Source organism: Jatropha curcas, chromosome 11 (assembly GCF_041381405.1).
Source record: "Jatropha curcas cultivar XTBG-Jc1 chromosome 11, XTBG_Jcur_1.0, whole genome shotgun sequence".
Lineage (NCBI taxonomy): Eukaryota > Viridiplantae > Streptophyta > Magnoliopsida > Malpighiales > Euphorbiaceae > Jatropha > Jatropha curcas.
Window position 1 is genome coordinate 17681007 of NC_143161.1, and position 72089 is coordinate 17753095.

The window sequence follows — 72089 nt, forward strand, 5'->3', positions numbered from 1 at the left end:
AATTTTTAGTCTTTTATTAAGAAGAAATTCTATTTCAGCTAAAAAGGGCATCAATTCTCTCAAGCAGGAGGCAAAATCCTCCAAGTAGGATTCAGGGGCAAGTGTTATAAAAAAAAAAACATACACAACCCAGGGTGAAACCCAACCATCGTCAATCTCTTCTACATAAAACCTAGGGTGGAACCCTAACCAATAGCCAACCATTTTTCATCCAAAACTAAGCCATTTGATCATTTCGACTTTAGGTGGACCCTTGGTTCTCAAAGAAAAAACAAAAATCAAACAAAACATCATTTCAAGTCCTCTAAGAGGCAAAATCTCATTTCAAGCCCTCAGTAAGAGGCAAAACATCAAAATCTCATTTCAAGCCCTCATTAAGAGGCAAAACATCTTTTCAAGTCCTCTAAGAGGCAAAATCTCTTTTCAAGCCCTCATGGAGAGGCAAAACACCCTTTCAAGTCCTCTAAGAGGCAAAATCTTCTTTTCAAGTCCTCTAAGAGGCAAAACATCTTTTCAAGCCCTCATAAGAGGCAAAACATCTTTTCAAGCCCTCATTAAGAGGCAAAATCTCTTTTCAAGTCCTCTAAGAGGCAAGACATCTTTTCGAGCCCTCATTAAGAGGCAAAATCTCTTTTCGAGCCCTCATTAAGAGGCAAAATCTCTTTTCAAGCCCTCTAAGAGGCAAAATCTCTTTTCAAGCCCTCATTAAGAGGCAAAACATCTTTCCCAGTCCTCTAAGAGGAAAAATCTCTTTTCAAGCCCTCATTAAGAGGTAAAATATCTTTTAAAGTCCTCTAAGAGGCAAAACTTCTTTTTAAGTCCTCAAAGAGGCAAAAACATCTTTAAGTAACAAACATAAATCCATGCATTTGATCATTTCATTTCATAGAAAAAAAACAACGGCAGGGTTTCCTCCTCTGCCCATCCTCAAAATTTGCTCCTTCAGACAGCCACTGGCTCTCATAAATCATTTTTATGATAGCCAGTGGGGGGCAACTGTGAATACTCAAATTTTGAGGCTCAAAAAAGCCTGTTGGTTGACTTTGCTACAGTAAATTTGACTGTGCTACAATGAATTTGCTACAGCAAATTTAATTGTGCTACAGTGCATTTGCTACAGTAAATTTGACTTTTCTACAGTAACTTTGACTCACAAGGCTCAAAGAGCCAATTTTCCCGGACTGCAAACAGTCCGGCCGGACCGGAGGCCATTTCGGAAGTTCACCAGAAATATGTCAATATGGTACTTGAAACGTCCGGAATTTTACGAGGATCGCGGAACAGGTCCCGGAATATTTTTCGGAAGTCTGAAACTCCCAAAAAGGCTCCCGAAGCGAGGCACGGTGGCCACACCGGCCACGGCGGCGCCAGCCCACGCCAAGCGCGGGCGGGGCCTGGCGCCCAGCGCGGGCGAGGCCTCTCGCCCCGCGCGGGCGAGGCCTGTCGCCCCACCGACAGGGCGGTAGGTACCGCCTGGCCTGGCGGCAGCTACCGCCCAGATTTTTGAGCGGTGGCTACCGCCATGCCAGGCGGCAGCTACCGCCCGGGACCCGAAAATGGCCTATAAATAGGCCATTTCAGGCTGTTTTTGGCACCTCTTGTCTGTATTGACGGACGAAACCTTCTCCCTCTCACGCTCCTTGCGTCTTCTTTACCGCTTTTTGCATTTAATTTAATTTTATTGCATTTATATTGTGTTATTTGACCACTAAAATAAAATAAAATTAAAAATTAATTAATATACCTAAACGAGGAGCTAAATCTGGAGTTAAGAAGTGGCCGACGATTAAATCAGGTACGTAATTAAAATTCTGCCTATTTAATTTTAGCACTTCATGCATGCTTCTTTTCTACTCTTAATCATTCTATAACTGCATAAAAATGCATACACGTCAACTAAAGTCTTGCTTAATCAAAAATCAAACCTTTTACGGCCAAAAGTCGTAAAATCGAACCATTTTGGCGAAACGCCTTAAAATCAACACTTTCGACTAAAAGTCATAAAATCAAACCATTTTGGCGAAAAGCCTTAAGACCAACACATTTCGGCCGAAGGCCTCAAAATCAACCATTTTGGCGACAATCGCCTAAATTACACATTTTAGCAAATGAATTGCCTTAAAATCAACAATTTTGGCTTAAAGTCTTAAAATCGACATTTTTGGCAAAATGCCTCAAAATCAATCATTTTCGGTTTAAAACCGTAAAATCAACCATTTTAGCGACAAATCGCTTAAAATCGACATTTTTGGCAAAATGCCTCAAAATCAATCATTTTCGGTTTAAAACTGTAAAATCAACCATTTTAGCGACAAATCGCTTAAAATCGACATTTTTGGCAAAATGTCTCAAAATCAATCATTTTCGGTTTAAAACCGTAAAATCAACCATTTTAGCGACAAATCGCTTAAAATCGACATTTTTGGCAAAATGCCTCAAAATCAATCATTTTCGGTTTAAAACCGTAAAATCAACCATTTTAGCGACAAATCGCTTAAAATCGACATTTTTGGCAAAATGCCTTAAAATCAATCTTTTAAGCGACAAATCGTTTAAATGAACCATTTTGGCACAAATGCCTAAATCAATCAATTTTTGGCAAAATGCCTAAACAAAATGCACAAAGCATACACACACTCATGCACAAAGCATACACACTCATGCACAAAGCATACACACTCATGCACAAAGCATACACACTCATGCATTAAGCATACCCATTCAAAGCCCTTCAAAGAAGGCCTATCGAACTACGTTGACTTTGATCTTCCATTCAAACGGAAGTACGTAGGCACGTTCGGGATTTCACCCCGGGTGGCAAGTCGAAATCATCAAAATCACTCAAACATTTCATTAATCCATCATTCACCTTGCAAAGCATTCATCCATCGGTTAGTTCATCAGCATGACATAGTCTCGGGATCCACCTCGGGTTCGTAGATTGTGCCTTAAACATTGGGATAATTAATCTAGTAACTGGGTTAATTAAAAATGGAGTCATTCAGGGTTTTTTCCTAGTTTACCCTAAAATAATTAAACAAGGTGGCGACTCACACACTCACGTGCATTTTCTTTCTTTTGTCATATGCATCACATGCCTATGTGCTTTTGGGAAAGGGGTTCACACCTCCCTGTTACCGCAAACCATCCCTAATACTTTTGGGGGTGGCCCATGAGTATGCGTACTGTTGGACCCACGCGAAACTCTTTGTTTCACATGTGGTTAGTTATATCCTTACTCAAGGTTCAAGGGTCCCTTAATAAGCCAATTCTCTATTTGTGTCATAGCCTATAGAACCTATCCTTTAGGGCTGTATGCACCCAATGATGTGAATCATATCATTAAGACGGATTATGACGTGTTGTTATGCGCATTCACGACATATCATAAACATTGAATAAACATTAAAAAGAACACAAAGTATTCTTTTTAGTCATGCACAATTGGACAAAAGAGTCGGTCTACTTCAGCCACCCTGATACACAATACTACCCACTATACCCTAATCCAATTACCCTTATACTTACAGGTACCCACTGTTCGAGTGCCTATCCAAGTTCCAGTCACACCTACAGTGCTATCACGAACCTCACCAGCTTCACCAACCTCACCAGTTTCACCAACCTCACCAACTTCACCAACGTCACCAACTTCAACTGCACCAATGGCATCACTTGCTGACATCCAAAATCTCGTGGAACAATTCGAAGCCAGAATGGAGGCTAGAATGAATGAGGCATTAGCTGCCCAGAGAACTGCCCTAATAGCTGAACTAGGTATTGGTAATGGAAATGGGGCTTCCGCTGGGGGAAGTGGACCTGCTACCTCCAATGAGGGACCTGCTGCTGAACCGACAAACCCTGCCCTTAACCTGGATGAAATGCCCTCCAGAACTGCTTCTGAGCTGGAAGCTCAGAAAATGAGAGAAAAATTGGAACTCTTGGAAAGGTCAATCACTGCCCTTAAGACACACAAGGAAGTGGTGGACATGGACTCCTTGTCCTTGTTCCCCGAAGCAAGACTGCCAACAAAGTTCAAAATGCCCAACATGGACAAGTTTGACAGAACCACTTGTCCCAAAACGCACCTGAAAATGTATGTGGGTTCCCTAAACCCATTCGGACTGAACAGCGAGCTCCTTGCTCAGTTGTTTCAACAATCACTCACCGGTGCTGCTTTGAGGTGGTTTGTCAGCCTGGATCGGTCTAAAATGAAGACTTGGGAAGACATCTGCAATGCGTTTAATACGCAATATCATTATAACATAGAGGTGGACGTTACTCGGAGGGAGTTGGAGACCACCAAACAGAAAAGCAATGAACCCTTTTCCTCATTCCTTATGAGGTGGAGGGCCAAGGTCGCCCAAATGATCAACCAGCCTTCTGAGCAAGAACAGGTGGACATAATTATAAAGAACCTGCTGCCTGTCTACCAGCAACAATTGCAAACTCAGTACCTACCAACGTTCCAGTCGCTCATTGCCACTACTACGAAGGTAGAGGATTTAATTCAAATGGGGTAACTGAAAGAAGACTCGGGAACCTCAAAATACAAGAAGCCTAGCCAAGCTAGCAAAGTCCACGAAGTGGCAAGCATCACCCCCACGAATCCTTTACGTGTGGGAAATATGAGAAATGGCAGTCAGTCGAGAAGGACATATACTGATCTCGGGATGCCAATCCTTTTGGTATTCCAAGAGGCTATCAAGGCAAACTACATCAAGCCTTTGGAAGCAAGGCCGCCACCCAACCCATTACCAAGGAACTACAGAGCCGACGAATACTGTGAGTACCATCAGGGTAACGGGCACAAGACTAAAGCGTGCTGGACGCTTAAGAACCGCATTCAAGACTTGGTGGACAATGGTTCAATTATTCCAAGGAATAAGCCAAACATTAGCACTAATCCCTTACCAAATCACGGGATAAATGCTATTGTTTCTGACCAGGAATTGATCGATCCTTTCGAGCTATTCCTAGAAATGAATGAAATCTATGTCCTGGATCTGAATGACCTAACTGAAGAGATCGATGCAACAACTAGGAGCGGGAGATAGTATGAACCATTAGTCCTAGACAAAGTCCAAAATAACCCTTACCAGAGGGCAGCTGAGCCGAAGGAAGACCCGGTACTCTCGCAACTAAAAAAGACACAAGCTAGGGTATCAATCTGGGAACTTCTAGCATCATCCTTTCCTCATCGCCAAGCTCTTTACAAGGCTTTGAGTCAACTTCAAACATCGGTGGAGGTTGGCCCTGAAGTGCTGGTATCCACCCTCACCCAATCATCAAAGATGCAAAGCATCGAGTTTTCTGATGATGACTTGCCCAAGGAGGGAGGCAGTCACAATGATGCCTTTACGTCACTGTTCAGACTAGAGATAAAACTGTGCCCATGGTTCTCATTGATAATGGGTCAGCACTGAACGTCTGCCCACTAAGGGTAGCCAGCTGTCTGGGGTTGGAGGAAACAGATTTCATTCCGTCGGACCAGATAGTGAAAGCATATGACAGCACCCGAAGGGAAGTATTGGGGGTTGCTACACTAAAATTGGCAATTGGGCCAGCCATAATGGAGGTACCATTCCAAGTAATTGACGTGCCCACCAGTTTCAACCTGCTTCTGGGACGGCCATGGATACACCATACCAAGGCAGTACCTTCCTCTTTGCACCAAAAGGTCAAATTCCCCTACGAGGGTAAAATTATAACGGTTCAAGGGGATGATTACAGCCAGCTCAAGAAGCTAAAGGGCCAGCCTCTCTTTGAGGTCAACCCTGAAAATGCCAATTTGCCCCTCTCAGGATTTTAGTATGACACTGTATAGTTCATAGAAGGGAAGACTGCAAACTCCCGAATTCCCTTTGATTTCAGGACGGTACAAATAAACTGCCTAGTTCCTTTAATGCTAAAGATGTCCTATCTGCCGGGAATGATTATGGCAAGGTCTGGAAAGACATATCCCACACTGTAAGCTTGGGAGTGTCCGGTGAATGAAGGGACCTTTGGACTAGGTTATGAGCCCACTGATGAAGACCGTGCTGAGAGGACCAGGAGAGGAAAGAAGGAGAGCATACAGATGCGGCCTTACCTTTTGACCTTGAATGGTCATTTCTGCAAACCGGGAGAAATAGTTCCTTACTGTGGCTTCCAGGAACCATTCTATTTCCCGACAGCTAAGAAAATGCTGCCCGGGCTAGAAATATTTGCTGATACCTGGGACAACAAGCCAGAAGCAATAACTGAACTAGAAGTGGAAGACTTCATGCAGCCCAGTCTCTTTGACGAGGTTGTGGTCATCACAGGAAATGATGGGAACGAAGACCTGCTGAGCCTGATCAAGCCGTACAAAGGGCCTCTCACCAACTGGTACGCTGAGGAGGAGCGCGCTGCTGATAAACCCCCTCCCGAGTCAAACCTAGAGTCAAAGTCTGTAATCAAGTCCTGTACTGAGTCTGAGTCTGACCCCGAGTCTGAAACCGAGTCAGAGTCCAGTTCCAGTTCTGAGTCGTCTGCATCGGATTTAGAAAATCCAGACTTCAAATTTGATGTAATTTTTGAGGACGATTCTGTCCTAATCAATAAGAGCTTGCAAATTATTGGCTACCCCGCGTGTCTATCTTTCCAAGCATTTCCAAGCAAAAATAATGAAAATCAAATAAATGAAATAAAAAATGAAAAAGAAAAAATAATAATTGGCAAAGAAGAAAATGAACATACATACATTGCATCTGACTGTGTGAACAGGGAACAAGTCATTGAATGCTTGAAAAAGTTTGCCGATTGCTTCATGTGGAAGGCAAATGACATCACGGGAATTGATCCAGCAATAGCAGTGCACAAGATTCCTGTATACCCTGAGGCTAAGCCGGTAAAACAGAAGCTACGAAGGCTAAAAACAGAATGGTCCTTGAAAATCAAGGAAGAAGTAGCCAAGCAACTGGAGAATAAGTTCATAGAACCCATTGCCTACCCGACGTGGTTAGCAAATATTGTGCCGGTGCTGAAGAAGGATGGCAAAGTCAGAATGTGTGTGGATTACCGGGATTTGAATAAAGCATGTCCGAAGGACGACTTCCCCCTACCGCATATTGACTTGTTGGTGGACCGAATGGCTGGACACGAGATGGTCTCCTTGACCGATCTTGCTCTCGGATACAATCAAATAATGATGCATTTGCCAGACAAAGAGAAAACGGCATTCATCACAGAGTGGGGAACCTACTGCTATAGGGTTATGCCTTTTGGGCTCAAAAATGCCGGGGCAACCTATCAAAGAATGGCAACGACCATCTTCCATGACATGATTCACAAAGAAGTAGAAGTGTATGTGGATGATATGGTTGTTAAATCAAAAATAGCTGAAGAACATACAACAGCACTTGAGAAGTTCTTCCTTAGACTTCGAAAGTACAATTTAAAGCTCAACCCGACGAAATGTCTGTTTGGAGCTACATCCGGAGTATTTCTGGGGCATATGGTCAGTCGGAAGGGCATAGAGATTGACCCTTCAAAAGCCAAAGCCATTTTGGAAATGCCAGCACCGAAGACGGAAAAGGAAGTTCGGGGTTTCCTGGGAAGGCTACAGTACATCAGCCGGTTCATTAATCAATTGGCCGATACTTGCGGTCCGATCTTCAAATTACTCAGGAAAGGAGTGATAGGTGTTAATTTTATAGTGTTTTTAATGTAGTTTTTATTAGGATTTTAGTAAGTTTTATTTCTTTTTAATTCAATTCTAGTATAATTTTGTTTAAAGCTTCCTTGATTCTTATCCCACTTGATCTAAGAGAAAATTGTAGGAATTTGGCACAGAAAAGAACTTTACAAGGCAAAACACTCAGCCTCTAGCACACTCAGGCCATGCGAGAAGGCACAACCGTGCTAGGAGCTAAGGAAATCAAGGGAGAGACAGAAGAGAGCACGGCCAAGGTGGTGCCAAAAGGCACGGCCATGCCAAAATAAGATTAGGGCGTGTCAAGCCTGGCACACCCATGACAATTCCAGGCGGGAGTGGTAGAGGCAAGCACGCCCTAACCGTGCTAGGTGGCACGCCCGTGCCTCAAGGAATTCATCAGGGTGTGCTTGCCAAGCACACCCCGTGCTGCACCGGCCAGACTTCCAGACTTAAGCACACCCAGCCCGTGCATAATGGCACGCCCGTGCTGCGCAGACAAAACTAGCATGAACTAGATACGTAAATCAATCTCTTTCTCATATGGGCCGACCTCAGGGAGTTTCCTAAACACACTAAACAAGACCTAGACCTATTTTGGGAGAAAAAGGAGTCCTAATCAAGAGGAAATCAAAAGCCTAAACAGTCATGATCTCCTATAGAAGATTTTGCACTAAATAAGGATTCTATTTCCTAAAAGGATTCAGACTTACCTTCAGGAGCTCTATATAAAGAGGGAAACTTCTCATTGCTGGGGATCTCGTTTTTATGCTACTCTCTACATAATTTACTCTCTCTCAAGACTTCAAGCATCCAAGAATTGTGCCAAGAATCAAGGAAGCCATCCATATAGTTGTGATACAGTTTTTATTCTAAACTCTTCATCTTGTTTCTTTCTTTTCATTATTGTCTTTAAATATGATGAATGATTCAAGTATGACTAAGTTTTATTTAATTACTATGTCCAGCTAAACTTTTATACTAGGGATTTGATGTAACTTAATTCGATTCCAGTTTATAATATTAGATTTATTTTTCATTGTTCTTGTTATAACTTATTATTGTGCTTAAGGCTTCCAGGCAGAAGATTTCCCCTGGATTGAGTTATTTCAATAATCACTATCGGGAGAAGGGTTATTGACATGAAAAAGATAATAAGTTACTTGAGAATAATAACTTGACGCGGAAGCTATATGGTTTGACTCAAGGGGGGTTTTCATAAGTTATTGATTATTAAGTTATGAACTCACAAAACAACCATAAAACCTAAGGATCTGATTTATGTTTGATTTCATTATTAAAAGATAGGGAATTAACTGGATTAGAATAGCTAACAATACATCAGGAGAGCTTGTTAGTAACTCTAGGGTTGTTTCTCCTACTTGAACAATTAAAGTTGATTAATGAACTAATAGAATAAGCTGGATAGAATTAAGTGAAATCAAATTCCCTAGTAGTTTAATTCTCTGATTTCTTTTCACCTGAATTTTGTGCTTGATCTCTTCTGTTTTTACTTTAAATTTTATTTTCCTTATAGCGATTCTCTCTTATCATCATCTAAATAATAATAGGTTAACATAATTTTGGTAATTGATATACAATCCCTGTGGATACGATACTCTCTTACTCTATATTACTTGTTGCGATTTCGTACACTTGCGAAAAACGCTGTCAAGTTTTTTTGGCGCCGTTGCCGAGGGTTAGCATATCAATATCAATACGAATTACCCTATTGTTAATTTAGACGCTCTTTTATTTTTATTTAATTTTCTTTTAAGAAGTTTTCTAGGTGTTTTATGCAAAGAAGATCAAGGAAGACTGAACCTCTAATCTTTGATCCAGAAATTGAAAGAACCTTTCGTAGGCACAACGCTGCAAGAAAAGCACGAGAAATAAAACTCGAACAACAAGCAGACATGGCCAACGAAAATGAAAACAAGAACGAGAACATAGTCGGACCACCACTTCAACATCCGGTCCGTACCTTAAGGGATTATACAACACCTAATCTGAATGGGACAACCTCAAGTATTACAAGACCTAGGGTAGAAGCTAATAACTTTGAGATTAAACCCGCAATCATTCAAATGCTCTCTACCTCGATCCAATATGGGGGTTTGCCTAGTGAAGATCCTAATGCTCACATCACCAACTTTCTGGAAATTTGTGATACTTTCAAACAGAATGGTGTTTCCGAAGATGCAATTAAGCTGAGACTTTTCCCTTTTACTCTTAGGGATAAGGCGAGGTCCTGGTTACAATCGTGTCCCGCTGGGAGTTTCACCACATGGGATGAGTTAGCTCAAAAGTTTCTAGCTAAATTCTTCCCATCCTCAAAAACCACCAAGTTGCGCAATGAGATAATGACATTTGCTCATCATGATCAAGAGAGCCTGTATGAAGCTTGGGAAAGATTCAAGGACTTGTTAAGAAAGTGCCCTCATCACAGTTTGCCCAAGTGGCTACAGGTACAAACTTTCTATAATACATTATCTCCTAACATCAAAATTACTTTAGATGCAGCTGCAGGTGGATCCTTTGAAAAGAAAGGGATTGATGAGGCATATGAGTTGATAGAAGAAATGGCACGCAACAGCCATTACCAAAACAATTCCGAAAGAAGAAGAACCGCAGGAGTCTATGAAATAGACCCCATTACAGCACTTAATGCCAAGGTAGATAACATGGTAAGAAAGTTGGACATGTTAACTACTAATCCTGTGAATTCGGTCATGCAAGTTTGTGATAGGTGCAATGGACAACATGGAATTGGGGAATGCATCATGGACTCTTTAAATCCGCAAACTTTGGAGCAAGTAAACTATGTGATGAATCAAGGAAGAAAAAATTACCCTTATTCCAATTCATATGATAACAGGTTAAGGAATCATCCTAATCTATCCTATGGTAATCCTAACAATGCCTTGAATGCACCACCAGGGTTCCACCCTCCAGAAAAGAAATCTCATGATGACCTCCTCACTGCTCTTTCTAAATCACACATGGAGTTCATGAATGAAACCAGAGAGAACCATAAAATCCAGCAAGCTGCAATAAGAAATTTGGAGATTCAGCTAGGGCAATTTGCAAACATGATGGCATCTCGACCTCAAGGTACGTTACCCAGCAATACTGAAAAGAATCCAAAAGAACAAGTGCAGGCTATCACCTTGAGAAGTGGCAAACAATTAGATGAACCACCAAGGAAAGAGAACGAAGAAAAAGAACAACCAAAGGTGCCCATCATTGACTTAGAAGAACAGGAAAAGGTAAAACCCTATGTTCCCCCTGTTCCCTTTCCACAAAGATTAAAGAAAGCACAAGATGACAAGAGCTTCCTCAAATTTCTGGATGTGTTTAAGAAGCTCCAAATCAATATTCCTTTTGCTGAAGCTCTTGCTCAAATGCCTAGCTATGCTAAATTCCTAAAAGATATCCTGAGCAAGAAACGAAAAATTGATGATTAAGGAACGGTAATGTTAACTGAGGAGTGCAGTGCAATTATCCAAAACAAATTACCTCCAAAGTTAAAAGATCCAGGAAGTTTTTCTATCCCTTGTAACATTGGTAATCTTGACTTTGAAAAGGCTTTGGCAGATTTAGGTGCTAGCATTAATCTTATGTCCTATGAAGTATTTAAGATGCTAGGTATGGGAGAGCTTAAACCAACAAGGATGTCTTTGCAATTAGCAGATCGTTCAATTAAATATCCTAGAGGGATTGTAGAAGACGTGCTTGTAAAGGTAGGTACATTTATCTTTCCTGTTGATTTTGTTATTCTTGACATTGATGAAGACAGAGAAGGATCCCTAATCCTTGGAAGACCTTTTCTTGCAACTGTAAGAGCATTGATTGATGTCTATGAGGGTAAGTTGACTTTAAGAGTTGGACAGGAAGAGATTGTCTTTGATGTACTTAAATCTTATAAACTTCCTATGGACTATGGAGACTGTTTTCTAATTGATATTGTTGATGAATGTGTGGAAAACACTTTGCATGTCGAAAATAACATTAATGAATCAAGCATCTTGAATGAAAAAGAAAAGGAACCACCTAAGCTAGAACTGAAACAACTTCCACCTCACTTAAAACATGCATTCTTAGGTGAGGACCATTCTTTTCCTGTTATTATTTCTTCTCACTTAACACTTGATCAAGAGGAAAGGTTGTTGCAGGTTCTACGAAGGCATAAGAAGGCATTAGGGTGGTCCATCTCAGATCTACAAGGAATAAGCCCAAGTGTGTGCATGCATAAAATCTTGATGGAAGAAGACTAGAAACCTTCAATCGAGCACCAAAGGCGATTGAATCCAAACATGAAGGAGGTAGTCAAGGCTGAAATCATCAAACTCCTGGATGCCGGTATCATTTATCCAATTTCAGACAGTAATTGGGTAAGTCCTGTCCAAGTTGTTCCAAAGAAGGGAGGTATGACTGTTATCTCTAATGAAAACAATGAACTAATCCCCACAAGAACAGTCACAGGTTGGCGTGTGTGCATAGATTACAGAAAACTAAATAAAGCAACATGCAAGGACCATTTTCCCCTACCCTTTATTGATCAAATGCTTGAAAGACTTACAGGTTATCCTTTTTATTGTTTCTTAGATGGCTATTCAGGGTACTTTCAAATACCTATAGCTCCTGAAGACCAAGAGAAAACTACTTTCACATGTCCTTATGGCACTTTTGCCTATAGGAGAATGCCTTTTGGGCTATGTAATGCCCCTGCAACCTTCCAAAGGTGCATGATGTCCATCTTTTCTGATATGGTGGAAAAATTTATTGAAATATTTATGGATGACTTTTCTGTGTTTGGTTCTTCTTTCGATGCATGCCTTCATAATTTATCTTTAGTAATGCAATGATGTGAAGATACTAACCTTGTTTTAAATTGGGAAAAATGTCACTTCATGGTTAGTGAAGGTATTGTCTTAGGGCATAAAATCTCTCAAAAAGGGATTGAAGTCGATAAAGCAAAAATTGAGGTAATTGAAAAATTACCTCCTCCTAACACAGTGAAAGGAATAAGAAGTTTTCTTGGGCATGCAGGTTTTTACAGGAGATTCATAAAAGACTTCTCAAAAAATCACTAAACCTCTTTGCAATTTATTAGTTAAAGATGTTCCTTTTAATTTTGACAATGAGTGTTTAGATGCTTTCAACAGGTTGAAGAAGGAGTTAATCTCAGCTCCTATCATCACTACACCAGATTGGACTTTACCCTTTGAGCTCATGTGTGATGCTAGTGATCATGCTGTAGGAGCTGTTCTTGGACAAAGAAAGGACAAAAAGTTGCATGTTATTTATTATGCTAGTCGCACATTAAATGATGCGCAACTAAATTATGCAACTACGGAAAAAGAATTGCTAGCTATTGTTTTTGCTTTTGACAAATTCAGGGCATATCTAATTGGAGCTAGAACAATAGTCTACACAGATCACTCCGCCATCAAATACTTGCTGGAAAAGAAAGATGCAAAACCGAGACTCATTCGTTGGGTACTTCTATTGTAAGAATTTGACCTAGAAATTCGCGACAAAAAGGGGACCGAGAACCTCGTAGCTGACCATCTCTCCAGACTTGAATTGGGGGAAGAAGATACAAGCAAGCTACAAATCAATGAAAGCTTTCCCCATGAGCAACTTCTTCTAGTGGCAAATGCTCAAACCCCCTGGTACGCTGACATAGTTAATTATCTTGTTTACAAAATTCCTCCTCCCAATTTTTCTTACCAACAGAGGAAAAAGTTTTTTCATGATATCAAATTTTACTATTGGGAGGAGCCATTTTTGTTCAAGTATTACAGTGATCAGCTATTCAGGAGATGTATACCGGAAACTGAAATGGAAAGTGTCCTTAAATTCTGCCATTCAATGGAATGTGGAGGTCACTTTGGAGCAAACAAGACAGCTGCGCGTATACTAGAAAGTGGTTTGTATTGGCCTAATCTTTTTAAAGATGCTTATAACTATGTTCGTCTTTGTGATCGTTGTCAAAGGTTAGGTAACATTTCGAAGAGACATGAGATGCCCCTAAACAGCATCCTTGAAGTCGAAATCTTTGATGTATGGGGTCTGGACTTCATGGGACCTTTTCCACCATCATATTCAAATCAATACATTCTAGTAGCAGTGGATTATGTGTCAAAATGGGAAGAGGCTGTTGCTCTTCCAAATAATGATGCCAAAAGTGTGATGCACTTCATCAAGAAAAATATTTTTACAAGACATGGCACTCCCAGGGCGATAATCACGGACGGAGGTAAGCACTTTTGCAATAGATATTTAGACTCCCTTCTTGCAAAATATGGTGTCACTCATCGTGTAGGTACTCCATATCATCCTCAAACAAGTGGACAAGTAGAGGTCACCAACAGAGAAATCAAAAAGATCCTCGAAACGACTGTTGGACAATCAAGGAAGGATTGGTCCAAAAAGCTAGACAATGCTCTATGGGCCTACAGAACTGCGTTCAAGATACCTATAGGTATGTCTCCATATCACATGGTATATGGTAAAGCTTGTCATCTTCCTGTAGAGTTAGAACATAAGGCGTTTTGGGCCATTCAATTTCTTAACTTCAATGCAAAGGAAGTTGGTCAAAAGCGATTGCTACAGCTAAACATGATGGATGAAATGCGCCTCCATGCTTATGAAAGTGCCAAAATTTACAAAGATCGCACTAAACAATGGCACGATAAGCGCATTATCATGAGGGATCTAAAGGTAGGCCAACAGGTGCTGCTCTATAATTCTAGGCTCTGGTTATTCCCTGGTAAATTGCGCTCCAGATGGTCCGGACCATTCACAATCAAGGAAATTTTTCCTCATGGAGCAATTGAAATAGTGGATGGTAAGTCAAATCGAAGCTTTAAGGTAAATGCTCAACGTTTGAGAAATTATCACAGTGACAACTTTGAGCCCATCAAGAGCACAATTGGTCTTGTTTAGCCTAAACTAGGCTAAGTGCGTTAAACTTAACGACGTTAAACAAAAGTGCTTGTGGGAGACAACCCATACAATTTTCTTGTTAAATTTTCGTTCCATTTATTTGATTTATTTTCTGTTTTATTTGCAAAATTCCCAAATTTTCTCCATAATTGTTCTTTTGTTTTAGTTAGAGTTTTTTGTAGAAAAAAAAATGAAAATCCAGAAGCGAGCACGCCCTAGCCGTGCCCCCCAGTACGCCCGTGCCATGGGGTGAGGATCCAGCACAACCAGGCGTGCCTCGCAGCACACTCGTGCGTTTTTCAAGGGTGGTGACACTTGAGCGTCAGAGAAGAGCATGCCCTAGCCGTGCCTCGTAACACGCCCGTGCCATAGAAAAGGGAACAACTCACTTGAAAGGTCAGAGAAGAGCACGCCCAAGCCATGCTCCGTAGCACGCCCGTGCCAGGTACGCTTTTTCTTTTGTTTTACAGGTCAGACGAAAGCACGCCCAGGCCGTGCTTCGCAGCACGGCCGTGCCACGATCAGACCCACGCATTAATTGGCGCCCCTATTTAAAGAGCACGCCTTCAATTGCTTCATTTCCTACCTCGCACGCCCTAGCCGTTACCTCTTCTCTCTCAAATTTTCCCTCTTCTTCTCCCTTTTCTCTCAAATCAAACACTCTCCACCCAAAATTTTCATATAATCAACTCCAACAATGCCTCCTAGATACAAACGCAGTAGACCCGCATCCTCCGTTGCCGCTCGAAAGCGTTCAACTACGCGATCCTCCACGGCTCCCCAACCTCCTTCACCTCCTGCACTTCCATTCGAATTTGCCTCATCCGAGCAACAAGAAAGGTACACAAAACTATCTCTTCGGCCTATTTTACCGAATAGATTTATTGATGAGGCTGCTTTAGCACAAGTGGGTCTTAGAGATATTGTGTTAGAACCACTTAAGCGCATAGGATGGGGGCAATTTCTTGATATGAAGGACTTAGTATATGCACCATTAACTCTAGAATTTCTAAGTTCCTATTCCTCTTTTATCCCGTTGTTGCCTGATTCAACCCCAAGCAGGATTCGCTTTAGGCTTCTTAGTCAAGATTTTGAACTATCTGTGAATGAAATTAGCCATATTTTTGGGTTTCCTACAGACAATAGCCGGATACAAGTATCTAGTGATTTTAGTGCACGCAATACTTGGCAAGATTTTACAGGTGAAGTAAATCATAATCCTAGATATTCGAAGGCATCCAAATTAAAAAAACCTTCCTTGCGATACATTCACAAATTCTTGTCTAATACCATATTTGGAAGGAGTGAGAGCGACGGGGTGTTAAGTTTGAATGAATTATATTTTATGTGGGCTATTGAAAATGGGGTTTTATTGAATGTTGGATATTGGCTCTGCCAAAAATTTGCGAGGGTGGCTAGAGCCGACAAAGGGGCTATAATGGTGGGGTGTTTTGTGACCCGCATTGCTAGATATTTACAGGTTTGGCACCCACCTAGATCAGTACATGAGAGTGTTGGAGGAGGAAAGGGCACCCAACTAGATTTGGATGTTATGATCCACATGAAATTAGTTAAAAAAGTCGGAGATACATATCGAGTAGTAGGTGCTCCAGAGGTCAATTCTGATGATGCAGGAATCGAGGCAGTAGGTGGTGCTAACTGGAGGAGGATAACCCTCCCCCTTTTACCTCTTCTTTTGGTGCAGGTACATCCGGCGCTGGCCCATCGTTCCAAGGCACGTCCAACATGTCAAATGATGAAGTCCTTGCAAGAATGATGTCTCGAATGGACCTTTTTGACACGCGCCTTAATGGGATGGAAACAATGATCGCAGACCGTTTCCAGTCCATCGAGATCATGAACGGCAACCTTGATTCTAGGATGGATACCATGCAAGGCCAGCTCCAGACCATTCTCCAGCTTCTACAGCCACCCCCACCATTGGAGAATTGATGGATTTTTCATTTATCTTTTGTTTTCTTTGTTTAATTTGGTCCTAATACATTGACCTGGTTATTTTCATTTTTCTTTTTTTTAGTTTGTTTGTTTATTTGAATTCTTCTAACTTTTTAGTAGTTTTTCTTCTTAATGTTTAGTTGTTTTAGCTAAGACACATTCTGCACCAGTTCTATTATATTGTTCAATACAATGTTGGTAAGGTTTCTTCTACTCTCTTACTGCTTTCCTTCTAGTAATGCAATAAGTTTGGGGAATTTATACACATTGGGGACAATGTGATTGATTGAATTGGAGGAAGGGAATTTTAGCTAAAAATTTTTTTGTTTTTGCTTAACATGGTTGGAATGATTACAAGCAAGCTTGAAGGTTCTCATGTATAGTAATAAGTGTTAAATATAGTTGATTCTCAATTCTAGTATATTTAAGCTCTGAATTTGAAATTTTGACTTAAATATGTTCATTGATCTAAACTATTTGTTTCTAGACTTTTAAACACTTATTTTTATGAAAGTTATGATGTATAGGTGTGTTTTACTCTAAAGTTATTTAAACCTTGGCATTCCTAGAACAAAAATTAGAACTCCCTTCAAGGCGAAAAATTTAAATGTTTACTTTTTGAAAGAGATGATTTAGGCATTTTTTGTTGAAACCTATATTTAGCCTAGACCACCTAAGTTAAAAATATGACCCTCGAAAACCAACTTTGAAGCCATAAACCGTAAAATTTTCTTCTTTACCCTCAATAAACCGAGCCCTTAAAGCCAAATTCAAATTTCCTACCCTAAGTACAAAGGATTGTATGATTGAAAGATTCGACTTTTAATTAGAATATAGCAACAAAAGAGGGAGAATTTCTCAATTAATACTAGCAAATAAAGAAAAGAAGAAAGAATCAAAAAAGAGGCACAAGAAAAGCAATCAAAAGAATTCAAGAAGAATGGAAAAAGCAAGAAAGAAAAGTTCCAAAATATTATGGAAAGACCTTGCCCAAGATGCCTCTAGCTAGTAGAAAAGTTCGAAACAGACATTGCCTAGAACCAGTAAAATTTTTAATTAAAATAGAATCCTGAATATCATACATTCTTTTGTACTCTTTGTCTATCTTTTATCTCTTTCTTTGATTAAGCAAAAATTTACACCAAGAAAGCCCCATTACAATCCAAAATAAAGACCTTTTGATCTTTTAATCGTATGCATTTAAATCGTGGAGAAAGGATGACTAATTCTGCATATGGGAATGCCATTTTTGCACTATCAATTGTCTTTTTTTTTTAAGGTTGAAAATTCTTTAGATGATTCATGTCCTATTTATCGTAAATTGAATAAGTATTAGTGTTGACAATCTCTTTAAACTTATATTTTATTCAATGAACATGCTTTATTCAAAATTTGAAATCAAGCTTAAGTGTGAGTAGCATGGAGAACAATTGGGTTTATTCACTTGTTTACTAATCATGATATCTTGTAAGTTTATTGAGATCATCTCCAACCATGGTAAGCTAGTTTCGTCAAATTATTTTTCTTTCTTAAAATTTAGTTTTGTTGCTTGAGGACAAGCAATGGTTTAAGTTTGGGGAATTTTGATAGGTGTTAATTTTATAGTGTTTTTAATGTAGTTTTTATTAGGATTTTAGTAAGTTTTATTTCTTTTTAATTCAATTCTAGTATAATTTTGTTTAAAGCTTCCTTGATTCTTATCCCTCTTGATCTAAGAGAAAATTGTAGGAATTTGGCACAGAAAAGAACTTTACAAGGCAAAACACTCAGCCTCTAGCACACCCAGGCCGTGCTAGAAGGCACAACCGTGCTAGGAGCTAAGGAAATCAAGGGAGAGACAGAAGAGAGCACGACCAAGGTGGTGCCAAAAGGCACGGCCGTGCCAAAATAAGATTAGGGCGTGTCAAGCCTGGCACACCCATGACAATTCCAGGCGGGAGTGGCAGAGGCAAGCACGCCCTAACCGTGCTAGGTGGCACGCCCGTGCCTCAAGGAATTCATCAGGGTGTGCTTGCCAAGCACACCCCGTGCTGCACCGGCCAGACTTCTAGACTTAAGCACACCCAGCCCGTGCACAATGGCATGCCCGTGCTGCGCAGACAAAACTAGCATGAACTAGATATGCAAATCAATCTCTTTCTCACATGGGCCGACCTCAGGGAGTTTCCTAAACACACTAAACAAGACCTAGACCTATTTTGGGAGAAAAAGGAGTCCTAATCAAGAGGAAATCAAAAGCCTAAACAGTCACGATCTCCTATAGAAGATTTTGCACTAAATAAGGATTCTATTTCCTAAAAGGATTCAGACTTACCTTCAGGAGCTCTATATAAAGAGGGGAACTTCTCATTGCTGGGGATCTCGTTTTTATGCTACTCTCTACATAATGTACTCTCTCTCAAGACTTCAAGCATCCAAGAATTGTGCCAAGAATCAAGGAAGCCATCCATATAGTTGTGATACAGTTTTTATTCTAAACTCTTCATCTTGTTTCTTTCTTTTCATTATTGTCTTTAAATATGATGAATGATTCAAGTATGACTAAGTTTTATTTAATTACTATGTCCAGCTAAACTTTTATACTAGGGATTTGATGTAACTTAATTCGATTCCAGTTTATAATATTAGATTTATTTTTCATTGTTCTTGTTATAACTTATTATTGTGCTTAAGGCTTCCAGGCAGAAGATTTCCCCTGGATTGAGTTATTTCAATAATCACTATCGGGAGAAGGGTTATTGACATGAAAAAGATAATAAGTTACTTGAGAATAATAACTTGACGCGGAAGCTATATGGTTTGACTCAAGGGGGGTTTTCATAAGTTATTAATTATTTAGTTATGAACTCACAAAACAACCATAAAACCTAAGGATCTGATTTATGTTTGATTTCATTATTAAAAGATGGGGAATTAACTGGATTAGAATAGCTAATAATACATCGGGAGAGCTTGTTAGTAACTCTAGGGTTGTTTCTCCTACTTGAACAATTAAAGTTGATTAATGAACTAATAGAATAAGCTGGATAGAATTAAGTGAAATCAAATTCCCTAGTAGTTTAATTCTCTGATTTCTTTTCACCTGAATTTTGTGCTTGATCTCTTCTGTTTTTACTTTAAATTTTATTTTCCTTATAGCGATTCTCTCTTATCATCATCTAAATAATAATAGGTTAACATAATTTTGGTAATTGATATACAATCCCTGTGGATACGATACTCTCTTACTCTATATTACTTGTTGCGATTTCGTACACTTGCGAAAAACGCTGTCAAGGAGTATCCGTCAAATGGAACGAAGATTGTCAGAAAGCCTTTGACCGAGTCAAGCAATATCTGTTATCCCCGCCAGTTTTACAGCCACCAAGGCTAGGAAAGCCTTTGCTATTGTACCTATCAGTGACAGAAGAAGCGATGGGTGCAATGCTAGCTCAACAAGCAGAAGATACAAGGGTAGAAAATGTTGTGTATTACCTCAGCAAAAGGATGCTAGACTACGAGCTAAAATGCAATAAGATAGAGAAGTTGTGTCTGGCTCTAGTTTGGGCTTATACAAAGCTGCAGCACTACCTCTCGTCCTACACCACATATGTTATTTCTGAATCGAACCTCTTGAAATTCCTTATGGAGAGGCCGGTTCTTGACAGTAAGATGGCTAAGTGGGTGTCGGTGCTCGCAGCCTATGATTTAAAATTTGTACAACGAAAGGCAGTGAAAGGCGAAGCCTTGGCTGATCAATTAGCAGAATTACCAGTCGAAGACCAAATGCCGGAGGTAGAATTTCCTGATGAAGACTTGTTGAGCTTGGAAAGTGAAGTCTAGGAAATGTACTTCGATGGAGCTTCAAACTACCATGGAAATGGGGTTGGAGTCGTATTCAAAACTCCTTGTGGAGAATACGTCCCAATCGCAGTCAAATTAGATTTCGACTGCACCAACAATGAAGCCGAGTACGAAGCTTGCATAAAGGGGTTAGAAGCAGCTCTGGAAAAGGGAATAAAGGTCCTCAAGGTTTTCGGGGATTCCAATTTAATAGTCTCCCAAGCTTTGAGAAAATGGAAAATTAAACAAGAGCGTTTGGTTCCTTACTTACAACGCTTGGACGAATTAGCTCAGCAATTTGAGGAATTATCCTTCCACTACTTGCCGAGAGCCAAAAATCAGTTTGCTGATGCTCTGGCTACTTTGGCCTCCATGGTTAATGTAGGGGGAGACCAAGTCATTCGACCTCTGACAGTTCAGCTACAGAAACAGCTAGCACATATCATGAACTTGATGGATGACAAGCCCTGGTATTGGGATATACAGAATTATCTTCAGAATGAAGCCTACCCGAAGGGATCCACCAAGACTGATCAACAGACATTGAGACAGTTAGCACCCGGATATTTCCTTACTGGGGGAGTTCTGTATAAAAGAAGTTGGAATGGCCTGCACCTAAGGTGCGTTGATGAGGGAGAAGCTCAAACCATCATGGATTCCTTACATAATGGGGAGTCTGGTCCACACATGCACGGGATAGCCTTGGCTCGGAAAATCATGAACCTGGGTTATTACTGGTCAACCATGAATGCAGATTCCGTGAGGCACGCGCAAAAGTTCCATGAGTGTCAAAATTTTGCTAAGCTGTAAAAACAGCCTCCGGTCAGTTTGAATCCCATTGCTTCACCTTAGCCCTTCGCAACTTGGGGGATAGATGTGATCGGAAAGATCCACCCAAAGGCTTCCAATGGTCATCAATTCATCCTGGTTGTTGTGGATTATTTCACTAAGTGGATTGAGGTAGCCTCTTATTCGGTTTTGAATGCCAAGAAGTGGCACAGTTCGTTCGTACTAACATCCTTTGTCGGTACGGAACGCCATTCGAGATCATTACTGATAACGGGTCCCACTTTCAAAGTGAATTTTTTGACCTGCTGAAGCAAAAGAAGATTCAGCATCACAAGTCTTCACCCTATCGGCCACAAACAAATGGGGCTATAAAGGCTGCAAATAAGGCTATAAAAGTCATTTTACAAAAGACAGTTCAAAAGCATAAAGCTTGGCACGAACAATTACCAAATGCCTTATGGGGATACAGGACTTCAATCAGAACGCCTACTGGGGCAACCCCGTATTCCTTAGTGTATGGTATGGAAGCAGTGTTTCCTATTGAGCTAGAAGTTCAGTCGGCGAGGATTATCCGCGAAAGCCAGATCAGCGAAGCAGATTGGGCTAAGAATTATCATTTGCAACTCTTGGGTACGGACGAAAAATGATTGCAAGCGATCCACCAAACTCAAGTTTACCAGAGAAGAATGGCACGACATTTTAATAAGAAGGTCAAAGACCGAAAAATGGAAGAAGGTTGTTTGGTCCTGAAGGAAATTAGACAGCCAATCATAGACCCACGTGGGAAATTTCGTCCTCATTGGGCTAGACCCTATGTGTTGAAGAAAATATTGTCTGGCGGAGCCGTCATTTTGACTGATTTGGATGGTTTGGAATTCACTAATCCATGTAATTTAGATCAGTTAAAAAGATATTTTGTATAATAAGCATTGCATAATGTAAAAAGAGCTACATTAGACCTGATTCTCCTCGAAAAAAAGAAATTGTGTATCAGAGATATGTAGGCAACCCTCTTTGGGCGCGGTCTAAACATTAATGAAAAAAAAGTCATTTCATAATTCATTCTTCTTTGCCAAATAAAAAAAAAAGGGAAAGAAAAGAAAAAAGTGAAAAAAAAGAGAAAAACCCGCTAAGTCGAAAACCCGAAAGGGCGGCTTAGGCAAAAGTCGGGGCCCACTAAGTTGAAAACCCGAAAAGGGCGGCTTAGGCAAAAATGGATAGCTCGCTAAGTTGAAAACTCGAAAGGGCGGCTTAGGCAAAAATTAGAGCTTGAATAAATAAAGTTGGAAAATGCTTGGAAAGCTTAAAAGTCAAATGACATTCCCGATTAAAGCAATAAAGTCAAACAGTCCGAAGTCAAGCAGAAAGCAAAAGAGTCCAAGAAAAATAAATAAATAATGAAGTCTAAGTCCAAGTCCCAAAAAAAAAAAAAAACAAAACATACATCCAAAATCCAAAGTCAAAGTCCCGAATAAAAGTCGAAATAAGGGAAAAACAACAAAAGTCCAAAAGCCTATAAGAGTCTAGGTGTCCCGTCGCCTCCGTGGGGCAACATCCTCCGAGTCATCCCTAGCTGCTGAACTCTCTCCAACCTCGCCTGTCCGAGGAGCCAACACAATCTCCTCATCAGTCCCAATCTCATTATCAATGTCAGCCTGAGCCCAACCTTCAAGTACACTCAGCAGTGCGTTCCTCCTTGGCCTCTCAACCGGCCAGACAACGGCAATGAACTAGGTCCGATACTCATGAGAAGTCCGAACACTGGCAGGATTAGGTAAAGGCCTAACCATGTGATGGTCTCTAACCCAAGCCCTAAGGACAACTCGGGTAACACCCGAAGTGATGGCTGAATCAGCTGAAATGTCAGCCACAATCGGAACAGTCTGGTCTATCCCCATCTGCCTCAAAACGCGCGAAGCGCAGTACCACGTGCAATGTGTAAGGCCTAGCAGGTAAACTTGGGTGTGGCAGAAGCTAACCTGGATGAAGCGGGTGATGCCATACCAGGAAATGTACCACAGAACCTCATTTGGACCCAACTCAATCAGCCAGGAGGTCCATGCATCAGTAGATGGATGAGTGATCAGGATCCTCCGCATATGATACTGAGAGGGGTTGTAAGGCAAGAAAGTGGGAGCAGCAACCACTTGGAGGTGGTCCTTTAACCAAACCTGAGTAATGGATCCTTTCTATTACAAAGGAACGAACCGAAAGAAAGAAGAAAAAAGGAAGAGGAAAAGAGAGAAAAAGAGAAAAACTGGCTGAAAACTGCTTTTTCTGGCACAGATTTCGAGAAAGAATGAAGGAGTCTAAAAAAAAAAAGCAGGGCTTTTATAGAAAAAAACGCACGCGGAGGCGGCTGCCACCGCCGGCAAAAAAAAAATTTCGATAAAAAAAATGAGAAAAAATCAAGGAAAAGTCGGAAATTGAAAATTAAAAAGAGAAATTCTGTTCTTTCTTAATTGAAGTGAATAAACATGCATACATATAAATTTTCAGTACTAACCAAGTGCAGGTACAGTCAAAGTTCAGTACAGAAATACAGGAAAAAAAAACACAGGAAAAATCTAGCAACCATGGCATCAGCGGCGGGGCCTCCTCCTCCTCTGATCATCAAAGGCCCTCAGAGTCCAGGACGAAGAAAGTTCTTGCTGCATCTTGAGCATCAGCTCCATCATCTGATTGACCAAGCCGGTAGGAACCTGGAAATCATACAAAAGACACAAGTCAATATCAAATCTATTATGAATCCTTTTTGTGAGAGATTTGTTAGTCAATACCTCATTAATGTCCTCGGGAGGAAGATCCAAGCGATCCACATTCTCTAGGGAGACCTCTCTAAAAGCTAGAGTGCCGTCAGGAGTATGGTAGGAAATGTTGTATGGAAGACGTAGGTTAGCCAGGCCTAGATGAAGCGACCCGGTAGCCTCTGAGATGGCCCGGGGAGCCCTGGACGGACCTACCGAGCGGTTAGGCCCAGCCCGAGATGGACCCTCAACCAGAGTGGAAGAAGAAGGATCAGTCTGGGGCCTCCTCCTTGGAGTCCTGGTCGAGGGGCCTAAAGCCCGAGAAGAATGTGTGATAGGAGGCTGGGAAGGTGCCTGAAAATCATCATACCGAGATCCGATAGGCTGCATCAGAGACATCTTGCAGAACTCATCATAATCTCCTCCTAGAATGAACTCCACATGGGGGAAGCCCTCAATATGAGCGTCGGTAAGCGTCATCTGCTTTCTCGCTCGCATGTCCTCGGGAGGGGGGTAAGGGACGGAGCGGCAGCCTCTGATCTGAAAGTCTACTCTCTCGCCCAAGTAATATTGTCTCAGGATAGGGTGCGACAGGACCACCCTCCGTCGAGACATGGCATCCGACCGCTGGAAATGGGGGTCAGCCTGAATCCAACTCTGTAAACGGGCAGTCATCGCCCCCACCTCAACCTAATGAAAGAAGCAAATGTGTTAATAAATCCTTTTTATTTTCACTTATCAAAAAAAAAAAAGAAAATTTACAAGACACTTACCTGATCCATGGTGCAAGTATTGAAGAAGGTCCGCAGGTCCCTTAACGACTTTCTGCGTCGAACAGTTTGAAGGTTTGTTCGGTACCACCTCCAAGCCAAAGGTACCAGCCCTAATCCAAGATCAGCATGAATCAGCTCCAGGCGAGTGTAAGGAAAGTACTCAAATGCCCAAGTCTGCAAAACAGAAGCAAGAATCAGTGAGGGAAAATCAGTAAATAAACAGAAAAGCACAGAAAGGGAGAATGTTCTTTACATTACCTCCCAAAAGTAGTAGGTCCCGCTGAGTTTACAATGGCCCCGACTCAGATCACACATGTCGTAATACATGCGGCTCAGAATAGCGCCGGCCCAGTCGTACTCCTCAAGATGAGCCAGATTTTCCAAACTCTTCAAGATGGAAGGATTAAACTTCTCTTTCCTGTTGGACCAGAAGGTCGAAGCGAACAGCAGCAACAAAGTGAATCTGGCCACCTGAGTAGCCATCAGCTCTCCCTGCCTGTATCTAGCATAAATGTCGGGGGCCTGGAGGGATAACCAGCGTCTGGAAACGCTCAAAACGGGAGTAGTAGAGCTTGGCCCAACAATCCGGGGCAGGTCGATCCCTATCAACTCAGCCATCCGATCAGGAGAGACCTCAGTCCTCCAGTCATTGTACAGCTCGATCGGCCGAATGCCAAAAGGAACCCCAGAGATTACCAAAAAATCAATGGGGGTCATTGTCATCTCACCCCAAGGGAAATGGAAAGTATTGGTGGTGTCCCACCATCTCTCGGCCAAAGCACGTAGTAATTCTTTGTGGCTGTTCCGACCCACGTCAAAATGCCTCAGGTAGCCCAAATGGGACGGACTAATAATCGCTCCGATTGGGTTTTATGGTCAAATATCTCGACCGAAATTTCAGCCACAGAGGTCTCACCCACATCCAATTTAATATGGGGGTCCTAAAAGGTAAAGCAATCTAAGAGTTATTCCTCGGTTCCTTACTAAGGATAATATCTTAATTCTACCCTAGCATGCATACTAATAAAACAGTAAAATGCAAAATGATGATAAAAAAAAGAAGAGTAAACTTACCTGGGCGTAGATGCCAGTCACGGAAGCGTGGGTGTCTGCGTCCGCTGTAAGGTCGAGGTCCAGGGAAATTCCCAAAGACTCCAGAAAATCCTCGTCGCTGCTGTGACCCAGAGAAGTCATGATGAGGAAGTTGAGAGAATTTGAGAGAGCTCTTTGATTTGGAGAGTTTAGAATGAAAGAAGAAGAAGAAACTTCAGCTATTTATAGGGAAATAGACAAAATGCGAGTCTTCTGGATGCGTCCGATTTTTCGCCTTCAAAATTTATTTTCAGACAACCACCGACGCCTATAAATCACTTTTATGGTTGCCGGTGGGGGGCAACTGTGAATACTCAAACTTTGATTTGGAGAGTTTAGAATGAAAGAAGAAGAAGAAACTTCAGCTATTTATAGGGAAATAGCCAAAAGGCGAGTCTTCTGGACGCGTCCGATTTTTTGCCTTCAAAATTTATTTTCAGACAACCACCGACGCCCATAAATCACTTTTATGGTTGCCGGTGGGGGGCAACTGTGAATACTCAAATTTTGAGGCTCATAAAGCTTATTTTCCCGGACTACAAACAGTCCGGCCAGACCAGAGGCCATTCAGAAAGTTCACAGAAAGTATGCCAATATGGTACTTGAAACATTCGAAAAATCACGAGGATCGCGGAACTGGTCCCGAAATATTTTTTGGAGGTACGGAACTCTCGAAAAAGCCTTTGGAACGACAGACTAGCAAGACCGCCGGCCACGGCGGTGGCGCCCGCTGGCCATGGCGGCGGCGACCGCCGGCGACGGCAGTGGCGGCCGCCCTCCACAGCAAAGGCCTATCGAACTACGTCGACTTTTATCTTCCATTCAAACGGAAGTACGTAGGCACGTTTGGGATTTAACCCCGAGCGGCAAGTCGAAATTATCAAAACACTTTATTGGTCCAATTACATCATTACCTTGCAAAGCATTCACACTTAGGTTAGTTAATCAGCATGACATAGTCTCGGGATCCACCTCGGGTTCGTAGACTATGCCTTAAACATTGGGAGTCAACTTAGGGTTTTTTCCTAGTTTATCCTAAAATAATTAAACAAGGTGGCGACTCACACATTCACATGCATTTCTGCCCTTTAGTCATATTCATTATATGCCTATCATCGGGGGAGGGGTTCACACCATGTTATTCGTAACTGCAAATTATAACCTCTTCAACATCAGGATAACTTCTCTTTGTCGAGATTCTAGCCAAACGCCTACTCCAGCTCCCTTGCTATGAGGTGAACCATCAAAGTAGAGCTTCCCTCCTTTCTTTTCTATCAAGTTCAAATGTTCATCGGGAAAATCAATCTCCCACTGCTCATTGTCTTCCACTGGATGTGCTGCTAAGAAGTCTGCAACTACTTGTCCTTTGACCATTTTTTTTGTGGCATATTCAATATCAAATTCTGATAGGAGGATTAGCCATCATGCTAGTTTCCCCACTAGTGCTGGTGTCCCATATATTTGAACAGATCCATTCTTAATACCGCTATCACCTTATAAGACTGAAAGTAGTGTTGAAGTTTTCTGGTTGCCCATACCATTTCTAAGCAAGTTCTTTCAATCAAGTTATATTTTTGCTCATTTGGAAGAAGCTTTTTGCTTAAGTAATACACTGCCTTCTCAACACTGGCTTTATCAGCTTGTGCTAGTATGGCTCCAATTCCTGCATCTTCCACTATCAAGTATAGAATTAAGGGTTTCCTTGGGTTTGGTGGCTAGAAAACCGAGGGACTTGACAGATATTCCTTGATTTTATCGAAAGCTATTTGGCAGTAATCGTTTCACTTTACTGGCTGATCTTTCCTTAAAAGCTTGAATATTAGATCACATACTATAGACAACTTCGATATGAACCTGCTGATATACTTAATCTTTCTGAGAAAGCTTCTCACTTATTTTTCTGTCTTGGGTAGCTCCATCTCTTGGATAGCCTTAATCTTGTCTAGATCGATCTCTATTTCTTTAGATCCCATTATGAATCCTAGCACTTTCCCAAAAATCACCTCGAGCACACATTTTTTCGGGTTTAGCCACAACTTATATTTAATCACTATGTCCACGAACTTCTTTAGGGTTGCTGGATGCTCTTTTGGTGTCTTCGTCATGACAATCATATCATCAATATACACCTCTAACTCCTTGTGGATCATGTCATGAAATAATGTAGTTGCCATCCTTTAATAAGTAGCCTTGGTGTTCTTTAAGTTGAACCACATCACCCGGTATCACAAAGTACGAAACTCTATCACAAATGATGTCTTGACCTTGTCCAATAATGCCATAAGAATCTGGTTATACCCTGCCAACCCATCCATATTGGAGTAACATCCCATCATTACCGCACTGTCAACTAGAATATTAATATGAGGGAGAGGAAAATCATCCTTCGATGATGCTTTTTTCAAATCCCTGTAGTCCACACACATTTTGACCCTTCCATCTTTCTTAGGAAATGGACTATATTTGCTAGCCATTTTGGATAGTGAACCACTTCAAGCCGGTCCATCCTGGTCTCAACCTCCTTTTCTTCTGTTTCATTAACTTGGCTCCAGGATACAGCAAAATTGTGTGCTCAGCTATAGATCTGTCTATTCCTATCATGTCCTCGCAACTCCATGCTAAGTCTTCCTTTTTGTCCATGAGTAGACTTTGAAATTTTTGTTTAACTCTAGCATTAGGTTTGGCCCGATTAATAAAATTCGTGGATTATCTTTTGTGCCAATATTAAATTCAAGAATGCATGACGAGTTAATGTCAAATATGCGCATGTGCTTATCTGCTCAATGAATGGAACCACTAGGAAAGACATAAAAAAAGTAAGTAAAATTAAAGTTCATTTCATTAAATAGCATAGACAGTTCATTACAATCAGATTCCTCTCTAACAAAAATAATCACATTGTAGAGGCTTCAGCTTCCTCAAAGCTTTCCTTGAATAGGCCCTTATTGATTTCTGAACTTGCTCGGTAAGGTCCTCTTCTTCTTTGCTGGTGCTTGTTTTCTCTTTATTGTCTTCTTCCTTTTCCTTCTCTTAGGCAACTTGTCCCTCTTCTTGTTCTTCTTTCTTTTCCTCTTCCTCCTCGGCCACTTGCGACCCTTCAACCCCCTCTTGCTCGGGTTCTATCTCTTCTTTTTTGCTCTTTCTCTTCCTCAGATTTTGGTTCCTTGGCTTCAACTGCCAAGATGTCGATCACATCCGCAAAAATTTCAAGACTTGGGTATGCCTTTCCCTTATGCTCAAAAGGCTCAATCAGCAAACATAGAGAGGAATACTCACACGAACGGATGAATCGTCCATCCCTGTCCAACCAACCGTATGCATTTGATGGTGTGCTTCCAATTTTGTACCCCAGGCCGATGCGGTTTCTTTGAGTGTGGATCTCAGGTAGCTCTATAATGCCTTGCTGATTCTTTTCGAGCCCTTTTCCTTCTTCATAGTTCATTTTCTTTATGATGTTGGAAACAGTGGGCCCCATATCAGTGCTGAAAACAGTAATATGAAAACTGTCTATGGGAGGATTACTTGCTTGTCCATATTAAGCGTAGCTATACTCCTTTTACTGGCCGTAGGAATGGTGATGACTTCATCATGGAAAGGGAACTTGATCTTTTGGTGTAGCGCTGATGGTACTCCTGGAATGGTACCATAGGCATCCTAAGAGTAGAGCAAATGTTGGGGGAGATATCAATTACAATGAACTCAATCTCCTTTTCTATTGGCGCCACCTTGACAACAGTTTTGAAAATACCCCCAACCTGTCTCATGGAGTCATCATAAGCTCTCATCACAACATTAGAAGGTTCCAAATTGACAACTCCATTTTCAACTTGGAAAGTAGCTTCAAAGGACACACATTGTGAATACCCAAACTTTGAGGCTCAAAAAGCCAGTTTTCCCGGACTGCAAACAGTCCGGCCGGACCAGAGGCCATTTTGGAAATTTATCGGAAGTATGCCAATATGGTACTTAAAACGTCCGGGACGTCGCGAGGATCGCGGAACTGGTCCCGGAATATTTTTTGGAGGTCCAAAACTCCCGAAAAAGCCTCCAGAACGTAAAACTAGAAAGTCCACCGGCCGCGGCGGCGGCGGCAACCGCCGGAGACAGCGGCTGCGACCGCCCTCACCAGCGGCAGCGGCCGCCGGCGACGGCGGCGGCGGTCGCCCTCCTTAGCTGGAGCTGCCGCCGGCCACGGCGGCGGCGGCCGCCCTCCTCGGCGGGAGCTGCCGCCAGCCACGGCTGCAGCGGCCGCCCTCTTCGGTGGCAGCTGCCGCCCTCGCGGCGGCAGCGGCCGCCCTTCAGTCCGAATTTTACCTATAAATACAGCCCCGGCACTCCGTTTTTACTCACTCAGTCTGTGTTGACGGACGCTCATTCTCCCCTACGCTCCTTGCGATTCTTTACTGCTTTTTTGCATTTAGCATAGGCTTTTATTATTTTATTGTTGTGATACTTGGTCACTTAAATTAAAATTAAGTTAATCAATATTCCCTAAACGAGGAGCTTAATTTGGAGTTTTCAAACTGAAGCTAAGAAGCGGCCGTCGATTAAATCAGGTACATAAACGAAACTCTGCCTATTTAATTTTAAGCACTTCATGCATATTTCTCTTCTACTCCTAATTCTACAACTGCATAAATGCATTCACGTCATTAGTTAGGCAAATAAACTGCCTCAATTAAATAAGTTTAGGCTAAAATGCCCGGTTAATCAATAATCGTGGTATTAAAACCTAAATCCGACAATATTGGCTAAAGCCTAGTCAATTAATGACTATGGTATAATCGCCTTTATTTCGAACAGTTCGGCTTAAGTCCAATTAATCAATAATTGTGGCTAAATGGCCTTAATTAAACACGTTTTTTCTTGGCAATAAATTGCCTACATTGCAAATCAATTAATCACTTTTGGCAAACAGATTGCCTATAAGTAGATTAATCTTCTTTTTAGCGACAAATCGCTTAAATCGAAATTTTGGCTAAAAAGCCTTCAATTAATCAATCGTTTGGCTAAAAGCCTTAAATCAATCAATTTTGGCGACAATCGCCAAATTAATCAATTTTTGGCAAATAAATTGCCTAAATCAACTCATTTTGGCTAAAAGCCTTCAAATAATCAATTTTGGTGACAATCGCCCAATTAATCAATTTTTGGCAAATAAATTGCCTAAATCAATCTTTTTGGCTAAAAGCCTTAAATCAACATTTTTGGCAACAAATGCCTAAATCGAATCAATCAATTCTTTGGCAAAATGCCTAAACAAAATGCACAAAGCATACACACACTCATGCATTAAGCATACCCATTCAAAGCCCTTTTAAAAAGGCCTATCGAACTACGTTGACTTTGATCTTCGATTCAAACGGAAGTACGTAGGCACGTTCGGGATTAAACCCCGAGCGGCAAGTCGAAATTACTTAAACTTTTCATTGGTCCAATTACATCATTACCTTGCAAAGCATTCACTTAGGTTAGTTCATCAGCATGACATAGTCTCGGGATCCACCTCGGGTTCGTAGATTGTGCCTTAGACATTGGGATAATTAATCTAGTAATTAGGTTAATTAAAATTGGAGTCAACTTAGGGTTTTTTCCTAGTTTACCCTAAAATAATTAAACAAGGTGGCGACTCACACATTCACGTGCATTTCTGCCCTTAGTCATATGCCTTTATATGCCTATGTTTTCGGGGGAGGGGTTCACAGTTTGGCGACTCTGCTGGGGAGTATGTAATCATTTTACATAAAGTGGACTACGATTGTTGCATCAACTAACCTGCCCTTCTTTAGGGTATTATTTTACTATACTTTGTTTTGCAGGATACCCTAACATGAATCGAGTATTCTTTCTTTAAGAATACGAGATGAGGAAATTTGGACTCAATTTGTACAATTTAATCAAAACATTTTAACGTGTTGATTTATTTGCACGATTGAGAATCCTTTTCTCCATTGCATAAAAAATGAATTTCAAATGAATTTCTTCTCTCTCTGTTCAAACTTCTGAGTCTGGATAGCAAGTAGCGCTGATCGGCAGGTCTCTTTGATTATGTCGACGGACAGCCAAAGCGTCCTCCCTGTTACCGCAAACCATCCCTAATCCTTTTGGGGATGGCCCATGAGTATGCGTACCGTTGGACCCACGCGAAACTCTTTGTTTCACATGTGCTTAGGTATATCCATGCTCAAGGTTCAAGGGTCCCTTAATAAGCCAACTCTCTATTTGTGTCATAGCCTATAGAACTTATCCTTTAGGGCTGTATGCACCCAATGATGCTGAATCATTCCATTAAAATAAATTATGTTGTGATGTTGTGCGCATTCATGCATTCATCCCATACTTCACAAAAAAAAAGGGTCTGGAAGATGATAAAAAAGAGAATCTTAAAAAAAAAAACATTCCATTTCAAAGCTGGAAAATCACATTTTGGTCCCTGAGACCTGAAAAATTACATTTTGGTCCCTGAGACCTGAAAAATTACATTTTGGTCCTTAGGCCCAAAAATTCACATTTTGGCCCCTAAGGCCCAAAAAAAAAATTTTTTTTGAGAACTTAGGGCCTTTCGAAAAGTCGAGGTGTCCAGCCCTAAGCACTCTACCTTATATATCACATCCCATTGGGTCCTATCCTAGGTGTCCTAGCATACCAACATTACCCTACCACACAGGGTCAAACCGTCCCATCTCACAGGGTCAAGTCATTCTTCCCTATACCAACACTACCCTACATTGTTTGGTCATACCACCCCACATCACAAGGGTCAAGTCCAAATACCTTACCCATACATTACCGTGCCTCACACTATCTCACATACCCTATGAAAACACCTTTATGTAGGATAGTCTAATCGTTTTGACTATGTCCTTTCACAGGTACCCCTCCAAAGACCACATGTACCCGAAACACCAACTAAGCTCTCACCCACAAGTCCAACAACCCCGACTGCACCAATGGCATCACTGTCTGACATCCAAAATCTCATGGAACAACTCGAAGCCAGAATAGAGACTAGAATGAATGAGGCATTAGCTGCCCAGAGAACTGCCCTAATAGCTGAACTAGTTAGTGGTAATGGAAATGGGGCTTCAGCTGGGGGTAATGATCCTGCTGCCTCCAATCAGGGACCCAGTGCTACACCGACGTCCTCAAACCCTGCCCTGGATGACATGCCCTCTGGAACTGCTTCTGAGCTGGAAGCTCAGAAAATGAGAGAGAAGCTGGAATTGTTGGAAAGGTCTATTACTACCCTCAAGACACACAAGGAAGTGGTGGACATGGACTCCTTGTCCTTGTTCCCCGAAGCAAGATTACCTACAAAATTCAAGATGCCTAACATGGACAAGTTTGACGGAACCACTTGTCCCAAAACGCACCTGAAAATGTATGTGGGTGCCCTCAACCCGTTTGGCCTGAACAGCGAGCTCCTTGCTCAGTTGTTTCAGCAATCTTTGACTGGTGCTGCATTAAGATGGTTTGTAAGCTTGGATCATTCCAAAATGAAGAATTGGGAGGACATATGCAATTCTTTCAACATGTAGTACCATTATAATATCGAAGTGGATGTTACCCGGAGGGAGCTGGAAACCACTAAACAAAAGAACAATGAGCCCTTCTCCTCGTTCCTTTCGAGGTGGAGAGCCAAAGCTGCTCAAATGATCAACCGACCATCTGAACAGGAACAAGTTGACATAATAATCAAGAATTTACTGCCTGTCTACCAGTCATAGCTTCAAACACAGTACTTGCCTACGTTCCAATCGCTCATTGCAACTGCAACTAAGGTGGAAGACTTAATCCAGTTGGGTCAACTCAAAGAAGACTCATACAAGAAGCAGAATCATGCTGGGTCCAGTGAGACAAATGAAATAGCCAGTATAATCCCCACGAATCCTTTACGTGTTGGGAATTTGGGAAACAATCAGCCAAGGAGGCAATATACTGATCTCGGTATGCCAATCCTTTTAGTGTTCCGAGAAGCAGTGAAAGCAAATTTACTGAAGCCCTTAGAAGCAAGGCCATTACCAAACCCCCTGCCCCGGAATTTCAAAGCCAATGAATACTGTGAGTACCATCAAGGACATGGGCATAAGACCGAATCATGCTGGACTTTGAAAAACCGTCTACAAGACCTGGTTGACAATGGGTCCATCATCCCCAAGAGCAAGCTGAACATCAACCAATCCCTTGCCTAACCATGGGATTAATGCAAAAAAAAATTGCTGAACAAGAATCGTTCGATCCTTTCGAACTTTTCTTAGAAATGAATGAAGTTTGTGTCTGAGAAGGTTGAGATCAAACCTCCAAAAGAACAAAGGAATTGTTCAAGACCAACAACAACCTGTCTGATCGATTTTAGCATCGAGAAGAACAAAGTCACTACAGTCAATCCAATCCTAGTCCATCACAGTCCACCTAGAGTCTATCTTTTAGGGTCTAGTTTTTTCTTTTCATTTTCATTTCCATTCAAGTTTTCATTCAATTCAAATTTATAAATCTAAGTGTCTTTTGTACACAAATTTTGTCTTATCAATAAAAAGGGATCAGTTTACGTTCCAATCATGTTTATACTCTTTCCTTATCCCTTCCTGTGAAAGCAAAAAAAAAAATCGAAAAAAAATAATAAAAAATTTAAAAAAAATGATGATGAAAAAAAGATAATAAAAATTGGCAATGGAAAATGCATTCATTTGCTCTGCATCAATCAAAGTTGGAGGCATCCTAAGAAGCACCATCAAAGGGGAAGTTTTGAAGGGTAATCATGGAAAGGATCCAGCAAAAGGGTACGCAAGACTTCAAACAGTACTGAGGTAAAGCCGATTGAAGGGGTTAGGGCCAGAATGGTTTCTCCGAAAACCCAGGAATGGAAGATGCTCCGACAGAGAGGTGTCTGAATTTTGAGCTTAAAAGCGACAGAATAAAGAAGTTATGTTGGAATTGGGTTGGGTCTGCACGAAGTCGCAATGCTATCCATACACTACTCAAGTCATCTCAGAATCAAGTTGCCTCGAAATTCTTTATGGAGAGGCTGCTTCTAAGCAAGCGAAAGGAAAAACGGGACAAAAGGAACTCCTGGTCAAAAGGAAGCAAACAAAGCAAAACAAAAAAAATGGGTCAAAAGGAACTTCTGCACAAAAGAAAGAAATCAAGGACAAAGCTACAGGAAATCAAGTTGTCAAAAACGGGTCAACTGCAAGCTCTCCATTAAATTCAAGCCCATCAAGGGTAGATGACAAATCATTTCAGCCATAAGGACAAAGACCAAGCGGCTGCTCACATTTTGAAAAAGCAAGTTAAAAGAAGTAGTCATTTCCACAAATTGGATGACAACAAACACTTTGAAAATCAAGCGCCAGGCATGGCACAAGTACAAGTGTCCTTATAAACAAGGATCATTTCTCAAAACAAGGAAAAGGAAGAGTCTCCTCAAAATTCCTTATGGAGAGGAGAACCATTGAGGAAATAAGTTTCAAATTCGGAGGAAGATAAAGTTCAAGAAAAGGGATCAAATTAACCTCATGAATTCAAACATGGCGAAGCCACAAACTCAAAGCATAAAAGCTTCTTCAACACTCAAGCCACTCAAGTTACCACCACAATGTGGGTATTCAAAACTCTTTGTGATGAATACAAGTCATATTTTAGTCAACCAGTGGTAAAACCACTACAACAACAAAGTCAGATTCGCCTAGGGTCATCACTATCATACGAGCTCGAGTCAATAAGTTGATTCAACATCATCAAAGTCGGGAATGAATCCCGTAAAGACGTCAAGTCGGGAATCCCGCAAAGACATCAAGCCGGGAAGAAATCCCGCGAAGAAATCAAGTCAGAAATGAATTCTGTATTAATATCAAGTCGGGAAGTGTTGACGCGTGTTTTTTATGCCCCGCTTGATCCGATGAGGACACAAGGATAAATGGAGTAATGCTATCTAGAAGCCTTTATATCCAAGGATTAAAAAAAAAAAAAAAAAAAAGAGAGAGAGAGCTGCATGCTACAGTAGCCGTGTGCTACAGTAGCCGATTGCTACAGTGACGGTTAGCTACAGTAATGGTTTGCTACAGTATCTTAACCTACTCTATAAATTCATCTCTTTCTCACAATTTTAAGGGGAACTTCACAATCTAAAAAACCCTAAAAAATACCTTGCAGCCACATTCTCCTCTAGAAACTCTTGTGAGTTAATTTGGAGGAAAATTGGCATTAGATATTAATTTTAGGTGAATCAAACCATAAAAAGAGAGCAAAAAATAAAAAGATAAAACAAAAAAAACACATTTAAATCTTGAAAAAAAAGGCTTCTGGAGATCTTGATCCATTTACAATCCTCAATCTGAGGATCAGGTAATTTGCTTAACATTTTTGTATTTTTTTTTACATATTTTTGTGTTTTTGCATATTCTTGTTATTTTAATATTTTAAGCTTCATTAAATTATATTTTGTTCATATTTGGCTATTTTATGTGTCCTTAAATTATATTTAAATAATAAATGATGTAAAAAAACACTTAAAAATGGATTCTGGGTAAAAATCACGTAGTTGTTCATCGATGAACAGTAACTGTTCATCAATTTTCCCAGAAATGATCGATGAACAGTAACAGTTTATTCAATGAACAGTAACTATTTCCCAGAAATGATTGATGAACAGTAACTGTTTGTTCATCGATGAACAGTAGCTGTTCTTAAATTTTCCAGAAATCGACACTATTCACGCACTGTTCACACACTATTCATGTACTATTCACGCACTATTCATTAATTTTCCCAGAAATGATCGATGAACAGTAACTGTTTGTTCATCGATGAACAGTACTATTCATCAATTTTTCCAGAAATAATAATAATAATAAAAAATATAAATTTTACATAAAATAAATTTTAAGGACTGAGAATGCCCAAATATGAACAGATTATAATTTAATTGAGCTTAAAATATTAAAATGTGATTATATATATTTATTTGTATGAATTTTATTATTTTATTATTTGTATGAATTTTTATTGGTTTATGGATTTAATTTTTGATTCAATCTGTATATATATTTTTGGATCCGGTTTGTTACCCGCCTTTAACCATAAGGCAAGAGCGGGTCATTTATTTATTCCATTACATATTTTTGAGTCGGTTTGTCACCTGCCTTGAACCATAAGGCAAGAGCGGGTCTCTTTTATTTATTTGGTTTAATTGCTTTAATTTGAATAATTGCTATGTGATAATTAGATTTATTTGGGACGATTAAATAATTTTTCAAATAGGAAATTGGTCTGATTTATTTGGGTTGGGTTTAAGTAAATAAATAATTTGGCTTTTCTAACTAAAATAAATTAGAAATCATAGGTTAATAATAGAGGCCGGTTTTCCGGGCGTCGGCTTCCAACGGGCTAGCGTACCCAATTCCCTTATCCAGAATCGCATTGGTGCGCCTGACCAGTCTTTTGAAATAATTTGGCCTTAAAAGAAAATTGGGTTTAAAATGGAGTCAATTTTATAAAAACGGTCCCATTGCCTAAATAATGGGTGGCGACTCAAAATTGTTTATAAGACCGATTTATCGGCACCGCGTCAAAAATAAACATATTTTATCAAAAATCACAAAAGGATGTTTTCGGGTCCTTCGGGGGGATTTTCGACGAAAATAGATTGGCGACTTCACTGGTGACGCAACCACTAATCCCCGATCATTTTTTAATTAGATGGTTGTGATTAGGAATTAACTCTAAAAACCTATGTTTTCTAAAAAATAAAATTGGTTAGAAAGCCGTTGGAAAATTATTTAATTGTCCTTGTTTGTTTAATTGCTTTCCTTTTCTTTTTAGGATTTTTTTTTTTTTTTTTGCATTCATACTGCATTTCTCTCTTCTCACCTCATTCTACCCATGCTACCCTTCGGTACTGGTGTTAAGTTTGACGGTGGATCTAGCCTAAACCATGCGATTTAGGTGCATCCATCCGAGAATTAACATTACTACCAACCGCAAGCCTAGTACCTCAAAGGTACGTCAAAAGGAGTAGGCCCAATAAAGCCCGAATCCTGTTTGCGGAACCCAGACTTTGTTAAGCCCAATAAGACTAAAGCCCATGCATGTAGTTAAAAGCCTTAGTCACTCCCCCTAAGGAAAACCTGGTGTCGTTTGCTGTTGTTCTGTTGCATTCATTTCGAGAGCTTATATCGTCAATCTCAAAACCCCCTGTTGGTTGTCGAGATTAGACCAAATCCTAGGAAACAGATGTCGGAATTTATACCAATGGAATCCGTGTGTGGGAGAAATAAGGTTGGAAGGCATGCATTTCCCAACTCCCGTTCCCCTGTATGTTATCAACTGTACATATGTTGTGACATTCATGCATCATGTAACAATTTTCTTTTCAGCCATGCATTAATAAGAGCTAAGCTAATGATTCGGTATGGACATTTGACCTTGGTATCTGTGAACACTCAAATTTTGAGGCTCAAAAGCCTATTTTCTTCCAGACTGCGAACAGTCCGGCCGGACCGGAGGCCTTTCGGAAAGTTCACCGGAAATATGCCAATATGGTACTTGAAACGTCCGGAAAATTACGAGGATCACGGAACTGGTCTCGGAATATTTTTTGGAGGTCCGGAACTCCCGGAAAAGCCCCCGGAGTGAACTTGCCTGCCCCGGTGGCTCAGCCACCGGAGCCAGCCGCCGAGCCGGCGGCCCATCCTGGCGGCTCAGCCGCCGGGAAGGCCGCCGACCCGGCGGCCCAGCCGCCGAAGGGCCGGCGGCTCGGCTGCGGAAAGACCGCCGAGTCGGCGGCCCAGCCGCCGGGAAGGCCACCGACCCGGCGGCTTATCCGGGCGGCCCAGCCGCCGGGCCGGCCGCCGGGACGGCTGCCGGGCCGGCGACCCGGCCACCGGAAACAGTCCGTTTTGCGCCTATAAATACAGGCCTCGGGCCTCCTGTTTTCCACACTCAGTCTGTATTGACGGACGCTCCTTCTCCCTCTTGCTCCTTGCGATTCTTCACTGCTTTTTTGCATTTTAATTTAGCTTTTATTGCTTTCTTTCTTTGTTAAGTGGTCATTAAAATTAAATTAATTAATTTCCCTTAACGAGGAGCTTAACCTGGAGTTAAGAAGTGGCCGTCGACTAAATCAGGTACACAAAACTAAACTCTGTCTTTTTTAATTTTAGCATTTCATGCATGCTTCTTTTCTACTCCTCTTAAATTCTATAACTGCATGAATGCATCCATATCATCCACTAGGCAAATAAATTGCCTCAATCAAATAAAGATTAAGCTTAAATGCCCGATTAATTAATAATCGTGGTATTAAAACTTAAATCTGACATTATTGGCTAAAGAAGCCTAGTTAATCAATAACTATGGTAAAATTGCCTTTATTTCAAACAGTTCTTGGCCTAAGTCCAGTTAATCAATGATTGTGACTAAAAGGTCCTACTTAAACACGTTTTTTTTATGGCAATAAATTGCCTATATTTCAATTTAATTAATCACTTTAGGCAAACAAATTGCTTGTAAGTGAAAAGTTGATCTTTTATAGCGACAAATCGCTTAAATCAATAATTTGGATAAAAAGCCTTTAAATAATCACTTTAAGCAAATAAATTGCTTATAAGTGAAAATTAATCTCTTTTATAGCGACAAATCGCTTAAATCAATTTCTTTTGGCTAAAAGCCTTGAATCAACCTTTGGCAACAATTGCCTAAATCAATTCATTTTGGCTAAAAAGCCTTAAATCATTCAATTTTGGCGACAATCGCCTAGACAATCAATCTTTTGGCAATAATAAGCCCAATTAATCTTTTGGCAAGAATAAGCCCAAATTAAATTCTTTTGGCTAAAAGCCTCAAAATCAACATTTTGGCACCAAGTGCCTAAATCCTTCAACCTTTTTGGCAAAATGCCTAAACAAAATGCACAAAGCATACACACACTCATGCATAAAGCATCCCATTCAAAGCCCTCTAAAAGAGGCCTATCGAACTACGTTGACTTTGATCTTCCATTCAAACGGAAGTACGTAGGCACGTTCGGGATCTAACCCCGGGCGGCAAGTCGAATCACATAAACATCTTTTTCATTGGTCTAAATTATTTCATCTTCCTTGCAAAACATTCATTCTTAAGTTAGTTTCATCAGCATGACATAGTCTCGGGATCCTCCTCGGGTTCGAAGACCATGCCTTAAACATTGGGCTAATTAATCGAGTAACTAGGTTAATTAAAATTGGAGTCACTTAGGGTTTTTCCTAGTTTACCCTAAAACAATTAAACAAGGTGGCGACTCATACATTCACGTGCATTTCTTCCTTTAGTCACATGCATTCACATGCCCATGACGTTTTGGGGAGGGGTTCACAGTTTGGCGACTCTGCTGGGGACGAGTAATGCAATCATTTTGCATAAAGTGGACTACCATTGTTATGTAAACTAACCTGTCCTTCTTTAGGGCATTATTTTACAATACTTTGTTTTGCAGGGTACCTTAGCACAAATCAAGTATTCTTTCTTTAAGAATACGAGATGAGGAATTTAAACTCAAGTTGTACAAATTGATTAAGACATTTTAATTTGTTGATTTATTTGCACGAATTGAGAATCCTTTTCTCCATTGCATAAAAAATGAATTTCAAATGAATTTCTTCTCTCTCTGTTCAAACTTCTGAGTCTGGATAGCAAGTAGCGCTGATCGGCAGGTCTCCTTGATTATGTCGACGGACAGCCAAAGCGTCCTCCCTGTTGCCGCAAACCATCCCTAATCCTTTTGGGGATGGCCTATGGGCATGCGTACCGCTGGACCCACGCGAAACTCTTTGTTTCACATGTGGTTAGGTATATCCATGCTCAAGGCTCAAGGGTCCCTTTATAAGCCTATTCTCTATTTGTGTCATAGCCTATAGAACCTATCCTTTAGGACTGTATGCACCCAATGATGAAAATCATATCATAAACAGATTATGGTGTGTTGTTGTGCGCATTCATGGCATATCATAAACATTTGGGTAAACACAAAGAGAGCAGAAAACACCTTTTATCTTCAATCATGCACAGTTGGACAAAGAGTCAATCTACCTCATATCACTCCCCTGATACACCAAACACTATACCTAATCCAACTACCCTTGTACTTTCAGGTGCCCCCTGTTCAAGTGCTAGCCACACCTACAGTGCTATCACCAACTTCACCAGCTTCACCAGCTACACCGGTTACACCTACGACTCCTGCAACTTTACCTTCACCAATGGCATCACTGTCTGACATCCAAAACCTCATTGAACAACTGGAGGCTAGAATGGAGGCCAGAATGAGTGAGGCATTGGCCGCTCAAAGGGCTGCCCTGATAGCTGAATTGGGGAATGGTAATGGTAACGGAAATGGGGCCTCGGCCGGAGGAAGTGGGCCTGCCGCTTCCAATCAGGGTCCTGCTGCTGCTGAACCTACAAACCCTGCCTTGAACTTGGATGCCGTACCCTCCAAAACTGCTTCTGAGCTGGAAGCTCAGAGAATGAGAGAGAAGCTAGAGCTTTTAGAAAGGTCAGTCACTGCCCTCAAGACCCATAAGGAAGTGGTGGACATGGACTCCTTGTCTTTGTTCCCTGAAGCCAGATTACCAACTAAGTTCAAAATGCCCAACATGGACAAGTTTGATGGAACCACTTGTCCTAAAACTCACCTGAAGATGTATGTGGGTGCCCTTAACCCATTTGGATTGAGCAGTGAGCTCCTTGCTCAGTTGTTCCAACAATCTCTCACCGGTGCTGCATTGAGATGGTTTGTCAGCTTAGATCGGTCTAAGATGAAGACCTGGGAGGATATCTGTAATGCATTTAATTCCTAGTATCACTACAACATGGAGGTGGATGTTACCCGAAGGGAATTAGAGACTACTAAGCAGAAAAATAATGAACCTTTTTCCTCGTTCCTTACGAGGTGGAGGGCCAAGGCCGCCCAAATGATTAACCGGCCTTCAGAACAAGAACAGGTAGACATAATAATAAAGAATCTGCAACCTGTCTACCAACAACGGTTACAAACCCAGTACTTGCCAACGTTTCAGTCGCTCATTGCTACTGCTACGAAGGTAGAAGACCTGATCCAAATGGGGCAACTGAAAGACGACGCAGGAACCTCTAAGTACAAGAAACCCAGCCAAGCTGTCAAAGTCCACGAAGTGGCAAGCATTACCCCCACTAACCTGTTACGTGTGGGGAACATGAGAAATGGCAGCCAGTCAAGAAGAACATACACTGATCTCGGGATGCCAATCCTTTTGGTTTTCCGAGAAGCTGTCAAAGCAAATTACATCAAGCCTTTGGAAGCAAGGCCCCCACCAAATCCTTTACCAAGGAATTACAAAGCAGATGAATACTGTGAATACCATCAGGGGTACGGGCATAAGACTGAAGCGTGTTGGACGCTTAGGAACCGCATACAAGATCTGGTGGACAATGGCTCAATCATCCCGAGAAGTAAACCAAACATTAGTACTAACCCCTTACCAAATCATGGGGTAAATGCTATTATAGATGACCAGGAACTGATCGATCCTTTCGAACTGTTCCTAGAGATGAATAACATATGTGTCCTGGATCTGAACGACCTAAGTGAAGAGGTCGATGCTATTACCAGGAGCGGGAGACAGTATGAGCCACTGGTTTTGGATAAAATCCACAACAAGCCCTACCAGAGGGCAGAGGAGCCAAAAGAGGACCCGGTACTCTTACAATTGAAAAAGACACAAGCTAGGGTATCAATCTGGGAACTGTTGGCAGCATCCTTTCCTCATCGCCAAGCTCTTTGCAAGGCTTTGAGCCAATTACAGACGTCAGTGGAGGTTAGCCCTGAAGTACTAGTCTCCACCCTCACCCAGTCATCCAAAGTACAAAGCATCGGGTTTTCTGATGAGGACCTGCCTAAAGAGGGAGGCAGTCATAATAATGCTCTGTATGTCACGGTCCAGACCAGAGACAAAATGGTGCCCATGGTTCTCAATGACAATGGGTCAGCTCTGAATGTCTGTCCACTAAGGGTAGCCAGCTGCTTAGGGTTGGAGGAAACAGACTTCACTCCATCAGATCAAATAGTGAAAGCATACGACAGTACCCGGAGGGAAGTATTGGGGGTTGCCACACTGAAATTAACAGTTGGGCCAACTGTGATGGAAGTTCCATTTCAGGTAATTGATGTACCAACTAGCTTTAATCTGCTTCTAGGTAGACCATGGATACACCACACCAAGGCAATACCCTCGTCCTTGCACCAAAAGGTCAAGTTTCCCTATGAAGATAAAGTTGTCACCATCCAAGGGGATGACTACAATCAGCTGAAAAAGCCAAAGGGCCAGCCTCTCTTTGAGGTCAGTCCTGAAACTGTCAACCTACCTCTCTCAGGATTTCAGTATGACACCGTGCAATGCATAGAGGGAAATCCTGCCAATTCTCGAATTCTCTTTGATTTCGGGACAGTACAGATAAACTGCATAGTGCCTCTGATGCTGAAGATGTCCTACCTGCCAGGAATGATTATGGCAAGGTCAGGAAAAACATACCCCGCACTGCAGGCCTGGGAGTGTCCGGTAAATGAAGGAAGTTATGGACTGGGTTATGAGCCTACCGAGGAAGACCGCGCTGAAAGGATAAGGCGAAGGAAGAAGGGAGGCATACAAATGCGGCCATATCATCTGACTTTGAATGGCTATTTCTGTAAACCGGGAGAAACAATTCCTTATTGTGGCTTCCCGGAGCCATTCCCCTGCCCGACTGTTAAGAAGATGCTGCCTGGGTTAGAAGTATTTGCCGATGTCTGGGGCAACGGGCCCGAAACCATCACTACACTGGAAATCGAAGACTTCATGCAGCCTAGTCTCTTTGATGAGGTTGCAGTCATCACAGGAAATGACGGGAATCAAGATCTGCTCAGCTTGATCAAGCCGAACAGAGGGCCTCTTACCAATTGGTACGTCGAGGAGGAGCGCACTGCTGATAAACCCCTTCCCGAGTCAAACCTAGCACCAGAGTCCATAGTCAAGTCCTGTATTGAGTCTGAGTCTGAGTCGAAAACCGAGTCAAGAACCAGTTCCACTTCTGAGTCGTCAGTGTCGGATCTAGAAGATCCAGATGTCAAATTCGATGTAACCTTTGAAGACGATTCCGTCATATGTAATAAAGGCCTGCAAATTCTTGATTACCCCGTGTGTTTATTTTTCCAAGCATTTCCAAGCAAAAATAATCAGATAAATGAAGTAAAAAAATGAAAAAGTAAAAATAATAATCGGCAAAGAAGAAAATGAACACACATACATTGCATCTGATTGCATGAACAGGGAACAGGTCAGTGAATGTTTGAAGAAATTTGCTGATTGTTTTATGTGGAGGGCCAGTGACATCACGGGAATTGACCCAGCAATAGTGGTGCACAAAATTCCAGTATATCCAGAGGCTAAGCCAGTGAAGCAAAAGCTAAGGAGGCTAAAGACGGAGTGGTCCTTGAAGATCAAGGAGGAAGTAGCTAAGCAATTGGAAAACAAGTTCATAGAACCCATTGCCTACCCGACTTGGTTAGCAAACATAGTGCCAGTTCCTAAGAAGGATGGAAAGGTGCGAATGTGTGTGGATTACCGGGACTTGAACAAAGCATGTCCGAAGGACGATTTTCCCCTGCCACATATCGATCTATTGGTGGACCGAATGGCTGGACATGAGATGGTCTCCTTGACTGATCTCGCCATCGGATATAACCAAATAATGATGCATCCGCCAGACAAAGAGAAGACGGCATTCATCACAGAATGGGGGACTTACTGTTACAGGGTTATGCCTTTTGGGCTCAAAAATGCCGGGGCAACTTACCAAAGAATGGCAACGACCATCTTCCACGATATGATTCACAAAGAGGTAGAAGTGTATGTGGATGATATGGTGGTTAAATCAAAAACAACTGAAGACCATACAACAGCACTTGAGAAGTTCTTCTTTAGACTTCGAAAGTACAACCTAAAGCTCAATCCAGCAAAGTGCCTCTTTGGAGCTACCTCTGGAGTGTTTCTGGGGCATTTGGTCAGTCACAAGGGCATAGAAATTGATCCGTCGAAAGCCAAGGCCATTTTAGGAATGCCAGCACCACGGACCGAGAAGGAAGTGCGAGGTTTTCTGGGTAGGCTACAATACATCAGTCGGTTCATCAATCAGTTGGCTGATACTTGTGGTCCTATTTTCAAACTACTCAGGAAAGGAGTAGCGGTCAAATGGAACGAGGATTGTCAGAAAGCTTTTGATCAAGTCAAGCAATACCTGCTATCCCCACCAGTTTTACAACCACCAAGGCTAGGAAAGCCTTTGCTATTGTACCTATCAGTGACAGAAGAAGCTATGGGTGCAATGTTAGCTCAGCAAGCAGAAGATACAAGGGTAGAAAATGCCGTGTATTACCTCAGCAAGAGGATGCTAGAATACGAATTGAAATATAATAAAATAGAGAAGCTGTGTTTGGCTCTGGTCTGGGCATGTACAAAGCTGCAGCATTACCTCTCATCTTACACTACGCACGTTATTTCTGAATCGAACCCCTTGAAATTCCTTATGGAGAGGCCGGTTCTAGACTGTAAGATGGCTAAGTGGGTGTCAGTGCTCGCAGCCTATGACCTGAAATTTGTACAAAGAAAGGCAGTGAAGGGCGGAGCCTTAGCTGATCAATTAGCGGAATTACCGGTCGAAGACCAAATGCCGGAGGTGGAATTTCCCGATGAGGACTTGTTAAGCTTGGAAAGCGAAGCCTGGGAGATGTACTTCGATGGGGCTTCGAACTATCATGGAAATGGGGTTGGAGTTATATTCAAAACTCCTTGTGGAGAATACATCCCAATTGCAGTTAAACTAGATTTCGCTTGCACCAACAACGAAGCCGAATATGAAGCTTTCATCAAGGGGTTAGAAGCGGCCCTTGAAAAGGAAATAAAATTCCTCAGGGTTTTCGGAGATTCCAACCTAATAGTCTCCCAAGCCCTAAGGAAATGGAAGATTAAAGAAGAACGTTTGGTTCCTTACCTACAACGTTTGGACGAATTGGCTCAGCAGTTTGAGGAGTTATCGTTCCACTACCTGCCGCGAGCCAAGAATCAGTTTGCCGATGCCCTAGCTACTTTGGCCTCCATGGTTAATATAGAGGGAGACCAAGTCATTCGACCTCTGACAGTCCGGCTACAGAAACAGCCAGCACACGTTATGAATTTGGTGGATGACAAGCCTTGGTACTGGGATATACAGAATTATCTTCAGGGTGAAGCCTATCCGGAGGGATCCACTAAAACTGATCAACGGACATTGAGACAGTTAGCATCTGGATATTTCCTTACTGAGGGAATTCTGTACAAAAGAAGTTGGAATGGCTTGCACCTGAGGTGCGTTGACGAAGAAGAGGCTCAAACCATCATGGATTCCTTACATAATGGGGAATCTGGTCCACACATGCATGGGATGGCCCTGGCTCGGAAAATTATGAACCTGGGTTATTACTGGTCAACTATGAACGAAGATTGCGTGAGGCACACACGGAAATGCCACGAGTGTCAAATCTTCGCTAAACTGCAAAGGCAGCCTCCGGTCAATCTGAATCCCATAGCCTCACCATGGCCTTTCGCAACTTGGGGCATAGACATAATTGGAAAGATCCATCCGAAGGCCTCTAATGGCCACCAATTTATCCTGGTTGCTGTTGATTATTTCACAAAGTGGATCGAGGCAGCCTCCTATTCGGTTTTGAATGCCAAGAAGGCAGCACAGTTCGTTCGTACCAACATCCTTTGTCGGTATGGAACACCATTCGAGATTATCACTGATAATGGATCTCATTTTCAAAATGAGTTTTCAGACCTGCTGAAGCGAAAGAAGATCCAGCATCATAAGTCCTCTCCCTACCGTCCACAAACAAACGGGGCCGTTGAGGCTGCAAACAAGGCCATAAAAGTCATTTTGCAGAAGACGGTGCAGAAGCATAGGGCATGGCACGAACAGTTACCATTTGCCTTGTGGGGATACAGGACCTCCATCAGAGCGCCCACCGGGGCAACCCCGTATTCCTTAGTGTATGGTATGGAAGCAGTGCTGCCTATTGAGCTGGAAGTTCAATCGGCAAGAATCATCCGAGAAAGCCGGATCAGCGAAGCAGATTGGGCCGAGAATTATCATATGCAACTCTTGGGTATGGACGAAAAGCGATTACGAGCAATCCACCAGACTCAAGTTTATCAAAGGAGAATAGCGCGGCATTTTAATAAGAAGGTTAAAAATCGGAAACTCGAAGAAGGTTGTTTGGTTCTGAAAGAAATTAGACAGCCAATCATAGACCCACGTGGGAAGTTCCGTCCTCATTGGGCTGGGCCCTATGTGTTGAAGAAGATATTATCCGGCGGAGCCGTCGTCTTGACTGATTTAGATGGTTTGGAATTTACAAATCCATGTAATTTAGATCAGTTGAAAAGATATTATGTGTGATCATTGCATGATGTAAATGAACTACATTAGGCCTGATTCTCTTTGGAAAAAAGAAATTATATATCGGAGATATGTAGGCAACCCTCATTGGGTGCGGTCTAAACATTAGTAAAAAAAAAAAATCATCATTTCACAAATTTCATGCTTCTCTGCCAAAAAAAAAAGAGAAAAGGAAAATAAGAAAAAACCCGCTAAGTTGAAAACCCGAAAGGGTAGCTTAGGCAAAAGTGGGTAGCTCGCTAAGCTGAAAACCCGAAAGGGCGGCTTAGGCAAAAATTAGAGCTTAAATAAATAAAGTTGGAAAATGCTTGGAAAGCTAAACAACATTCTCAATTTAAGCAATAAAGTCAAGAAAGTGAAAGAATCCAAAATAAAGCTAAGTCCAAGACAAAAGTATAAAACATACATCTAAAAATCCAAAATTCCAAATAAAGGTCAAACAACAATGAAAGTCCAAAAAGCCTATAGAAGTCTAGGCATCCCGTCGCCTCCGCGGGGCGGCATCCTCTGAGTCTCCTATCTGCCCAGCCTCGCCGGTCCGAGGAGCCAACACAATCTCCTCACCAGTCCCAACCTCATCCTCAGCATCAGCCTGAACCCAACCTTCGAGTACGCTCAGCAGTGCAGTCCTCCTTGGTCTCTCAATTGGCCAGACAGTAGTAATGAACCAAGCCCGATACTCAGGAGAAGTCTGAACACTGGCAGGGTTAGGCAAAGGCCTAACCATTTGATGATCTCTTACCCAAGCCCTAAGGACAGCTCGGGTAACACCTGGAGTGATGGCCGAATCAGCTGAAAAGTCATCCATAACCGGAACAGTTTGATCTATCCCCATTTGTCTCAAAACGCGCAAAACGCAGTACCAAGTACAATGGGTGAGACCCAGAAGATAAACCCGAGAATGGCGAAAGCTGACCTGGATGAAACGGGTAACATTGTACCAAGGAACGAACCACAATATCTCATCGGGGCCCAAGTCAATCAGCCATGAAGTCCATGCATCAATAGAAGGGTGTGTGATCAAGATCCTCCGGGTACGATACTGAGAAGGATTGTAGGGTAAAAGAGTAGGAGCGGCAACCACTTGGAGATGGTCCCTCAACCATACCTGAGTAATGGATCCTTTCTGTTACAATGAAATAATAAAAGGAAAAGGAAATGGGAAAGATAGTAAGGGGAAATACCTGGAGGATGATGGGAGAGACTGTCCATTCCTCAAACCCTAAAGCAGCCCTGTCGAGGCTCCTAATAGTCTCTGCCAGTACGAGACCACCGATGCAACCCATGTCTTCCATTTGCCAAACCATAGGGCAAAGGCACAGATCCCCGAAGCCTGGGTCCCGGTTAAACAAGAAGCCAGCCAACAAACAGAAAACTAAAGCCCGTATCCTCAGCCTCATCCGGTCTGGGTCATCTGGTTGAGCCTCTGAGAACTCATCAATCAGGGGCAGCAGGATCGCTTTCTGGTCATTAACGATCATAGCTCTAGCTTGGGGCCGGCTGAATCGAAACAGGGTCTCAAACGATCTAATATACCCAGCTTTTATCTCATGCCTGACCAAAGGGGCATTAGGGTCACATCCCACAATGGCACAAAACTCCTCAAAAAGAGGGCACATCTCTTCCATCATGGCCCCGAACCGGAAAACGTGGGCCTCAGGGTCCCAAAATCTAATGCAGGCCCTCAAAAAATCCCAATCAATTACCACACCTCTGAGAGTAATGGCAGGAGAAAGACCGTACCTCCCTAGATTGATCTTTTCAACTTTGGAGAGACTCCTAGTCCAGCTGTGCATGCTATGGTTATAGAAGGGATTCATTGTTCTTTTCTTTTTTGTTTTATGTTATCTTTCCTAAAAAGAAAAATGATAAATAAATAAAAATAATGAAAGACTAAAAAAAAAAAATAAAAATAAAAATAAAGAAAAAAAATAATAAAAAATAAAAATAAAAACTGACCGAAATTGGATTTTCTGGCACAGAATTCGAGAAGAGAAGAGAGTAAAAAAAAAAGGGCTGAAATCCAGCTTTTATAGAAGGAAATTCAGAGTCGGTGGCCCGGCCCGGCGGCCCAGCCGCCGAGCCGGTGGCTCGACCCAGCGGCCCGGCCGCCGGGTCAGCGACCAAGCCGCCGAGCCGGCGGCCCGGAATGGCGGCTCAGCCGCCGAGCCGGCGGCCCAGCTCGGCGGCCAGCCGCCGGACCCGGCCGCCGAGCAGGCGGCCAGCCGCCGGCAACAAAAAAAAAAAAAAAAAAAAAAAAAGAGAGAAACTGAAATAAAATCCTTTTTGTTTTTTTTCTCTTTTCCTCTCAAACCTAATAAACCATGCATACATTTTTTTTAATACTAATCAAGTTTTTTTAGTGCTGATCAAGTGCAGGTACAGATAAAGTTCAGTACAAGATACATATCAAGTGCAGGTACAAAAGTTCAGTACAAGATACATATCAAGTGCAGGTACAGACAAAAGTTCAGTACAGAAATAAAAAGGTAGAGCAGAAGCTATCAGTGGCGGGGCCTCCTCCTCCTCTGATCATCAAAGGCCATCTGAGTCCAGGCCACAACCACTTCTTGCTGCAATCCAAGAATCAGCTCCATCATCTGATTAACCAACCCGATAGGAACCTGAAAGTTATACAGAGAAAGACACGAGTCAATATCAAAGCTCTTACAAATCCTTTTTGTGAGAGATGTATCAGGTTTTACCTCAGTAATGTCCTCGGAAGGAAGAGCCACGCGATCCACATTCTCCAGGGAGACTTCTCGAGTAGCTGGAGGGCCGACGGGTACAAAGTGGGAAATACTGTAGGGTAGGCGGAGCTTAACCAGATCCGGATGAAGCGGCCCGGTAGCCTCCAGAATGGCCCGGGGAGCCCTAGAATGGCCCGCCGATCGGCTAGGCCCGGCCTGCGAAGAGCCCCCAATCGGAGTAGAAGAAGTAGGATCAGTCACAGGCCTCCTCCTTGGAGTCCTAGTTGAGGGACCCGAAGCTCGGGAAGAACGAGTGCCGAACGGCTGAGAAGGAGCCGGTCCTTGGAAATCATCAAGACGAGATCCAATGGGCTGCATTAAAGTAATGCGGCAGAATTCATCATAATCTCCCTCCATAATGAACTCCAAGTATGGAATGCCCTCGGTATGAGTAGCAGTGAGCACCATCTGTTTGCCCGCTCGCATGTCAGTGGGAGGGGGATAAGGGACAGAACGGCAGCCTCTTATTTGGATGTCCACTCTTTCGCCCAAGTAATATCGTCGTAAGAATGGATGCGACAGAACCACCCTCCGCTGAGTCAAAGTGTCTGACCGCTGGAAGCCAGAATCAGCCAGAATCCAGCTCTGTAGACGGGCAGTCATTGGCCCCGCTTCAACCTACAAGATTTTTATGTTAATAAATCATTTTTATTTAACATATCTAAAATCATTAAAGCACATACCAGTTCCAAAGAGCATGTATCAAAGAAGGCTCTCAGCTCCTTCAGCGATTTCTTGCGCCGAGCAGCGTGAAGACGTGATTTGTACCATCTCCAAGCCAAAGGTGCCAGCCCTAATTCAAGGTCAGGCTAAAGCAGCTCGGGGCGAGTGTAAGGAAAGTATTCGAATGCCCAAGTCTGTGTAAAAGAAGAAAGGGAAGAAAAAAAAGAAGAGTCAGTGAAAAAAAGAAAAATCCAGATGTAGGAAAAGGAGAATGTTCCTTACATTACCTCCCAGAAGTAGTAAGTCCCGCTGAGTTTGCAGTGACCTCGACTCAGAGCACACATATCATCATACATACGGCTCAGAATAGCACCGGCCCAGTCATACTCCTTTAAATGGGCCAGATTCTCCAAACTCTTCAAGATAGAGGGGTTAAATCTCTCTTTTCTGTTGGACCAGAAGGTCGAAGCAAATAATAGCAGCTAGGTAAATCTGGCTACCTGAGTAGCCGTCAGCTCTCCCCGCCCAAATCTAGCATAGATGTCAGGGGCCTGGAGGGATAATCAGCGCCTAGAAACGCTCAACGCGGGAGAAACCGTGCCAGGCTCGACAACCCGGGGCAGGTCCAGCCCAATCAACTCCAACATTCGGTCAGAGGAGATCTCAGACCTCCAATCATCATACAGCTCAATCGGTCGAACTCCGAAAGGGATTCCGGAAATCACAGAAAAATCCGTAGGGGTCATTGTCAGCTCGCCCCAAGAAAAGTGGAAGGTGTTGGTAGTGTCCCACCACCTCTCGGCCAAAGCACCCAATAATTCCTTGTGATTGTTCCGAGCCATGTCAAGGTGTCTTAGATAACCCAGATAAGACGGGCGGATAATTGCACCCACCGGGTGGCTGTAATCAAGAATTTCGGGCGGAATTCCAGCTATTGAACTCTCGCCGACATCCAACTTAATACGACAATCCTAAAAGGTAAAATAACCTAAGAGTTACTCCTCGGTCCCTTACTAAGGGTAATATCTTAGTGCTTTCCTAGCATGCATACTGATAAAGATAATAAGCAAAAAATTACAATTTTGGCCTACGGGCCAAAAAAATCACAATTTGGCCCAAGGCCCAAAAAATTCACATTTGGCCTAAGGCCCAATAAAATTCATTGTTTGGCCTAAGGCCCAAAAATTACAATTTTGGCCTAAGGCCCAAAAAATCACAATTTGGCCCAAGGCCCAAAAAAATTCACATTTGGCCTAAGGCCCAATAAAATTCATTGTTTGGCCTAAGGCCCAAAAATTACAATTTTGGCCTAAGGCCCAAAAAATCACAATTTGGCCCAAGGCCCAAAAAAATTCACATTTGGCCTAAGGCCCAATAAAATTCATTGTTTGGCCTAAGGCGCAAAAAATCACATTTTGGCCTAAGGCCCAAAAAATCACATCTGGCCTAAGGCCCAATAAAATTCCCCTTTGGCCTAAGGCCCAAAAAATCACAATTTGGCCTAAGGCCCAACAAAAAATTCACATTTTGGCCCAAGGCCCAAGTAAATAAAATGAGCTTACCTGGGCAAAGATGCCGATCACGGAGGCGTGGTATCCGCTTCCACAGCCAGATTGGCATCATCGAGGGAGATCCCCAGAGACTCCAGAAGGTCTTCATCACTGCTGTAGCCTGCCATGGTGAGAAAGTTGAGAGAATTGGAAGTTTGGAATGAATGAAAAATGAATTCTTCAGCTATTTATAAGGAAAAGGCTAAAAGGCGGGTCTTCCGGACGCGTCTGATTTTCGCCTCCAAAATTTGGTCTTCAAACAACCACCGACGCCCATAAATCATTTTTATGGTTGCCGGTGGGGGGCAACTGTGAACACTCAAATTTTGAGGCTCAAAAGCCTATTTTCTTCCAGACTGCGAACAGTCCGGCCGGACCGGAGGCCATTCGGAAAGTTCACCGGAAATATGCCAATATGGTACTTGAAGCGTCCGGAAAATTACGAGGATCACGGAACTGGTCTCGGAATATTTTTTGGAGGTCCGGAACTCCCGGAAAAGCCCCCGGAGTGAACTTGCCTGCCCCGGTGGCTCAGCCACCGGAGCCAGCCGCCAGGAAGGCCGCCGACCCGGTGGCCCAGCCGCCGAAGGACCGGCGGCTCGGCTGCGGAAAGGCCGCCGAGTCGGCGGCCCAGCCGCCGACGGACCGGCGGCCCGGCCGCCGGGCGGGCCGCCAAGCCGGCGGTCCATCCGGCGGCCCGGCCGACGGACCGGCGGCCCGGCCGCCGGGCGGGCCGCCAAGCCGGCGGTCCATCCGGCGGCCCGGCCGCCGGGCCGGTGACCCGGCCACCGGAAACAGTCCGTTTTGCGCCTATAAATACAGGCCTCGGGCCTCCTGTTTTCCACACTCAGTCTGTATTGACGGACGCTCCTTCTCCCTCTCGCTCCTTGCGATTCTTCACTGCTTTTTTGCATTTTAATTTAGCTTTTATTGCTTTCTTTCTTTGTTAAGTGGTCATTAAAATTAAATTAATTAATTTCCCTTAACGAGGAGCTTAACCTGGAGTTAAGAAGTGGCCGTCGACTAAATCAGGTACACAAAACTAAACTCTGTCTTTTTTAATTTTAGCATTTCATGCATGCTTCTTTTCTACTCCTCTTAAATTCTATAACTGCATGAATGCATCCATATCATCCACTAGGCAAATAAATTGCCTCAATCAAATAAAGATTAAGCTTAAATGCCCGATTAATTAATAATCGTGGTATTAAAACTTAAATCTGACATTATTGGCTAAAGAAGCCTAGTTAATCAATAACTATGGTAAAATTGCCTTTATTTCAAACAGTTCTTGGCCTAAGTCCAGTTAATCAATGATTGTGACTAAAAGGTCCTACTTAAACACGTTTTTTTTTATGGCAATAAATTGCCTATATTTCAATTTAATTAATCACTTTAGGCAAACAAATTGCTTGTAAGTGAAAAGTTGATCTTTTATAGCGACAAATCGCTTAAATCAATAATTTGGATAAAAAGCCTTTAAATAATCACTTTAAGCAAATAAATTGCTTATAAGTGAAAATTAATCTCTTTTATAGCGACAAATCGCTTAAATCAATTTCTTTTGGCTAAAAGCCTTGAATCAACCTTTGGCAACAATTGCCTAAATCAATTCATTTTGGCTAAAAAGCCTTAAATCATTCAATTTTGGCGACAATCGCCTAGACAATCAATCTTTTGGCAATAATAAGCCCAATTAATCTTTTGGCAAGAATAAGCCCAAATTAAATTCTTTTGGCTAAAAGCCTCAAAATCAACATTTTGGCACCAAGTGCCTAAATCCTTCAACCTTTTTGGCAAAATGCCTAAACAAAATGCACAAAGCATACACACACTCATGCATAAAGCATCCCATTCAAAGCCCTCTAAAAGAGGCCTATCGAACTACGTTGACTTTGATCTTCCATTCAAACGGAAGTACGTAGGCACGTTCGGGATCTAACCCCGGGCGGCAAGTCGAATCACATAAACATCTTTTTCATTGGTCTAAATTATTTCATCTTCCTTGCAAAACATTCATTCTTAAGTTAGTTTCATCAGCATGACATAGTCTCGGGATCCTCCTCGGGTTCGAAGACCATGCCTTAAACATTGGGCTAATTAATCGAGTAACTAGGTTAATTAAAATTGGAGTCACTTAGGGTTTTTCCTAGTTTACCCTAAAACAATTAAACAAGGTGGCGACTCATACATTCACGTGCATTTCTTCCTTTAGTCACATGCATTCACATGCCCATGACGTTTTGGGGAGGGGTTCACAGTATCGAGACTGGACCTCAAATTCGTTTTGAATAATATTATACAATAACTTATAGCGAATTAATACCCCAAAAGAAAAGGGAGATATAAGGGGGTTGCGATTCCTTTGTATCTTTACATTTCTCGCATTATCTGAAAATAAGGGAGAGATTATAAAATTTTGTAACAAAATAGAATGACATCCTGCTTAGGGCCATATGTTCCAAGGCAAAAAGTAAGGACATAAAAAAAATTAATAACAAGTGTTCCGCTTGGCAATTCTTTCACTCCAAGGAAAAAATTAGGAACTTAAGAGAAAATAGCCGACTGTAAAATCCAAAAGGGACAGTCGACGACAGATAACTCCAGAAATGTGTAAGTACAAAATAAATTATTGCTATATTATTCACACCAAATTTTGGGTCCAGTCGTCGAAATCAAGATCTTATTTCCATACTGATCATTAGCACATTAGAATTGCATTTCTCACCCTATGTGCTTTCATTTTCTCATGCATACATGCAGACATACTTTAACTCAAGTATTTTTATCTATCAGTCAGAATTGATCCTTCCCGGGAAATTGCTTCGAGAACTTGGCATCGGCGCCCTGATCAACGTTTGGTCAGAGTATCCCCAATCCCCGAGCCTACTCCAGTCAATTATTCAAGTCCAGATCTAGCAGAAATGGGTGACAACAATGAGACTGGGTTCTCTGAAGCCCAGATGAGAACTATTGCTCAGATTGTAGCCGCTACTCTCGCCCAAGATAGGGCCCAAAATCAAACTCCTCCCGGTTCAAGCAGTCAACCAGTGGTTGAAGAAAGACAAATTCCAGAACCTGGGTCAGACAATCAGGCTACTGTAGGAAACACTGTCCCTATTGAAAATGATGTAATTAAGCAACTTGCAGAATTAAAAGACAAGGTTGAGAAAATGTCTGTAATAAAAGAAAAAGATCCGGTCACCAATTTTCATATAACTGAGTATGTTTTGCATCCAACTAGCTCCACTTCATTTAAAACATTCAAACATACTACATTTGAAGGAGACAACGATCCCCGTTCTCATCTATCTGAATTCCTCCGGGTTTCTCAGATGAACCGGTACAATGAAGAAGATGTTTTGCGAGCATTCCCGCAAACATTACATAAAGATTATCGGAGGTGGTATGATGGTCTAGATGAGGAGATTCAGAAGAATTGGATCAAACTACAGACTGCTTTTCTTAAGCATTTCAAGACTGATGAAAGTGATGAATTTGGTTTGCGTGACTTGGAGGGCCTGAGACAAGGGAAAGATGAAAGCTTTTCTGATTATTATAGGAGGTGGAGAACCAAGCTATATAGGGTCCAGACAAGGCCGAAGGACCAAGAGCTGATCAGAATCTTCAGTAGGAGCTTGCTACCCTTCTTTAAAGAGAGAATGCTGACCCAACCCTTCAATGATTTTGCTCTAGTTCAGAGGGCAGGCTTGAACATAGAGGAATTATATAAGGAGGAAAAGAAGAAGAACAGAGGGTTTGGCAACTACCGAACCTCCTATAATGACAGAAATATTGGAAGCAGCAACCAGAATCAGTCAGGGGGCAGTAATACAGTGGGGGCCGTCAGTGAGAGGACAAGAAGAGAATTCACTGATCTGGGAAGACCATTGAGTACGGTCTTGAAGTCATGTATCAAAAATGGGGTACTTTCAAAATTGCCAGTCAATCCAGCTAAACCGGTGCTTGGTAAGTTTATTGACAGGACTTGTGATTATCATCAGTGCAAGGGGCACTCTATAGATGAGTGTTTTCAGTTGAGGCATGATATTCAAAACCTGATCGACAGTGGAAAGATAACCAAGCCCCCAGAAAGAAATAAGCCTAGTACCAAGAGCAACCCACTTCCTCAGTATCAGTACAACTATCCGCCCCACAATTCTCAGTCGGGTGGATCCATCAATGCTATCGAAAGTGGCTTACCGGAAGAGCTTGTCTTAGCAGAGGCTGAGTGGGAAGACCGGATGTGTGCAATGCTTAACATTTGGGATGACTGCAGTAGCAGTGATGAGGAAGAAGGAAAGATGCCCCTGAAAATAGAAATTGAGAAGAGCATTACGGTGAAAGTGGGCGATGCACCAGAAAATGAAGACGAGCAAATCCAGCTCGCAATTCAAAAGAGTTTAGTTGATCAAGGCGCAATTTAAAAGAGTTTAGTTGATCAAGAGGAACAGTGGTATTACAACAACGAAGAGGACGTGAATGATGTAGGCGTCCAGAGCTTAACCCGCAGTGGGCGAGTATACAATCCCGATAGCAATGTGCAGGCTAGGGGAAAAGAGATTGCTGATGATGGAATGAAAAAGAAAGCGACAGAGAAAGGCGGAGAAGAGTCAAAAGAAAAGAAGAAAGAAGAAGAGGTAGTGAAATTACAGAAGAAGACTGTCGAGGCAGGTGAAAACAGTCAAAATCGAGCACCGAGCGGTGTAAATGCTAATTCAGTATTGAGCCAACTGCAGAGAACAAGAGCAGATATTTCACTATGGGATTTGTTGATAGCATCCAAAGAGCATAGAGAGTCTTTACTAGAAGCCATGACTTTTGTCAGAGTGCCTGCTCGGATTCAGAGTGTTGACATGATCAACGTGCTATAGCGTAGAATTGGTGAAGTCACTTTCTTTGACTCGGACCTCCCGCCAGAAGGAAGAAACCACTTTACGCCATTGTACATCCAGGTCGCCGTAAACGGGTGTGACACCCGTAATGTAATGGTGGATAATGGATCAGCTCTGTGTGTATGTCCGTTGAAGATGCTAGCCAAATTCAAAATTGAAGAGTCAGAACTTGAACCATCAAACATGGTAGTCAAAGCTTATGACAACACCATGCGAAATGCAAAAGGCACTTTTAAAGCAAAAATCTCCACAGGGGCTGTAGAAAGCTGGGTGGATGTGATTGTCCTTGATATCCTAGCCAACTATGCACTTTTGTTGGGAAGGCCATGGCTCCATCCTCTAGGGGCAGTTCCGTCTACCCTACACAGAAAAGTGAAAATTCCATGGGGTGCGGATGTGGTGACAGTTAACTCGCAAGAGGATTTGAACGTGGCAGCAGTGGAAGGGTTAGAGTTGGCGGTGCCGTTATCGGGTTTTCAGGTGGCAGTGATTGATGTGCCTGCCGCTGAGGGCAAGAGTGCAGTGAATAGAATGAGTCCTTTTTCAAGGAAGATGATGAAAAAGATGCAGTGGCAATACGGCAAAGGATTAGGCCGGGAACTCCAAGGAAAGTTTGAGCCTCTCTCGTCGGCATATGGCCAACAAAATAGACGCGGGTTGGGATATTTAGAGAATAGGAAGAAGGAAAGATATGAGATCCGGTCTCCAGTTAGAGGACCAAATCCGAATCATATTTTCTTTGTCCCACAAGCTGCAGGAGAATTTCAGAGTAGGGGAAAAACTTACCCCGGCTTGGAGATATTCATGACAGACTTTGAAGAGAAACTGATCAAATCTCCTGAACCTTCCTGGGAACAGCTGGTTGAAGGAACTGAGTTTATGATAGGGATGACAGAGACAAGCACAGAATCTGACTGGTCGAAAAAGATATCTGAGTTTGAAGACTTTTTGGGGATTGGGGATGAAGCTTCCAAGGCGGTGCAAGAGCAGAAGGCCAAGGCAAGGATCCTCCAGTCAGTACTAGCTGCTGAAGACGCCGGAGAGGCAGAGAGGGAGGTATTGAAGATGAAGCTTGAAGAGGCCAAAGCAGATGCTATCTCGGGAGCGAAAGAAGTACCAGAAGCTGATGAAGCAATCCAAGCAATAAAAGATACATGTAATGAATGTATTGAGCAGGCTGTTAACCCTGTTTTCTGTTTTTCTGATGTTTGTTTTGAGAACAATCTGGATGGCTTTCCTCTTTTATTTCAATCAATGGAACTAAATTTTGATTATTTGTTCTCTTGTTTTCCTAATTGTCACGTTCATGGCATTGATTATATCACGCGCATATTTGACATAAATGCATTACATAATTTTACATTTAACTTGAGCACCACAGACGATCCTAAAATAATCGAAATCGGATCAGACTTCAAACCTGACCTCATACAGGATCTCCAAGAATGCATCGAAAGGAATTTGGAGGTATTCGCCTAGAGCTACGCTGACATGCCAGGAATCGACAGATCAATAGCAGAGCACTTCATTCCTACTGATCCAAATGTTAAACCGGTTAAACAGAAAAGGAGAAGGGTCAGACCAGAATGGCAGGATAAGATCAAAGCTGAAGTCCAGAAGCAATTAGATGCAGGATTCTTAGAAGTAGTTCACTATCCAGAATGGTTGGCTAATATAGTCCCGGTGTTAAAGAAAGATGGGAGGATACGGGTCTGTGTCGACTATAGAAACTTAAACAAAGCCTCGCCTAAGGATGACTTTCCACTGTCGCACATAGATGTTTTGATCGACAGTGCTGCCGGAATGGGATGTTACTCTATCATGGACGGATTCTCCGGATACAACCAAATACTGATGGCCCTAGTGGACAAGCACAGGACTGCCTTCACCACGGATTTCGGGACCTTTTGCTATAGAGTAATGCCATTTGGACTGAAGAACGCTGGGGCAACATACCAAAGAATGGCTACAACATTATTTCATGATATGATCCATAAAGGGTTAGAAGTATATGTAGATGACATGGTGATCATGATAAGAACACAAGAAGAACACGCAGAGATGCTGGAAAAGTTCTTTGCGCGGGTCAAGCAGTATAACTTAAGACTCAATCCGAAGAAGTGCGTATTCGGAGTAACAAAAGGGAAGTTGTTAATTGTAGGACCTAACGGGATTGAGGTCGACCCCGACAAAATAAAAGCCATTCAGGATATGGAACCGCCAAGAACAGAACGTCAGGTGAGAAGCTTCTTGGGTAAAATTCAGTACATCAGCAGGTTTGTTTCAAGACTATCCATTATTTTTGCTCCAATTTTCAAGCTACTGAAGAAGAATCAGCCAGTTAAATGGAATGAGGACTGCCAGAAAGCCTTTGACCACATAAAAAAGTATCTGATGAACCCACCAGTACTGAGTTCACCTAGACCAGGAGAACCTCTGATCTTATATTTGTCTATAGAGGATGCAGGAATGGGGGCAATGTTGGTTCAATCGGATGCCGCTGGGATAGAAAAAGCCATTTACTACATCAGCAAGAAACTGCTGCCTATCGAGGAGAAATACAATATGATAGAGAAAACGTGTATGGCGGTAGTATGGTTAATAAAGAAGTTGAGGTCGTACTTTGATTCCTTCAGGGTCACTTTTGTCTCCAAAATCGATTCGATGAAGTATCTGCAAAGAACGCCTACTCTAGAAGGACGGCTGTCTAAATGGTTAATCCAGATGTCTAGCGTGGATGCAGAGTTTGTAACGAAGAAAACGGTCAAAGGTTGGGTCGTGGCAGAATTCCTAGCTGAAAACCCAATTGCAAATGACGAACCATGGGAATTGGAATTTCCAGACGAACACCTGTTGTGTACCGAAACAGGGGCTTGGAAGTTGTATTTTGATGGATCAGCCAATAGAAATGGAGCCGGAGCTGGTATTGTAATAGAAGCACCTAATGGCGAGGTTACCACAATGTGTAAAAGACTGTTGTTCCCAGTCACCAACAATATGGCCGAATATGAAGCCTGCATCATGGGAATGGAAGCTCTCCTTGCATCTGGTGCCAAGGAAGTCGAGGTAATAGGAGATTCATTGTTGGTTATTGAACATGCCAATGAGAGATGGAAGGTAGAAGAAGAGAGGTTGAAGCCCTATGTTGAGTACTTGCTGAAGAAGGCAGCACTATTCAACAAGATCACTATCACTCACATAGGAAGAACCTATAACAGAATTCCCGATGCCTTGGCAAACTTAGCATCAGCATGGCAAGATTTGAGCAAAGTCCCGAAGAAGCCATTCATCATTACCGTAGCCAATATCCCGTGCTATCAAGAACATTATGTGAATCAGGTAGAGTCGGAGGAAGAACCCTGGTTTACGGATATTCTGAGGTATGAGAAAGATGGTACGTTTTCTGATGATGCGACGAAAGAAGACCGTGCAGTTCTCAGAAAAATGGCTCTGAATTACGTCCTGGCTGATGGTGAACTTTACAGGAGAGTTTGGGACGGAATGTTGCTGAGATGCATGAGCAAAAAGGAAGGAAAAGACATAATGAGAAAAGTTCACGAAGGAGTCTGCGGTACTCATTTAAGTGGTATGAGCCTAGCTAGAAAGATCATGAGGCAGGGTTATTTTTGGATGCAGATGGAAAGCGACTGTGTTCAGTATGCGTGTTGTTGCAAGGCTTGCCAATATCATGATAATAAAAGCCACTTACCTGCTGTTGAGCTCCATCCGACACTTCCTTCATGGCCTTTTTCTGCATGGGGCATAGACGTCATCGGCAAAATCTCGCCTGCAGCATCGAACGGCCATCAGTATATATTGGTTGCAGTTGATTACTTCTCTAGATGGATTGAGGCTCAATCTTATAAAATCTTAACCGCCAAACACGTGGCGAGATTCATTGAACAGAACATTTTCTGTCGTTACAGTGTTCCCCATCACGTAGTTACAGATAATGGTTCTCATTTTCAAGCAGAGGTTGGTCAGTTACTTCATAGATATAAGGTGGAACATCACCATTCTTCTCCTTATCGCCCTCAAGCTAATGGTGCGGTAGAAGCTGCAAATAAGGAGATCAAAAGAATCCTATCAAAAATGTGTGAAAGGTACAGGAGCTGGGCTGAGAAACTCCCTTTCGCGCTCTGGGGGCATCGCACTACCTTCAAGTCAGTAAATGGGGCTTCTCCCTTCGAACTTGTGTATGGGATGGAGGCAGTGTTACCAATAGAACTCGAAAAGAAGTCTCTTAGAGTTTTAGTAGAAGCTGGCCTGACCGAAGAAGAGTGGGTCAAGAAAAGATATGAAGACTTGGCGCTTTTAGATGGAAAGAGATTGAATGCTCGATTTCAGGACCAGATGAGAAAAAGAAGGATTGCTCGTTTCTACAATAAACGGGTACATCCAAGGGCTTTAAAGAATGGAGATTTGGTATTAATCAGATTGTTGGATCATGAAGCCTAGAATCATCCTGGCGGGAAATTCAAACCCAATTGGCACGGACCATTCAGAGTTCAGAAGCTACTAACTAAAGGTGCCGCTGAATTAATCACCATGGAAGGGAAGCCTGTCAATCGAATCGTCAATCAGGATCAAATGAAGAGATTCTATGTCTGAAATGATGATTTTGATTAAATAAAAAATAATAGTAATAAAAAAAAAAGAAAGAGAGCTAAGTTGAAAACCCGAAAGGGCGGCTTAGGCAAGAAATGAGCTCGCTAGGTTGAAAACCCGAAAGGGCGGCCTAAGCAAAAGTTAGGGCATGAATAAATAATAATAAAAACAAAATTTTTGGGATCGACATGTGGTGCTTAGTTTAAATGCGAAGTCTATGCCATGAGTTCGTGACAGATTTGTGATTGGTTGCTCAACGCCATTAACCTGATTAGAAGGAGAATAGGTAAATGAATAGTCAGAATAAATGACCATTGTATTAAAATAAATAGATTTTCCTTACTTCTGTATAATGTTGAAAAGAAGTAAGATTAATAAAAGGGTGCGGATTTCAAAATTTTCCTTCCTTTTGTTTCGGAGATATGGTCAAAGAATGTAAGACATTCCTCTCTGCTTATTTGATCAAGATTGAGTCATCGAACTCGAAATTGTTCTGGCTGTTGGTTCTACCTAAGTGATGAATCGTTTCAAAACGTTGGTCAGGAAGACGAACACCATTTTCTCAGTGATTTCTCTGGAAAGATCAATAAAACCATGAATAAAACCTTAGTACTCTTATAAGCTCATGCATACATAAAGAAGTTGCATATATTGTTTTTGTTTGATCTGTGCAGGTAATAAAACAGTCACCCCATTCTTTTTGTCTCCTAGTGAAAGCTTCTGCCTTCAAATAATAATTCATTTTTATGAGCATTTATTTATTGACCCAAGGGCAGAGGGCCCAAATAACTAACACAACAAATAATTTCGAAGAAAAGATTTGTTGTCTTTTGATTGTCCATATGTGCAGAAAGTAGGAATTAATAACGGCATAACCATTGGATTCCTTAATTCAAAGAAAGGAGACACATTAACTGGGAGCCTATGGCCCGGGAATAAAAAAAAAAGGGGGGAAAGAAGACAAAGAAAGCAACAACAACATTTATTTCAGCAGGGGCCATCATTGGACGCCAATCTTTGCAGAACCTAGTATCATCATGGGGTGTAAAACCAGTTGGCATATGCGGGTGTCACGGTGTCCTGCGCCGTTCCTTCATTTAAATACACGGTGTTTCGATTTTGCCAACGGTCAGCCAAATTGGTCAACAAATACGGTGTTATCAGACCACTCTCAAAGTTATGAGTTCTAGGCACACGCTGTATCACCCCATATTGACGACTGATCCTGTCAGGAAAATAGGCCATGGAACGGTCTAGACTGGCATACAACACATAATTGAGGTTCATACTTCCGGTCGTGACCAGTCTAATCCTCCACCAAGGACAAGTCCACCGAATTGTAGGGTTATCTCCAAAATCAAAGCGTCTCCGAGATCGAGATTGGAAGGTGGCAGGTCCATAGGTTGGAATTAAACGAACTGGGACCGGAGGAATCAGGCTTAAGTTTTCCAAAGCCCAGGCTTGCAATAGCAGTGGACAACCGCGATGATAAACATTGAAATCAGAGATGTTAAGGGCAATATCCCTAACCCAACACATTGTCTCTCCCATGATCATCATGAATACAGTGTGATGGTACAATTGCATGTCACGAACAACGGTCAGAAGTCGGAAATCTCCAATTCCAGGTTGACGACTCTTCATGGCATACACATTCAATAGCAAGAAGCAGCAAGCTCGAATCCAAGAGAGATCTAGATCAATGGACAAAACCCTGCTCAAGAAAGGTTCCAAGGGAAGACCTTGATCCACGTTTATGCCATCAAGAAGGTAAACTGGACACAAGGCCGCGATCTCAGCTAGGTCATACCTAGGACCTGGGGGTAAAGCCGGAGTTTCGTCTTGATCAGGATGATGATCCATCACGGCACACATCTCCTCGTAGGTCGGAGTTACTTCAGAGTCTTCAAACCGGAAAACCATGGTGCTAGGATTAAAATGAGTAACGAGCCAAGATAAGAAACCATAGTCAGGTTTTAAGTCTTTGAAATATTTCACCCAAACGAGTTGGTTCATAGGAGGAATCTGCCATAGGTCGTCAGGGATGGATTGAACGAAAGATGAGACTTGATTTCTGAAAGCCATGGAAGAAAAGTTGTTTCAAATGCTATGGGATGAGGAGAGAATGAAGCATGGGATTCCTACTTATAGGAGGGGAAAGGCCCCATGAGGTTGAAATGATGATCATCGTCAGCTGGATGGCATCTGTTTTCGGTGGTGATAGAATATGGATAAGCTTCGTTAGGTTGAAATGATACTCATCACCAACTGGATAGCATCCACTTTCGGTGATGATGGGATGCGAATGGGCCCCATTGGATTGAAAATTAGCGGTGGAAACCATCTGGAGATGCAGCTCATGGACAAATGGCATCTGGATAAAGCGGAATAAAGCAAAATCAAAAAAATCAATCGATTTGGAGTCGGTGTGCGACTCGTCACACAGGGGGCAAAATCATCAAATCTACCAGATTACCCTCAGGTAAGTTTTCTCTCAACACCGCGTCAGGAAGAGTGTACCTGAAAATTTGCTAAAATTCCAAAAAAAAAAGAAAAGAAAAATAAAATTTTCGAGGTTTGCTTAAAAGATAATATTTTTGGTCTCGGGACAGAATTCCAGACTGGGGGCAAAAATAAAATCTTTTGTCCTGATGCAAAATTTCAAATTTCAGAGTTTACGATTATTAATGCATGGGGGCATGTGATGCTCCAACATTTAATACAGGCAAGATCTGTTTGGACACAGAAATTGCTCTTTTCTTTTGAAAATGTTTTCAGGTCAACAGGTGATGGTTTCTCAAACGCCCCAACATTTAACAAACGCAAAATCTGTTTGTATACAGAAATTCCTATTTGATCCCACCAGGCAAAATCTGTTTGTACACAGAAATTAGTCAATTCAAATCAAAATCCTTCGAGCCAATCAGACAGCGCTTCGGAGGTAACTTCGAGCCAATCAGACCACGCTTCGGAGGTAATTTCAAGGCCAATCAGACTGTGCTTTGGAGATGATCACAAAATCCTTTGAGCCAATCAGACCGCGCTTCGGAGGTAACTTCAAGGCCAATCAGACTGTGCTTTGGAGATGATAACAAAATCCTTCGAGCCAATCAGACCGCACTTCGGAGGTAACTTCAAGGCCAATCAGACTGTGCTTTGGAGATAATCAAACAAAATCCTTCGAGCCAATCAGACCGCGCTTCAGAGGTAACTTCAAGGCCAATCAGACCGTGCTTTGGAGATGATCATGAAATCCTTCGGGCCAATCAGACCGCGCTTCGGAGGTAACTTCAAGGCCAATCAGACCGTGCTTTGGAGATGATCACAAAATCCTTCGAGCCAATCAGACTGCGCTTCGGAGGTGACTTCAAAGCCAATCAGACTGAGCTTTGGAGTTGATCACAGATCCGACGGAAGTCGACAAAGCCGATCAGACCGAGCTGTGGATATGACCAGACGATCAAATCAAATCAACCAAAATCCTTCGAGCCAATCAGACCGCGCTTCGGAGGTGACTTCAATGCCAATCAGACCGAGCTTTGAAGTTGATCACAGATCCGACGGGTGCCGACAAAGCTGATCAGACTGAGCTTTGGATGCAACCAGACGATCAAATCGACACGACCAAAATCCTTCGAGCCAATCAGACCGAGTTTCGAAGGTGACTTCAAAGCCAATGAAACTGAGCTTTGGAGATCGAAGCCAAGATTGAAGGCGCGTCAGTAGGCCACTTTAACATTAATTGTTTATGCAATTAATGATAAAGTGGGGGGGCAAACTGTTGACGCGTGTTTTTTATGCCCCGCCTGATCCGATGAGGACACAAGGATAAATGGATTAATGCTATCTAGAAGCCTTTATATCCAAGGATTAAAAAATAAAAAAATAAAAAAAAAAGAGAGAGAGAGCTGCATGCTACAGTAGCCGTGTCTATAAATTCATCTCTTTCTCACAATTTTAAGGGCAACTTCACAATCTAAAAAACCCTAAAAAATACCTTGCAGCCACATTCTCCTCCAGAAACTCTTGTGAGTTAATTTGGAGGAAAATTGGCATTAGATATTAATTTTAGGTGAATCAAACCATAAAAAGAGAGCAAAAAATAAAAAGATAAAACAAAAAAAAAACACATTTAAATCTTGAAAAAAAAAGGCTTCTGGAGATCTTGATCCATTTACAATCCTCAATCTGAGGATCAGGTAATTTGCTTAACATTTTTGTATTTTTTTTTACATATTTTTGTGTTTTTGCATATTCTTGTTATTTTAATATTTTAAGCTTCATTAAATTATATTTTGTTCATATTTGGCTATTTTAAGTTGGAGATGAATTCCGCATCAGCCGAGCACGAAGTTCGCATCCCGGAAGGAACTACGAAAGACCTGATTCTCCCCATCCCCCGAAGAGTTCTTGGAGATACGTAGGCAACCGAAAAGGCGCGGTCACAAACATAAGTTTCATCATAAATAGCATTTTCTCTTTGCCAATATAAAAAATAAAAATAAATAAATAAAAAAGAGAAGAAAAGAAAAATAAAAGCTGGAGTTGAAAACCCGAAAGGACGGCTTCAGGCAAGAATTGAGCCCGCTAGGTTGAAAACCCGAAAGGGCGGTCTAGGCAAAAGTTAGGGCAAAGAGCCTGCTAGAGTCGAAAACCCGAAAGGGCGGCTACTAGGCAACAATTAAGGCAAAAAAAAAAAATCCCTTTCAAAGGTCTCCTTGGGAGTATATAAATTATTTTTCCCAGGAATCACTGAGTTCTTTCGAGTCAAAATTCGCTACAAGAAAAATTTGAGTCTCTAAATCGAGTCTCCAATGAGTCTCTAAAATCAAGTCTCCATCACCAGTGGTCATTCCACAACGAGTCACAAAAATCGAGTCATTCTCAAAAGTTCATTTTGAAAGCGTCACTCTTTGAGTCATTCCTCGAAAAAAAAAGAGAGAGAGGAAAATGTCAATTCAATCCCCGGGGTTTCCAAAACAACCCTAAAAAATGTCAAACACAATCGTTGAGAGGTAATTCTTTAATACCTCGTCTCCACTCGGACCATCGTTTCTTCGATCCTTTCAGACGAGCGATGTCATCCACATTGTTCGTTTCCTCGAGTCATATAAGTGGCTTTGTTCTCTTTGATTCCTCAATCGATTGGACAAGTGCAACACCAATGCTTTGAAGTATTCCATGGTCAGCACCATTCTGGGGGTAAGAAGTGATAAGAACCTTCACCATTCTCCCATCACAGAAGTAATCACGGAATTTTTAGTCGTTCATTAAGAAGAAATTCTATTTCAGCTAATAAGGGCATCAATTCTCTCAAGCAGGGGGCAAATTCCTCCAAGTCGGATTCAGGGGCAAGTGTTATAAAAAAAAAACATACACAACCCAGGGTGAAACCCAACCATCGTCAATCTCTTTTACACAAACCCAGGGTAGAACCTAGTTAATGGTTAACCTTTTTTTACATAAAACCTAGGGTGAAACCCTAACCAATAACCAACCATTTTTCATCCAAGACCAAGCCATTTGATCATTTCGACTTTAGGTGGACCCTTGGTTCTCAAAGAAAAAAAAAACAAAAATAAAACAAATCTCTTTTCAAGCCCTCATTAAGAGGCAAAACATCTTTTCAAGTCCTCTAAGAGGCAAAATCTCTTTTCAAGCCCTTATTAAGAGGCAAAACATCTTTTCAAGTCCTCTAAGAGGCAAAATCTCTTTTCAAACCCTCATTAAGAGGCAAAACATCTTTCCAAGTCCTTTAAGAGGCAAAATCTCTTTTCAAGCCCTCATTAAGGGGAAAACATCTTTTTCAAGTCCTCTAAGAGGCAAAATTTCTTTTTAAGTCCTCAAAGAGGCAAAAACATCTTTAAGTTGCAAACATAAATCCATGCATTTGATCATTTCATTTCAAAGAAGAAAAAAAAAAAAACCAACGGCGGGGTTTCCTCCTCTGCCCATCCTCAAAATTTGTTTCTTCAGACAACCACCGACTCCCATAAATCATTTTTATGGTTGCCGGTGGGGAGGCAACTGTGAATACCCAAATTTTGAGGCTCAAAAAGCCAATTTTTCCGGACTGCAAACAGTCCGGCCGGACCAGAAGCCATTTTGGAAATTTACCGGAAGTATGCCAATATGGTACTTGAAACGTCCGGGACATCGCGAGGATCGCGGAACTGGTCCTGGAATATTTTTTTGAGGTCCAAACTCCCGAAAAAGCCTCCAGAACGTAAAACTAGAAAGTCCGCCGGCGACAGCGGCTGCGGCCGCCCTTCACGGCGGCAGCAGCCGCCCTCACCGGCGGCGGTCGCCCTCCTCGGCGGTAGCTGCCGCCCTCGCGGCAGCAGCTGCCCCCCTTCAGTTCGAATTTTGCCTATAAATACAGCCCCGGCACTCCGTTTTTACTCACTCAGTCTGTGTTGACGGACGCTCCTTCTCACCTACGCTCCTTGCGATTCTTTACTGCTTTTTTGCATTTAGCATAGGCTTTTATTATTTTATTGTTGTGATACTTGGTCACTTAAATTAAAATTAAATTAATCAATATTCCCTAAACGAGGAGCTTAATTTGGAGTTTTCAAACTGAAGCTAAGAAGCGGCCGTCGATTAAATCAGGTACATAAACGAAACTCTGCCTATTTAATTTTAAGCACTTCATGCATATTTCTCTTCTACTCCTAATTCTACAACTGCATAAATGCATTCACGTCATTAATTAGGCAAATAAACTGCCTCAATTAAATAAGTTTAGGCTAAAATGCCCGGTTAATCAATAATCGTGGTATTAAAACCTAAATCCGACAATATTGGCTAAAGCCTAGTCAATTAATGACTATGGTATAATCGCCTTTGTTGGCTCAAGGGTCAATTTTATCTTGAGATTTTGATGACTATACAAAACAAATAAATTTAATATTCTTGTATGTACTAATATTATTTTATGCATAAATTATTATTGAAAATTATTGAAGAAATGAAGTTCCTACATCCCAAGATTTTTATTTGAAGACCATGAAGATTAATGAAGATATTTTCTATTGGTTAGTATTATAATAAGTCTTAGGAAATTATTGTAGGATAGAGAGTAAATGATATTATAAGCACAAATCTATTTTATCTCTCTCAAAATTGTTTTGAAATGTTTTAAAATAAATTTATTAAGAGGATATAGCCAAAATCTTTACTCTTCACGTTTTTCCATCTAAAATATCTTTGGAGTAAATATTCTTGGTAGCTATTAAATGAAATTCTGCAAAAAGTATTTTCTGATCTAAAAAGCAGTTTCTGATTTAATACAGCTGTCTGTTTCTAATACAGCTGGCTGTTTCTGATATAAATGTTACATTGTTTTCTAAACTGAACCTTTCACCTTCAAACCTTGCATGTGTGAATATTAAATGTGGTCAAACAGCCCTTTTAATTGCAACTCATGCATTGCCTCGTTCGTTTAAAAACATCAGAAACTTTATTGCTCATTAATAATCTCAACATTAATTTCAAAGAGATTATCATCTTTTCATATAAAAACTCTTTCCTCTCTTAAAAAGAATGGGTTTTGCAAAAGAGTATGAGTTCATTGTTTAAAGTTTAAATCTCTCAAAGCTCTCTCTTCAATCCCCCTATTTCTTTTCGTCTCTTTGCTTCAAGAAAAATTTTTAAGAGAAAAGAAAATTTATTAACAACATTTTCTGAAGAACAGTTCTGATCTTTAAATCTGTTTTCTAAATTCGTTTTCTGTTCTTCCTGTGCTTATATTTGCATTTCTCTCTGTCTATATAGATTCTGTAATCTGTTGTAGACAGGCTCTTTATTTGAAAACTTTTGTGTAATAGCTTAGGTGAAAAGCTATTGTGTTATAGGTTATCAAGCGACCTTCTCCTTGTGTGAGATTCTAATGTCTTGATTTGAGTTTCTGATCTCTGCAAAATCAGAAAGGGTTGAGGTTAACTAGAACCTTTAGAAAATCTAGTGGGATAAAGGTTAGATCTAGGTGTTGATCTATTTCCTTGTATTGTTGGTTTGTCTCTTACCCTTGAAAAGAGATAACAAAGTGGAGGATCTCAAGATGCGTCTTGGGGAGTGGATGTAGGCGAGTTAGTGCCGAACCACTATAAATCTCTGTGTTTATCTTCTTTTACTTTCTGAAGTTCTGCTTGATTTTATTCTATTTACGCAACTGTTAATCTGTTTAGAAATGCGATGTTGTTAATGAGTTTCTGATTCTAATCGTGAATAAGTTTTATCTCTGTGGAACATTAGAACTCTGGATTTCTGTATTGTGATTTTACCAAGTTCTAATCTGTCCTTCTATATTCAGTGTAATTCACAATTTGAATTATCATCAGTTTTCTAATCTTGCTTAAAGCTTTGTGAACCAGTTCTAAAATCGCAATAGCTGTTCTTCACATAGTCTTTCTAAAATTGCTTAAGCTTTGCGAAGCTGTTCTAATCGCAATAGCTGTCCTTCACAGAGTTATTCTAAAATTGCTTGAGCTTTGTGAAGCAGTTCTAAATGCAATAATTGTTCTTCACAGAGTCTTTCTAATCGTGCAATAAGCTTTGTGAGGAAGTTCTAAACGTGATAACTATCTCTCACAAATGCTTTCTAATTCCGCTGTAATAGAATTCTGATTTTTGTTTTTGAAAGTTAAATTTTTAGAAAACCCAATTCACCCCCCCTCTTGGGTTGTGCCATATATAAACGGGACCCACAATCTGGTATCAGAGCTCTTGGCTCTTGACTTACCAAAGCTTAACCGCTTGAGAGAAAAGATCCCATGGCAGCCCCACTTCCTCTTACATCTTTAGAAGGTCAATCTGTTTCTAGACCACCTCTGTTCAATGGCTCTAATTACTCTTATTGGAAAACCAGAATGGAAAACTTTATAAAATCAGTTGATATAAATTGCTGGAGGAATGTTATAACTGGTCCTCGTATTCCTATGAAAACTGTTGACAATGAAAGAGTTCCAAAAACAGAAGAAGAATATAATGATGCTGATTGGAATGATATATCTATAAATGCAAAAGCCATTAATATTCTTCACTGTGCATTAGATCCAACAGAATATAACAAAGTTTCTGGATGTAAGTCTGCAACGGAAGTCTGGGAAAAACTTAGAGTTACCTATGAGGGTACTGACCGAGTGAAGGAATCCAGAATTAATATCCTTTGGAGAGAATATGAAATGTTTAGTATGAAAGAGGGAGAGACTATAGCTGAACTAAATTCCAGATTTACAAATATAGTTAATCCTTTGAGAACTCTAGGAAAGGAAATTTTAGAAGATGAGCTTGTTAAGAAAATCCTTAGAATTCTACCTAAAAAATGGGATTCTATAGGAACTGTAATTTACTATAAAGAAACTCCTGTAACGTATGATTATTTGATAGGAGCTCTTGTTTCAGAAGAGATGAAATCCTCTTTGTCTGTAGAAGATAAGAAAAAGAAAGGACTGGCTTTGAAAGTAGTTTCTAGTGAAGAAAGTTCTTCTGATCTTGATAGTGATGATTTAGCACTTGTTGGTAAGAGATTCAAGAAGTTCTATAAAAAAGGTGGAAGGCCACAGAAAAAGTTTATCAAAAAGAACTTTTCACCTAAAAATAGCAACTTGCCTAAGAAAGAACTTTCTGAAGTGGTTTTGTTATGAGTGCAACAAGCCCGGCCATATCAAGCCTAATTGTCCTAAGCTGAGAAAGAAATCAAAGAAAGAAAAGCTGAAGCAAGCATTTGTAGCTGCTTGGAGTGACTCAGACGATTCTAATTCTGAAAGTCAAAGTGACCAGGAGGAAACTGCGAATATCTGTGTAATGGCCACTATCGATTCTGACTCCAAGGAATTTAGAACTCCGACTTCAACACAGAAAGCTGAAAGTAGTGAAGCAAATGAAAAAGGCCAAAAACGTGATGAAAGCAATGTAAGTATCTCTGAACTTGAATCAGAAAGTGATCTTCTAGATACTTATAATAACCTTTGTACTGAATTTGAAAAACTTATTAGAAAGCATAAAGTTCTAAAAAAAGACTTTAGAAAATTGAAAACTGAATGTAGTCATTTGAAAGATGCTTTTTATCAAGAAGTTACATGCAAAGATCTCATTGTAGAGATCAAAGATCTTAAAGATTGCAATGACAAATTTTCTGAAAATCTGAAACACTTTGAAGAAAAATGTAAAAATCTGAATTCTGAAAATGAATCTTTGAAAACTGAGATTAGAATTCTAAAGTCAATTTCAGAATCATTTTCTAAAGAAAAGACAAGTTCTAACTATGATAGCATTTCAAAACAGAATCGTGTTTCTAATAAGAAAAATGCTATTTCTAATGTTGCGACTTTA

General features: G+C 41.6%; 1 protein-coding gene and 1 non-coding gene across 2 annotated transcripts; one reads left to right on the forward strand and one right to left on the reverse strand.

Moving 5' to 3' along the window:
- Nucleotides 1-9591: 9591 nt before the first annotated feature.
- Nucleotides 9592-16582, forward strand: LOC149492664 (uncharacterized). The gene is made up of 3 exons (XM_089715906.1): nucleotides 9592-10362; nucleotides 16110-16334; nucleotides 16475-16582. Exons 1-3 carry the CDS (start codon nucleotides 9592-9594, stop codon nucleotides 16580-16582), a joined length of 1104 nt encoding a protein of 367 aa, XP_089572032.1.
- Nucleotides 10021-10126, reverse strand: LOC149492665 (small nucleolar RNA R71). Its single transcript, XR_016319053.1, has one exon. It is a non-coding gene; the product is annotated as a small nucleolar RNA R71 (small nucleolar RNA).
- Nucleotides 16583-72089: the final 55507 nt, after the last annotated feature.

Excerpts from the sequence above, each read along its gene's own strand:
- LOC149492664 (XM_089715906.1), top strand. The coding sequence starts at position 9,592 with ATGGCCAACGAAAATGAAAACAAGAACGAGAACATAGTCGGACCACCA. Across the intron at positions 10,363-16,109 it reads ATGCCAAGGTAGATAACATG|GTTTGGCACCCACCTAGATC; the intron begins GTAAGAAAGTTG and ends AGATATTTACAG. Across the intron at positions 16,335-16,474 it reads TACCTCTTCTTTTGGTGCAG|TCCATCGAGATCATGAACGG; the intron begins GTACATCCGGCG and ends GACCGTTTCCAG.